The sequence below is a fragment of the Hordeum vulgare genome, chromosome 6H (genome assembly GCF_904849725.1).
Source record: "Hordeum vulgare subsp. vulgare chromosome 6H, MorexV3_pseudomolecules_assembly, whole genome shotgun sequence".
In the NCBI taxonomy this organism is placed as follows: domain Eukaryota; kingdom Viridiplantae; phylum Streptophyta; class Magnoliopsida; order Poales; family Poaceae; genus Hordeum; species Hordeum vulgare.
The window spans coordinates 432,694,229-432,766,317 of record NC_058523.1 but is presented as its reverse complement, the minus strand read 5'-3'; the positions used below and the strand labels follow the sequence as shown (position 1 = coordinate 432,766,317).

The 72,089-nt window shown below is 45.4% G+C and overlaps 3 protein-coding genes across 4 annotated transcripts; 1 reads left to right on the top strand and 2 right to left on the bottom strand.

Moving 5' to 3' along the window:
• The first annotated feature begins 35,760 nt into the window (after positions 1-35,760).
• On the top strand, positions 35,761-39,933 carry LOC123403343 (probable serine/threonine-protein kinase WNK4). 2 transcript variants are annotated; one of them, XR_006611455.1, is made up of 8 exons: positions 35,761-36,323; positions 36,685-36,722; positions 37,387-37,614; positions 37,696-37,916; positions 38,192-38,349; positions 38,427-38,817; positions 38,890-39,763; positions 39,801-39,933. XR_006611455.1 is itself a non-coding variant. In XM_045097285.1 (7 exons), the coding sequence occupies exons 1-7, from the start codon at positions 36,246-36,248 to the stop codon at positions 39,630-39,632; spliced, it is 1,857 nt and encodes a 618-aa protein (XP_044953220.1). In that variant the 5' UTR covers positions 35,761-36,245; the 3' UTR covers positions 39,633-39,766. The 2 variants fall into 2 exon arrangements, 1 of the variants encoding a protein (XP_044953220.1); XM_045097285.1 differs by lacking the exon at positions 39,801-39,933 and having other exon boundaries at positions 38,890-39,766.
• A 4,909-nt stretch (positions 39,934-44,842) lies between these two features.
• On the bottom strand, positions 44,843-49,302 carry LOC123401809. The gene is made up of 3 exons (XM_045095659.1): positions 49,092-49,302; positions 48,826-48,976; positions 44,843-45,290 (listed from the first exon to the last, which is right to left on the bottom strand). Exons 1-3 carry the CDS (start codon positions 49,203-49,205, stop codon positions 45,283-45,285), a joined length of 273 nt encoding a protein of 90 aa, XP_044951594.1. The 5' UTR covers positions 49,206-49,302; the 3' UTR covers positions 44,843-45,282.
• A 1,655-nt stretch (positions 49,303-50,957) lies between these two features.
• On the bottom strand, positions 50,958-56,041 carry LOC123401385 (probable N6-adenosine-methyltransferase MT-A70-like). Its single transcript, XM_045095173.1, has 7 exons — positions 54,896-56,041; positions 53,542-53,640; positions 52,897-52,980; positions 52,465-52,814; positions 51,903-52,119; positions 51,485-51,564; positions 50,958-51,399 (listed from the first exon to the last, which is right to left on the bottom strand). The coding sequence occupies exons 1-7, from the start codon at positions 55,976-55,978 to the stop codon at positions 51,207-51,209; spliced, it is 2,106 nt and encodes a 701-aa protein (XP_044951108.1). The 5' UTR covers positions 55,979-56,041; the 3' UTR covers positions 50,958-51,206.
• Between the last annotated feature and the right edge of the window lie 16,048 nt (positions 56,042-72,089).

Below are 72,089 nucleotides of genomic sequence, written 5' to 3'. Positions count from 1 at the left end.
TCTTAGGTTGTGGGTTACCAAGATCAACAGGTTCAATCTCCACATCCTTTTCATTGCTAGGTTGAGCATCATCATGAACATCACTATTGATATTATCATTAGGCTCATGTTCATCACCAGATTGTGTTTCAGCATTAGAGACAGAACATCGTTTGGACTCTCGGGTGTAGCAGCAACAGGGTTGCTAGCGTGCAGGTTCCTATCATCTTTCTTCTTCTTTCTAGGATGACTAGGTGCATCAGTGCTAACTCCTTGAGAATCTTGTTCAATTCTCTTCGGATGACCCTCAGGATACAAAGGTTCCTGGGTCATTCTACCGCCTCTAGTAACGACTCTGACAAAATTGTCATTCAACTCATTGAGCAAGTCATTCTGAGCTTTAATTACTTGTTCTACTTGAGCAGTAACCATAGAGGCATGTTTACTCAAAAGTTTAAGATCATTGACATTTCTGTCCACACAAGCACTTAAATAACTAAGCATACGAGCATTCTTTTCCAATTGTCTGCTAACATAATCATTGAAACTCTGTTGTTTGGCAACGAAGTTATCAAATTCATCCATGCATAGGCTAGCAGGTTTATCAAAAGGAATATCACTCTCATCAAACCTACGTAGAGAATTTACTTCTACTACCTGCATCGGGTTATCAAGACGATGGATCTCTTCGATAGGTGGTAGATTTTTGACATCTTCAGATTTAATGCCTTTCTCTCGCATAGATTTCTTGGCTTCTTTCATATCTTCAGGACTGAGGAATAGAATACCTCTTTTCTTCGGAGTTGGATTAGGAGGTGGTTCGGGAATAGTCCAAGCATTCTCATTGCACAAGATGTTATTCAGCAGAATCTCGGCTTGTTCTACGGTCCGTTCCCTAAAAACACTACCGGCACAACTATCTAAGTGGGCTTTGGAAGCATCGGTAAGTCCATTATAGAAGATATCAAGTATTTCGTTCTTCTCAAGAGGGTGATCAGGCAAAGCATTCAGTAGCTGGACGAGCCTCCCCCAAGCTTGTGGGAGACTCTCTTCTTCAGCTTGAGCAAAGTTGTATATTTCCTGCAAGGCAGCTTGCTTCTTATGGGCAGGGAAATAATTTTCAGAGAAGTAGTAGACCATATCTAGGGCACTACGCACACAACTAGGAGCAAGAGAAGTGAACCAGGTCTTAGCATCATCCTTTAGCGAGAAAGGAAACAGCTTGAGCATATAGTAGTGGCGGATCTTTTCCTCACTAGTGAATAGGGTGGCTATATCATGCAGTTTGGTAAGATGGGCTACAACCGTTTCAGACTCATAACCGTGAAAAGGATCTGATTCGACTAGAGTGATTAACTCAGGGTTGACATAGAATTCATAATCCTTATCGGTCACAAAGATAGGCGAAGTGGCAAACTTCGGGTCGTATTTCATCCTAGCGTTCACAGATTTTTCTTTCCACTTGCGCAGTAATATCTCAACATCATAGCTATCCTTACACGCAAGAAAATCCTCAGCTATCTCTCCCTCCATAACATAACGCGTATCAGGCATAACAGGCAATTCAGGCATAGGAGAGCTAGTTCTAGCAGGCAAAATAGCAGGTTCTACTTCAATGGCATCAGCAGTTTCAGAAGTATCATCACATCAAGCAGCAACTCTAGCAATGTGTGCATCAAGGAATGCACCAAGTGGCAAAGCAGTATCAAGCATAGCATCATCAGGCATAGTATCAAGCATAGCATCATCATGTTGGGGAACGTCGCATGGGAAAGAAAAAATTTCCTACACGCACGAAGACTTATCATGGTGATGTTCATCTACGAGAGGGGATTTCCGATCTACGTACCCTTGTAGATCGCACAGCAGAAGCGTTAGTGAACGCGGTTGATGTAGTGGAACATCCTAACATCCCTCGATCCGCCCCGTGAACCGTCCCTCGAACCGTCCCGCGATCCGTCCCACGATCTAGTGCCGAACGGACGGCACCTCCGCGTTCAGCACACGTACAGCTCGACGATGATCTCGGCCTTCTTGATCCAGCAAGAGAGACGGAGAGGTAAATGAGTTCTTCGGCAGCGTGACGGCGCTCCGGAGGTTGGTGATGATCTGATCTCGGCAGGGCTCCGCCCGACCTCCGCAGAAACGCGATCTAGAGGTAAAACCGTGGAGGTATGTGGTCGGGCTGCCTTTTTAAAAGTTGTCTCAAATCAGCCCTAATTGCTCCATATATATAGGAGGAGGGAGGGGAGGCTTGCCTTGGAGCTCAAGGAGCCCTTGAGCCCCAAGGGCTGCGCACTAAGGGGACGAGGAGTCCTCCTCCAATCCTAGTCCAACTAGGATTGGAAAGTGGAGTCCTTCTCTCCTTTCCCACCTCCTTTTTTTTCTTTCTCTTTGATTTTCTATCCTTGGCGCATAGGGCCCTCTTGGGCTGTCCCACCAGCCCACCAAGGGCTGGTGCGCCACCCCCAAGGCCTATGGGCTTCCCCGGGGTGGGTTGCCCCCCCCCCCCCCCGGTGAACTCCCGGAACCCATTCGTCATTCCCGGTACATTCCCGGTAACTCCGAAAACCTTCCGGTAATCAAATGAGGTCATCCTATATATCAATCTTCATTTTTGGACCATTATGGAAACCCTCGTGACGTCCGTGATCTCATCCGGGACTCCAAACAACATTCGGTAACCAACCATATAACTCAAATACGCATAAAACAACGTCGAACCTTAAGTGTGCAGACCCTGCGGGTTCGAGAACTATGTAGACATGACCTGAGTGACTCCTCGGTCAATATCCAATAGCGGGACCTAGATGCCCATATTGGGTCCCACATATTCTATGAAGATATTATCGTTTGAACCTTAGTGCCAAGGATTCATATAATCCCGTATGTCATTCCCTTTGTCCTTCGGTATGTTACTTGCCCGAGATTCGATCGTCAGTATCCGCATACCTATTTCAATCTCGTTTACCGGCAAGTCTCTTTACTCATTCCGTAATACAAGATCCCGCAACTTACACTAAGTCACATTGCTTGCAAGGCTTGTGTGTGATGTTGTATTACCGAGTGGGCCCCGAGATACCTCTCCGTCACACGGAGTGACAAATCCCAGTCTCGATCCATACTAACTCAACGAACACCTTCGGAGATGCCTGTAGAGCATCTTTATAGTCACCCAGTTACGTTGCGACGTTTGATACACACAAAGCATTCCTCCGGTGTCAGTGAGTTATATGATCTCATGGTCATAGGAACAAATACTTGACACGTAGAAAACAGTAGCAACAAAATGACACGATCAACATGCTACGTCTATTAGTTTGGGTCTAGTTCATCACGTGATTCTTCTAATGACGTGATCCAGTTATCAAGCAACAACACTTTGTATATAATCAGAAGACCCTGACTATCTTCGATCAACTGGCTAGCCAACTAGAGGCTTGCTAGGGATAGTGTTTTGTCTATCTATCCACACATGTATATAAGTCTTCATTCAATACAATTATACCATGGATAATAAACAATTATCTTGATACAGGAATTATAATAATAACTATATTTATTATTGCCTCTAGGGCATAATTCCAACAGTCTCCCACTTGCACTAGAGTCAATAATCTAGCCCTCACATCATCATGTGAATTACATTGTAATAAATCTAACACCCATACAGTTCTGGTGTTGATCATGCTTTGCCCGTCGAAGAGGTTTAGTCAGCGGGTCTGCTACATTCAGATCCGTGTGCACTTTGCATATATTTACGTCCTCCCCTTCGACGTAGTCGCGGATGAGGTTGAAGCATCGTTTGATGTGTCTGGTCTTCTTGTGAAACCGTGGTTCCTTTGCTAAGGCAATGGCACTCGTGTTGTCACAAAACAAGGTTATTGGATTCAGTGCGCTTGGCACCACTCCAAGATCCGTCATGAACTGCTTCATCCAGACACCCTCCTTAGCCGCCTTCGAGGCAGCCATGTACTCTGCTTCACATGTAGAATCAGCTACGACGCTTTGCTTGGAACTGCACCAGCTTACTGCACCCCCATTAAGAATAAATATGTATCCGGTCTACGACTTAGAGTCGTCCGGATCTGTGTCAAAGCTTGCATCGACGTAACCCTTTACGGCGAGCTCTTCGTCACCTCCATACACGAGAAACATCTCCTTAGTCCTTTTCAGGTACTTCAGGATATTCTTGACCGTCGTCCAGTGATCCACTCCTGGATTACTCTGGAACCTGCCTGCCATACTTATGGCCAGGCTAACGTCCAGTCTAGTGCACAACATTGCATACATGATAGATCATATGGCTGAAGCATAGGGGACGGTGCTCATATGCTCTCTATCTTTATCAGTTGCTGGGCACTAAGTCTTACTCAATCTCGTACCTTGTAAAACTGGCAAGAACCCTTTCTTGGACTGTTCCATTTTGAACCTTTTCAAAACTTTATCAAGGTATGTGCTTTGTGAAAGTCCTATCAGGCGTTTCGATCTATCCCTGTAGATCTTAATGCCTAGAATGTAAGCAGCTTCTCCTAGGTCCTTCATAGAGAAACTTTTATTCAAGTAATTCTTTATGCTCTCCAAAAACTCTACATTGTTTCCAATCAGCAATATGTCATCTACATATAATCTTAGAAACGCCACAGACTCCCACTCACTTTCTTGTAAATACAAGATTCTCCAACCACTTGTATAAACCCAAATGCTTTGATCACCTCATCAAAGCGTTTGTTCCAACTCCGAGATGCTTGCACCAGTCCATAAATGGATCGCTGGAGCTTGCACGCCTTGTTAGCATTCTTAGGATCGACAAAACCTTCGGGTTGCATCATATACAACTCTTCCTTAAGGAACGTCGTTTTGACATCCATCTGCCAGATTTCATAATCGAAAAATGCAGCTATTGCTAACATGATTCTGACGGACTTAAGCATCGCTACGGGTGAGAATGTCTGATCGTAGTCAACTCCTTGAACTTGTGAAAAACCTTTTGCCACAAGTCGAGCTTTGTAAACGGTCACATTGCCGTCAGCGTCCGTCTTCTTCTTAAAGATCCATTTGTTCTGAATAGCCTTGCGGCCCTCAGGTAGTACTTCCAAAGTCCACACTTTGTTTTCATACATGGATCCTATCTCGGACTTCATGGCCTCCAGCCATTTGTTGGAATCTGGGCCCACCATTGCTTCTTCACAATTTGCAGGTTCATTGTTGTGTAACAACATGATTGACAAAACGGGATTACCGTACCACTCTGGAGCAGCACGTGGTCTCGTCAACCTGCGTGGTTTGATAGGAACTTGAACCGGAGTTTCATGATCATCATCATTAACTTCCTCCTCAACCGGCGTCGCAACTACAGGGGTTTCCCCTTGCCCTGCGCCACCATCCAGAGGGATGAGAGGTTCGAGAACCTCATCAAGTTCTATCTTCCTCCCACTCAATTCTCTCGAGAGAAACTCCTTCTCGAGAAAAGCTCCGTTTTTAGCAACAAACACTTTGCCCTCGGATTTGAGATAGAAGGTGTACCCAACTGTCTCTTTTGGGTAACCTATGAAGATGCACTTTTCCGCTTTGGGTTCCAGCTTTTCAGGCTGAAGCTTTTTGACATAAGCATCACATCCCCAAACTTTAAGAAACGACAACTTTGGCCTTTTGCCATACCACAGTTCGTATGGTGTCGTCTCAACGGATTTTGATGGTGCCCTATTTAAAGTGAATGCAGTTGTGCCTAATGCATAACCCCAAAATGATAAAGGCAAATCGGTAAGAGACATCATAGATCGCACCATCTCTAATAAAGTACGATTACGACGTTCGGACACACCATTATGCTGTGGTGTTCCAGGAGGTGTCAACTGTGAAACAATTCCACATTGTCTTAAGTGAGAACCAAACCCGAAACTCAGATATTCACCCCCACGATCAGACCGTAGGAACTTGATCTTCTTGTTACGATGATTTTCAACTTCACTCTGAAATTGCTTGAACTTTTCAAATGTTTCAGACTTGTGCTTCATTAAGTAGACATAACCATATCTACTCAAATTGTCAGTGAAGGTGAGAAAATAACGATATCCGCCGCGTGCCTCCACGCTCATCGGACCGCACACATCGGTATGTATGATTTCCAATAAGTCACTGGCACGCTCCATTGTTCCGGAGAACGGAGTTTTAGTCATCTTGCCCATGAGGCATGGTTCACACGTGTCAAGTGAATCAAAGTCAAGTGACTCCAAAAGTCCATCGGTATGGAGTTTCTTCATGCGCTTTACACCAATATGACCTAAGCGGCAGTCCCACAAAAACATGGCGCTATCATTGTTAATTCTAACTCTTTTGGTCTCAATGTTATGTATATGTGTATCACTATCAAGATTCAATATGAACAATCCTCTCACATTGGGTGCATGACCATAAAAGATGTTACTCATAGAAATAGAACAACCATTATTCTCTGAATTAAAAGAGTAACCGTCTCGCAATAAACAAGATCCAGATATAATGTTCATGCTCAACGCAGGCACTAAATAACAATTATTCAAGTTCATAACTAATCCCGATGGTAACTGAAGTGAAACTGTGCCGACAGCGATTGCATCAACCTTGGAACCATTTCCTACGTGCATCGTCACTTCATCTTTCGCCAGCCTTCGCCTATTCCGCAGTTCCTGTTTCAAGTTGCAAATATGAGCAACAGAACCGGTATCGAATACCCAGGCACTACTACGAGAGCCGGTTAAGTACACATCAATAACATGTATATCAAATATACCTGATTTTTCTTTGGCCGCCTTCTTATCAGCCAGATACTTGGGGCAGTTGCGCTTCCAGTGACCCATACCCTTGCAATAGTAGCACTCTGTTTCAGGCTTAGGTCCAGCTTTGGGTTTCTTCGTCGGATTGGCAACAGGCTTTCCGCTCTTCTTTGAATTGCCCTTCTTGCCTTTACCGTTTCTCTTGAAACTAGTGGTCTTATTCACCATCAACACTTGATGCTCTTTACGGAGTTCAGACTCTGCGACTTTCAGCATCGCAAACAACTCGCCGGGTGACTTGTTCATCCCTTGCATGTTGTAGTTCAACACAAAGCCCTTATAGCTTGGCGGCAGTGATTGAAGAATTCTGTCAGTGAAAGCCTCTTGCGGGAGTTCAATCCCCAGCTCAGCTAGATGGTTTGAGTACCCAGACATTTTGAGCACATGTTCACTGACAGACGAATTCTCCTCCATCTTGCAAGCATAGAATTTATCGGAGGTCTCATACCTCTCGATCCGGGCGTTCTTTTGAAAGATAAACTTCAACTCCTGGAACATCTCATATTCTCCATGACGCTCAAAGCGACGTTGAAGTCCCGGTTCTAAGCCATACAAGACTGCACATTGAACTACTGAGTAGTCCTCCTTACGCGTTAACCAAGCGTTCTTAGCATCCTGGTCAGCCGTAGCGGGTGGTTCATCTCCTAGCACAGCATTAAGGACATAATCCTCCTTCCCAGCTTGTAGGATCAACTTAAGATTACGAGCCCAGTCTACAAAGTTGCTTCCATCTTCTTTCAACTTAGCTTTCTCTAGGAACGTATTAAAATTCAGGGTGACTGTCACGTGAGCCATGATCTACAACACAAATATATTCAAAGTGGACTTAGACTATGTTCAAGATAATTAGAGTTTAACTTAATCAAATTACTTGCTAAACTCCCACTCAAAAAGTACATCTCTCTAGTCATTTGAGTGGTTCATGACCCACTTACACTAGCTCAAGTCCGATCATCACGTGAGTTGAGTATAGTTTCAGTGGTAAGCATCCCTATGCTAATCATATCAACTATATGATTCATGATCGACCTTTCGGTCTCATGTGTTCCGAGACCATGTCTGCACATGCTAGGCTCGTCAAGCTTAACCCGAGTGTTCCGCGTGTGCAACTGTTTTGCACCCGTTGTATGTGAACGTTGAGTCTATCACGTGGTGTCTCGAAACGACGAACTGTAGCAACGGTGCACAGTCGGGGAGAACACAATTTCGTCTTGAAATTTTAGTGAGAGATCACCTCATAATGCTACCATCGTTCTAAGCAAAATAAGGTGCATAAAAGGATTAACATCACATGCAATTCATAAGTGACATGATATGGCCATCATCACGTGCTCCTTGATCTCCATCACCAAAGCACCGGCACGATCTTCTTGTCACCGGCGCCACACCATGATCTCCATCAACGTGTCGCCATCGGGGTTGGCGTGCTACTCATGCTATTACTACTAAAGCTACATCCTAGCAAAATAGTAAACGCATCTGCAAGCACAAACGTTAGTTTAAAGACAACCCGATGGCTCCTGTCGGTTGCCATACCATCGACGTGCAAGTCGATATTATCTATTACAACATGATCATCTCATACATCCAATATATCACATCACATCATTGGCCATATCACATCACAAGCATACCCTGCAAAAACAAGTTAGACGTCCTCTAATTTTGTTGTTGCATGTTTTACGTAGTGACCATGGGTATCTAGTAGGATCGCATCTTACTTACGCAAACACCACAACGGAGATATATGAATAGCTATTTAACCTTATACAAGGACCTCCTCGGTCAAATCCGATTCAACTAAAGTTGGAGAAACCGACACTTGCCAGTCATCTTTGAGCAAAGGGGGTTACTCGTAGCGATGAAACCAGTCTCTCGTAAGCGTACGAGTAATGTCGGTCCAAGCCGCTTCAATCCAACAATACCGCGGAATCAAGAAAAGACTAAGGAGGGTAGCAAAACGCACATCACCATCCACAAAAAAGATTGTTCTACTCGAGAAGACATCTACGCATGAACCTAGCTCATGATGCCACTGTTGGGGAACGTCGCATGGGAAACAAAAATTTTCCTACGCGCACGAAGACCTATCATGGTGATGTTCATCTATGAGAGGGGATTTCCGATCTACGTACCCTTGTAGATCGCACAACAGAAGCGTTAGTGAACGCGGTTGATGTAGTGGAACGTCCTCACGTCCCTCGATCCGCCCCGCGAACCATCCCACGAACCGTCCCGCGATCCGTCCCACGATCTAGTGCCGAACGGACGGCACCTCCGCGTTCAGCACACGTACAGCTCGACGATGATCTCGGCCTTCTTGATCCAGCAAGAGAGACGGAGAGGTAAATGAGTTCTCCAGCAGCGTGACGGCGCTCCGGAGGTTGGTGATGATCTGATCTCGGCAGGGCTCCGCCCGAGCTCCGCAGAAACGCGATCTAGAGGTACAACCGTGGAGGTATGTGGTCGGGCTGCCTTTTTAAAAGTTGTCTCAAATCAGCCCTAATTGCTCCATATATATAGGAGGAGGGAGGGGAGGCTTGCCTTGAGGCTCAAGGAGCCCCAAGGGCTGCGCACCAAGGGGAGAAGGAGTCCTCCTCCAATCCTAGTCCAACTAGGATTGGAAAGTGGAGTCCTTCTCTCCTTTCCCACCTCCTTTTTTTCTTTCTCTTTGATTTGCTATCCTTGGTGCATAGGGCCCTCTTGGGCTGTCCCACCAGCCCACCAAGGGCTGGTGCGCCACCCCCAAGGCCTATGGGCTTCCCCGGGGTGGGTTCCCCCCCCCCCCCGGTGAACACCCGGAACCCATTCGTCATTCCCGATACATTCCCGGTAACTCCGAAAACCTTCCGGTAATCAAATGAGGTCATCCTATATATCAATCTTCGTTTCCGGACCATTCCGGAAACCCTCGTGACGTCCGTGATCTCATACGGGACTCCGAACAACATTTGGTAACCAACCATATAACTCAAATACGCATAAAACAACGTCGAACCTTAAGTGTGCAGACCCTGCGGGTTCGAGAACTATGTAGACATGACCCGAGTGATTCCTCGGTCAATATCCAATAGCGGGACCTGGATGCCCATATTGGATCCCACATATTCTACTAAGATCTTATCGTTTGAACCTCAGTGTCAAGGATTCATATAATCCCGTATGTCATTCCCTTTGTCCTTCGGTATGTTACTTGCCCGAGATTCGATCGTCAGTATCCGCATACCTATTTCAATCTCGTTTACCGGCAAGTCTCTTTACTCGTTCCGTAATACAAGATCCCGCAACTTACACTAAGTCACATTGCTTGCAAGGCTTGTGTGTGATGTTGTATTACCGAGTGGGCCCCGAGATACCTCTCTGTCACACGGAGTGACAAATCCCAGTCTCGATCCATACTAACTCAACAAACACCTTCGGAGATACCTGTAGAGCATCTTTATAGTCACCTAGTTACGTTGCGACATTTGATACACACAAAGCATTCCTCCGGTGTCAGTGAGTTATATGATCTCATGGTCATAGGAACAAATACTTGACACGCAGAAAACAGTAGCAACAAAATGACACGATCAACATGCTATGTCTATTAGTTTGGGTCTAGTCCATCACGTGATTCTTCTAATGACGTGATCCAGTTATCAAGCAACAACACTTTGTATATAATCAGAAGACCCTGACTATTTTCGATCAACTAGCTAGCCAACTAGAGGCTTGCTAGGGATAGTGTTTTGTCTATGTATCCACACATGTATATAAGTCTTCATTCAATACAATTATAGCATGGAAAATAAACGATTATCTTGATACAGGAATTATAATAATAACTATATTTATTATTGCCTCTAGGGCATAATTCCAACACATCAGACATAGTATCAAGCATAGCATCATCAGGCATAGTATCAAGCATAGCATCATCCAGCACAGGCGACATATCAAGATTTCTAGCAGGAGGTGATGTCGCAAACTTACTCATAACTAAAGGTGAATCAAGTGCACAGCTAGATGGCAATTCCTTACCTCTCCTCTTAGTGGAAGGCAAGATTTTAGTTCTTGGATCTTTTCGATTCCTCATAGTGATCACTAGACGTCAATCCCAAGTGACTCAGAGAATATAGCTGTGCCTCCCTGGCAACGGCGCCAGAAAAAGGTCTTGATAACCCACAAGTACAGGGGATCGCAATAGTTTTCGAGGGTAGAGTATTCAAGCCAAATTTGTTGGTTCGCCAAAGGGGAAGCGAAAGAATATTCTCAAGTATTAGCAGCTGAGTTTGTTAGATTCAACCACACCTGAAAGATTAGTGTCTGCAAGCAAAGTATCACTAGCAAAGTAGTATGATAGCAACGGTGTCAGAAACGATCTGTTGACGGCAGACTATTCCTAACAGTTATATCAATGGCGCCAGTAAGTTGCACGTGGGCGAGTAACAATTCTTCCCCGACAACGGTGTCAGAAAAGGATCTTGCAACAAGTAAGAGCGAAGTAGCAAGGAACAGCAGTAGCAGCAGCAGCAAACTAACAGCAATAGCAACAGTAGTAGCAGCAAAGTGGCCCAATCCCTTTTGTAGCAAGGGACAAGCCTAGACAAAGTAACGTAGCAAGGACCAGTAGTAAAAGACTCGTAGGCAGTGGATCGGTGATGGATGAGTATGACGGATGTGATTCATCATGCAACAGCTATAACACTGAGAGATAAGTAACTAGCTCTCGTTCGTCAATCTAATGTAGGCATGTATTCCGTATGTACTCATACGTGCTTAGGGAAAAGAACTTGCATGACATCTATTGTCCATCCCTCCCGTGGCAGCGGGGTCCTAATGGAAACTATGGGATATTAAGATTCTTCTTTTAATAAAGAACTGGACCAACGCATTAACACGCGGTGAATACATGAACTCCTCATACTATGGTCATCTACGGGAGTGGTTCCGGCTATTGTCACTCCGGGGTTGCCGGGTCATAACACATAGTAGGTGACTACAACTTGCAAGATAGGATCTAAAACACACATATATTGGCGACAACATAATAGGTTCAGATCTGAAATCATGGCACTCGGGCCCTAGTGACAAGCATTAAGCATAGCCAAGTAGTAGCAACATCAATCTAGAACACAGTGGATACTAGGGATCAATCCCCATCAAAACTAACTCGATTACATGATAGATCTCATCCAACTCATCACCGTCCAGCAAGCCTACGACGAGATTACTCACGAACAATGAAGAGCATCATGGAATTGTCGATGGAGGAAGGTTGATGATGACGATGGCGACGATTTCCCCTCTCCGGAGCCCCGAACGGACTCCAGATTTGCCATCCAGATGAAGAACAGGAGGTGGCGGTGCCCTCGTATCGTAAAACGCGATGAAACCTTCTCTCCGATTTTTTCCGGGCGGTACGGAAGATATAGAGCTGAGTTTGGGGGCGGTGGTGCCACGTGGGCCCCACAAGCCCTAGCGGCGCGGCCTAGGGGGGTGGCCGCGGCCCAGGGGCTTGTGGCCCACTGGCACGCCCCCTCCGGTAGATCTTTGCGCAGGTATTTTTCTTTTATTCCTGAAAAAATCTCCGTAATTTTTCAGGACATTCCGTGAACTTTTATTTCTGCACAAAAACAACACCATGGCAATTCTGCTGAAAACAGCGTCAGTCCAGGTTAGTTCCATTCAAATCATGCAAATTAGAGTCCAAAACAAGGGCAAAAGAGTTCGAAAAAGTAGATACGACGGAGACGTATCAGAACCCTAAAGGGGGCGCCCCCTCCATCTCCCCCTATATATAGTGGAGGTTTTGGCTGATTTGAGACACGAAATCTCTCTCTCGGTGCAACACTGCTTCTCCTCTTTCTCCTCTACCACGGTGCTTGACAAAGCCCTGCCGGGAAACCTCGTTGCTCCACCGCCACCACGCCGTCGTGATGCCAGAGCTCTCCCTCAACCTCTCCCTCCTCTTTGCTGGATCAAGGCGTGGGAGACGTCACCGGGCTGTACGTGTGTTGAACACGGAGGTGTCGTGATTCGACACATAGATCGGAACCAACCGTGATCTGAATCACTGCGAGTACGACTCCATCGACCGCGTTCATAGTAACGCTTCCGCTGAGCAATCTTCAAAGGTATTAAGATGCTCTACAACCTCTCTCGTTGCTGGTCTCTCCATAGATAGATCCTTGTATGGCATAGGAAAATTTTGAATTTACTACGTTCCCCAACAATGGCATCCGAGCCAAGGTTCTATGCGTAGATTCTATGCACGAGTAGAACACAAAAGTTGTGGGCGCTGATTTTGTCAATTGCTTGTCATTACTAGTCTTATCTTGAATTGGCGGCATCGTGGGATGAAGCGGCCCGGACCGACTTCACACGTACTCTTACGTGAGAATGGTTCCACCGACACACATGCACCAGTTGCATAAGGTGGCTAGCGGGTGTCTGTCTCTCCCACTTCAGTCGGATCAGATTCGATGAAGAGGGTCCTTACGAAGGGTAAATAGCATTGGCATATCAACATTGTGGTTGTCATGTAGGTAAGAAACGTTCTTGCTAGAAACCCAAATCAGCCACGTAAAACTTGCAACAACAATTAGAGGACGTCTAACTTGTTTTTGCAGGGTTTGACATGTGATGTGATATGGCCAAAGGTTGTGATGTTGCATGTGTGATGTATGAGATGATCATGTTCTTGTAATAGGATTCACGACTTGCATGTCGATGAGTATGACAACCGGAGGAGCCATAGGAGTTGTCTTAATTTATTGTATGAGATGCAACGCCATGTTGGTTACTTTACTTTACTGCTAAACGTTAGCTATAGTAGTAGAAGTAATAGATTGGCGTGACAACTTCATGGAGATCATGATGATGGAGATCATGGTGTCATGCCGGTGACGATGATGATCATGGTGCCCCGAAGATGGTGATCAAAGGAGCAAGATGATAATGGCCATATCATGTCACTATATGATGTGCATGTGATGTTTATCATGTTTTTACATCTTATTGCTCAGAACGACGGTAGCAAAGATAAGATGACCCCTAATGAAAATTTCAAGAAAGTATTCCCCTAAGTGTGCACCGTTGCGAATGATCTTTGTCTCGAAGCACCACATGATGATCGGGTGTGATAGATTCTAACGTTCGCATACAACGGGTGTAAGCCAGTTTACACACGCAGAACACTTAGGTTGACTTGACGAGCCTAGCATGTACAGACATGGCCTCGAATACAGGAGATCGAAAGGTCGAACATGAGTCGTATGGTTGATACGATCAGCATGGAGATGCTCACCATTGATGACTAGTCCGTCTCACGTGATGATCGGACATGGGCTAGTCGACGTGGATCGTGTAACACTTGGATGACTAGAGGGATGTCGATCTTAGTGGGAGTTCATCAAATGAACTTAATTATCATGAACATAGTCAAATAGGTCTTTGCAAATTATGTTGTAACTTATGCTATAGCTCTACGGTATTTGATACGTTCCTAGAGAAAATATGGTTGAAAGATAGAAGTAGCAATTATGCGGACTCGGTCCGTTAACTAAGGATTGTCCTCATTGCTAAACAGAAGGCTTATGTCCTTAACGCACCGCTCAGTGTGCTGAACCCCAAGCGTGATCTATGGATGTTGCAAACATCTGACATACACATTTTTTATAACTACATGATAGTTCAGTGCCTATTGCTTGAACGACTTAGAATTAAGGCGTTAAAGACGTTTTGAACGTCGCACGACATACGTGATGATCCAAGAGATGAAATTGGGATTTCATGCTCGTGCCCTTGTTGAGAGGTATGAGACCTCCGACAAGATTCTTTGTCTGCAAAAGTAAAGGAGAAGAACTCAATCATTGAGCATGTGCTCAGATTGTCTGAGTACTACAATCGCTTGAATCGAGTGGGAGTTGGTCTTCCAGATGAGATAGTGATAGTTCTCCAAAGTCATTGACACCAAGCTACTAGAGCTTCGTGATGAACTATAACATATCAAGGATGGATATGATGATCCTTGAGCTATTAGCAATGTTTGACACAGCGGAAGTAGAAAACAAAAGGAGCATCAATTGTTGATGGTTTGTGAAACCGCTAGTTTCAAGAAGGGAAAGGGCATGAAGGGATACTTCATTAAATGCAAACCAGTTGCTGCTCTAGTGAAGAGACCCAAGGTTGAACCCAAACCCGAGACTAAGTGCTTCTGTAGTGAGGGGAACATTCACTGAAGAGGAACTACCCTAGACACTTGGTAGATGAGAAGGCTGGCAAAGTCGACAAAAGTATATTGGATATACATGATATTGATGTGTACTTTACTAGTACTCCTAGTAGCACCAGGGTATTAGATACCGGTTCGGTTGCTAAGTATTAGTAACTCGAAATAAAAGCTACGGAATAAACAGAGACTAGCTGAAAGCGAGGTGACGATGTGTGTTGGAAGTGTTTCCAAGGTCGATATGATCACACATCGCATGCTTCCTCTACCATCGAGATTAGTGTTAAACCTAAACATTTGTTATTTGGTGTTTGCGTTGAGCATAGACATGATTGGATTATGTTAATGGCAAAAACGATCATTCATCTAAAGAGAATAATGGTTATTCGGTTTACTTGAATTATACCTTAAATGGTCTTGCAGCTAGAATGAATGGTTTATTGAATCTCGATCATAGTGATACACATGTTCATATATTGTTGCCAGAAGATAAAAAGTAGTAATGATAGTACCACTTACTTGTGGCATTGCTGCTTGAGTCATATTGGTATAAAATGCATGAAGAAGCTCCATGCTGATGGATCTTTGTACTCACTCATTTTTGAAACGTTTGAGACATGCAAACCATGCATGTTGGTATAAACGCATGAAGAAACTCCATGCGGATGGATCGTTTGACTCACTTGGTTTTTGAATCACTTCAGACATGCAAATCATACCACATGGGCAAGATGACTAAAGACCTCTTTTTCCAGTGAGATGGAACAAGAATGTAACTTGTTGGAAGTAATACATTTTGGTGTGTGCAGTCCGATGAGTACTGAGGCACGCAATGGATATCATTATGTTCATACTTCACAAATGATTTGAGTAGATACTAGTGTATTTACTTGATGAAACACAAGTCTGACTTATTGAAAAGGTTTCAAGTAATTTCAGAGTGAAGTTGAAGATCATCCTGACAAGAGGATAATATGTCTATGATGTGATCGTGGAGATAATCATATATATATCTGAGTTACAAGTTTGGTAAACGTTTAAGACAAGGTGAAAATTGTTTCACGTGAAAAATGTTTCACAACTCATGCCACCTGGAACACCATAGTCTGATGGTGTGTCCGTATGTCATAATCGTGCACTACTAGACATAGTGCATACTATGATATTTCTTATCAAATTACCACTATCGTTTATGGGTTAGGCATTAGAGACAACCGCGTTCACTTTAAATAGGGCACCACTCAATTCCGTTGAGATGATACTGTATGAACTAAGGTTTAGAGAAACCTTAGTTGTCATTTATTAAGAGTTTGGGGCTGCGATGCTTATGTGAAAGAGTTTCAGCCGGATAAGCTCGAACCCAAAGCGGATAAATGCATCTTCATAGGACACCCAAAACAGTTGGGTATACCTCGTATCTCAGACTCGGAAGCAAAAGTGTTTGCTTCTAGAAACGGGTCCTTTCTCGAGGAAAGGTTTCTCTCGAAAGAGTTGAGTGCGAGTATGGTGGATACTTGATGAGGTTACTAAACCATCACTTCAACCAGTGTGTGGCAGGGCGCAGGAAGTTGTTCCTGTGGCGCCTACACCAATTGAAGTGGAAGCTTATGATGGTGATCATGAAGTTTTGGATCAAGTCACTGCCAAAACCCTCGTAGACGGACAAGGATGTGTACTGCTACAGAGTGGTATGGTAAACTTGTCTTAGAGGTCATGTTGTTGGACAACAATGAACCTACGAGCTATGGAGAAGCGATGGTGGGCCCGTATTCCAACAAATGGCTGGAGGCCATGAAATCCGAGAGAGGATCCATGTATGAAAAACAAAGTATAGACTTTGTGATGGTCATAAGATTATTAACTGTGAATGGATCTTTAAAAGGAAGACAGACGATGATGGTGAAAAGTCAACATTAAGAAAGCTTGACTTGTCGCAAAGGTGTTTTCGACAAAGTTCAAAGATTTGACTACGATGAGATTTTCTCACTCGTAGCGATGCTGAAAGTATGTTGAAATTATGTTAGCAGTTGCTGCATCATTTATGAAATATTGCAGATAGGATGTCAAAATGTTGTTTCCTCGACGGTTTCCGTGAGGAAAGGTTGTATGTGATACAACCAGAAGATTTTGTCGATCCCAAAAGGTGCTAACAAGTATGCAAAGCTCCAGCGATCCTTCTATGGACTGGAGCAAGCATCTCGGAGTTGGAATATACACTTTGATGAGATGATCAAAGTTTTGGGTTTGATACAAAGTTTGTGAGAAACTTGTATTTCCAAAAGGTGAGTGGGAGCACCATAGAATTTCTGATGAATATATGTGGTTGACATACTGTTGATCGGAAATAATGTAGAATTTTTGCAAAGCATAAAGGGTTGTTTGAAAGGAGTTTTTTTCAAAGGAAAACCTAGATGTAGCTACTTGAGAGTTGCACATCAAGATCTATAAAGATAGATCAAAGTGCTTAATGGAACTTTCAACGAAATGCATGCCTTGACAAGTTTTAGAAGGAGTTCAAAATAGATCAGCAAAGAAGGAGTTCTTGGCTATGTTGTAAGGTGTAAATTTGAGTACGACTCAAAGCCCGACCACGGCAGAAGAAATAGAAAGGACGAATGTCGTCCCCTATGCATCAGTCGTAGGCACTACAAGTATGCTATGCTGTGTACCGCACCTAAAGCGTGCCTTGCCATGACGCAGTCGTGGCGTACAAGAGTGATCCAGGAATGGATCACTGTACAGCGGTAGAAGTTATCCTTAGTAACTAATGGACTAAAGAATTTTTCTCAATTATGGAGGTGATTAAACAGTTCGTCGTAAAGGAGTTACCTCGATGCAAGCTTTGTCACTAATCTGGAGGACTATGAGTAGTACACCAGATTCGTATAGTGGAGCAATCATTTGGAATGGCTCCAGATGGGGTGTAGTAGCATCTATAGGATGACGTAGAGATTTGTAAAGCACACACGGATCTGAAAGGTTCAGACCCGTTGACTATAAACCTCTCTCACAAGCAAGACATGATCGAACCCCAGAACTGTATGGTTGTTGAATTCATTGCAACCACATAGTGATGTGAACTAGATTATTGACTCTAGTGCAAGTGGGAGACTGTTGGAAATATGCCCTAGAGGCAATAATAAAATGGTTATTATCATATTTCCTTGTTCATGATAATCGTCTATAGTTCATGCTATAATTGTATTAATAGGAAACAGTAATACATGTGTGGTAAATAGATCACAATGTGTCCCTAGCAAGCCTCTAGTTGGCTAGCTCGTTGATCAATAGATGATCATGGTTTCCTGATCATGGACATTGGATGTCATTGATAACGGGATCACATCATTAGGAGAATGATGTGATGGACAAGACCCAACCCTAAGCATAGCACTAGATCGTGTTGTTCGTATGCTAAAACCTTTCTAATGTCAAGTATCTTTTCCTTCGACTGTGAGATTGTGCAACTCCCGGATACCGTAGGAGTGCTTGGGGTGTATCAAACATCACAACGTAACTGGGTGACTATAAAGGTGCACTACGGGTATCTCCGAAAGTATCTTTTGGGTTGGTACGAATCGAGATCGGGATTTGTCACTCCGTGTGACGGAGAGGTATCTCTGGGCCCACTCGGTAGAACATCATCATAATGAGATCTATGTGACTAAGGAGTTAGTCACGGGATGATGTGCTATGAATGAGTAAAGAGACTTGCCGGCAACGAGATTGAACAAGGTATGGGGGTACCGATGATCGAATCTCGGGCAAGTTCTATACCGGTAGACAAAGGGAATTGTATACGGGATTGATTGAATCCTTGACATCGTGGTTCATCCGATGAGATCATCGTGGAACATGTGGGAGCCACCATGGGTATCCAGACCCCGCTGAGGGTTATTGGCCGGAGAGGTGTCTCGGTCATGTCTGCATGCCTCCCGAACCCATAGGGTCTACACACTTAACGTTCGATGATGCTAGGCTTATAGGGAATTGTTATACGAGGTTACCGAAGGTTGTTTGGAGTCCCGTACGAGATCCCGGACATCACGAGGAGCTTCGGATTGGTCCGGAGGTAAATAATTATATATAGGAAGTGAGGATTTGGTCGCCGGAATTGTTTTCGGCGACACCGGTAATGTACCGGGACCACGAAAAGGGTTTCGGGGGTCCACCGGGAGGGGCCACCAGCCCCAAAGGCTAGCATGGGCCAAAAGGTGGAAGGGAACCAGCCCAGAGTTGGCTGGTGCGCCTCCCACCTAGGCCCAAGGTGCCACAAGAGAGGGAAGGGGGGAAACCCTAGTGCAGATGGGCCTAAGGCTCATCTCGGGTGCGCCACCCCCCTCTCTCTTGCCCTGGCCGCCACCACTAGCCCTAGATGGGGCTGCGGCACCCTTTGGGGGTGGGAACCCTAAAGGAGGCGCCCCCTCCCTCTCCCCCTATATATAGTGGAGGTTTTGGCTGATTTGAGACACGAAATCTCTCTCTCGGCGCAACCCTGCTTCTCCTCTTTCTCCTCTACCACGGTGCTTGGCAAAGCCATGCCGGGAGACCTCGTAGCTCCACCGCCACCACGCCGTCGTGATGCAAGAGCTCTCCCTCAACCTCTCCCTCCTCCTTGCTGGATCAAGGTGTGGGAGACGTCACCGGGCTCTACGTGTATTGAACGCGGAGGTGCCGTGATTCGGCACATAGATCGGAACCGACCGCGATCTGAATCGCTGCGAGTACGACTCCATCGACCGCGTTCATAGTATCGCTTCCGCTTAGCGATCTTCAATGGTATGAAGATGCTCTACAACCTCTCTCGTTGCTGGTCTCTCCATAGACAGATCCTTGTATGGCGTAGGAAAATTTTGACTTTACTACATTCCCCAACATAACGTTGCCGGCCTTCTTGTCCGCTAAGTACTTGGGGAAGTTCCGCTTCCAGTGACCTTTTCCCTTTCAGTAGAAGCACTCAGTCTCAGGCTTGGGTCCATTCTTTTTCTTCTTCACGACATCTGGCTTACCGGGCGCGGCAACAGATTTGCCGTCTTTCTTGAAGTTCTTCTTACCCTTGCCCTTCTTGAAACTGGTGGTCTTGTTGACCATCAACACTTGATGCTCTTTCTTGACTTCTACTTCTGCAGATTTGAGCATCGAGTACAAGTCGGGAATTGTCTTCTCCATCCCTTGCATGTTGTAGTTCAGCACAAAACCCTTGTAGCTTGGTGGGAGAGACTGGAAGACTTTGTCAGTTACAGCGTCATCCGGAAGTTCGACTCCAAGCTGAGTCAGACGTCCGTGCAACCCAGACATTCTGAGAATATGCTCACTAACAGAACTATTCTCCTCCATCTTGCAGCTAAAGAACTTGTCGAAGACTTCATATCTCTCGACCCGGGCATGAGCTTGAGAAACTAGCTTCAGCTCCTGGAACATCTCATATGCTCCGTGTTGCTCAAAACGCCTTTGGAGCCCCAGTTCTAAACTGTATAACATGCCACACCTAACCAGAGAGTAGTCATCACTCTGCGCTTGCTAGACGTTCTGAACATCTTGGGCTACCGCGGGAACAGGGGGGTCACCTAGCAGCGGATCAAGGACATAAGCCTTCTTGGATGCAATGAGGATGAGCTTCAAGTTGCGGACCCAGTCCACATAGTTGCTACCATCATCTTTCAGCTTGTTTTTCTCTAGGAACACGTTGAAGTTGAGGTTGACAGGTGCGTTGGCCATTGGATCTACAATATTTGTAAAGACAACTTTTAGACTAAGTTCACGATAATTAAGTTCATTTAATCAAATTAAGTATGAACTCCCACTTAAATCGACATCCCTCTAGTCATGTAAGTGTTACATGATCCATGTCGACTAACCCGTGTCCGATCATCACGTGAGACGGACTAGTCGTCATGGTGAGCAACTTCATGCTGATCGTATTCAACCATACGACTCATGTTCGACCTTTTGGACTCTTGTATTCGAGGTCATGCTTGTACATGCTAAATCGGCGAGTCAACCTAAGTGTTTCGCGTGTGTAAATCTGGCTTACACTCATTGTATGCGAACGTTAGAATCTATCACACCCGATCAACACGTGGTGCTTTGAGACAACGATCCTTCACAACGGTGCACACTTAGGGGAATACGTTCTCGAAATTTTATGAGGGATCATCTTATTATGCTACCGTCGTTCTAAGCAATAAGGTGAAAAACATGATAAACATCGCATGCAATCATATAGTGACATGATATGGCCATTATCATCTTTGCTCCTTCGATCTCCATCTTCGGGCATCGCATGATCATCTTTGTCACCGGCGTGACATCATGATCTCCATCATCGTGTCTCCATGGAGTCGTCATGCCAAGTACTACTACTATAGCTAACCGTTGGCAATGAAGTAAAAGTAGTGAACACATTGCGTTGCATCTCATACAATAAATTAAGACAACTCCTATGGCTCATGTCGGTTGTCATACTCATCGACATGCAAGCCGTGAATCCTATTACAAGAACATGATCATCTCATACATCACACATGTAACATCACAACCTTTGGCCATATCACATCACATGTCAAACCCTGCAAAAACAAGTTAGACGTCCTCTAATTGTTGTTGCAAGTTTTACGTGGCTGATTTGGGTTTCTAGCAAGAACGCCTTCTTACCTACGTGACAGCCACAACGATGATATGCCAAAGCTATTTACCCTTCATAAGGACCCTTTTCATCAAATCCAATCCGACTAGAGTGGGAGAGACAGACACCCGCTAGCCACCTTATGCACCTAGTGCATGTTGGTCGGTGGAACCTGTCTCACGTAAGCCTACGTGTAAGGTCGATCCGGGCCGCTTCATCCCACAATACCGCCGAAAAAGAATAAGACTAGTAGCGGCAAGCAATTAACAAAATCATCGCCCACAACCTTCTTGTGTTCTACTCGTGCATAGAATCTACGCATAGAAAACCTGGCTCAGATGCCATTGTTGGTGAACGTAGCAAAAATCAAAAAAATTCCTACGCCATATTCAGATCTTCCTATGGAGATACCAGCAACGAGAGAGAGGTGAATGCATCTTCATACCTTTGAAGATCTCTAAGCGGAAGCGTTGCTAGAACGCGGTTGATGGAGTCATACTTGCGGCGATTCAAATCGCGGTGTGATTCTGATCTAGTGCCGAACCACGGCCCCTCCGCGTTCAACACACGTGCAGCCCACTGATGTCTCCCGCACCTTGATCCAGCAAGGAGAAGGGATAGGTTGGGGAAGATCTCCGACAGCACGACGGCGTGGTGTCGATGGAGAGACGAGGTCTCTCGGCAGGGCTTCGCCAAGCACCGTGGGAGAGGAGGAAGAAGAAGAGCAGGGTTGCGCCGAGAGAGATATGGACTTCCGTGTCTCCAATGGCCAAAAACCCCGCTATATATAGGGGGAAGGGAGGGTGGCGCCCCTTTAGGGTTTCCACCCCTAAGGGGGGCGGCAGCCCTAGATGGGGGGAGGGGGTGGCGGCCAGGAGGGGAGGATGGGGTGGCGCACCCCCTGGTGGGCCTTAGGCCCACCGGCGCTAGGGTTCCCCCTTCCCCCTCTTAGGCGCCATGGGATGGGTGTGGGGGGCGCACCAGCCCACCCAGAGGCTGGTTCCCTCTCACACTTGGCCCATGTAGCCTCCTCGGGCTGGTGGCCTGTCCCGGTGGGCCTCCGGAACCCTTCTGGTGGTCCCGGTACTTTGTCGGTGGTGCCCGAAACATTTCCGGCGTCCAAACCCATCCATCCTATATATCAATATTTACCTCCGGACCATTTCGGAGCTCCTCATGACGTCCGGGATCTCATCCGGAACGCCGACGAACCTTCGGTAACCTCGTATAACAATTCCCTATAACCCTAGCATCATCGAACCTTAAGTCTGTAGACCCTACGGGTTCGGGAGGCATGCAGACATGACCGAGACATCTCTCCGGTCAATAACCATCAGTGGGGTCTGGATACCCATGGTGGCTCCCACATGTTCCACGATGATCTCATCGGATGAACCACGATGTCAAGGATTCAATCAATCCCGTATACACTTCCCTTTGTCTGTCGGTATAGAACTTGCCCAAGATTCGATCGTCGGTATACCTATACCTTGTTCAATCTCGTTACTGGTAAGTCTCTTTACTCGTTTCGTAGCACGTCATCCCGTGACTAATTCCTTAGTCACATTGAGCTCATGATGATGTTCTACCGAGTGGGCCTAGAGATACCTCTTTGTCACACGGAGTGACAAATCCCGATCTCGATTCGTACCAACCCAACAGACATTTTTGGAGATACCCGTAGTGCACCATTATAGTCACCCAGTTACGTTGCAACGTTTTATACACCCAAAGCACTCATACGGTATCCGGGAGTTGCACAATATCACGGTTGAAGGAAAAGACACTTGACATTAGAAAAGCTTTAGCATACGAACAACACGATCTAGTGCTATGCTTAGGATTGGGTCTTGTCCATCACATCATTCTCCCAATGATGTGATCCCGTTATCAATGACATCTAATGTCCATGATCAGGAAACCATGATCATCTATTGATCAACGAGCTAGCCAACTAGAGGCTTGCTAGGGACACATTGTGATCTATTTATTCACACATGTATTATTGTTTCCTGTTAATACAATTATAGCATGAACAATAGACGATTATCATGAACAAGAAAATATGATAATAACCATTTTATTATTGCCTCTAGGGCATATTTCCAACAATAAGCTCCCGGAGGTCAATCCTACCTCCGGCAGGGTGCCGGGAAGAGGTCTCCTGACGCTCCCGATCTCGGAAGCGCTGCGATGGCGGAACGATGGACAAATTCATGATTCTGGAAGTTGTGGAAGGGTTTCCTCTCGGGACTCTAAATATAGGCCAAAGGAGGGCAGCGAAGGAGGTGGGGCCCACCCAGGCAACCTCCTGGCGTTGCCTAGGGCCTGGTCGTGCCAGCAGGTCGCCTGGGCAGCCCCTGGCCCCCCTCTAGCCCATCTTCGGTGATCCGAAAGCTTCTGTTTCGCTGATTTTTTATATTTTTTCCTAGAATTTTTCGGGCTTCGGAAAATTGGGTAAAAGCCCCTGCAAAATAGACATCAGCAGACAAAAACTGGCACTGGGTGCACTGAGTTAGTAGGTTAGTCCAAATATGTGTAAAATGATATAAAAGTGTAGCAAAACATATAACATTGTCACCCAAAAGATCATGAAACAAGAAGAAATTATAGATATGTTTGGGACGTATCAACATCCCGAAGCTTAACTTCTCCTCGTCCTCGAGTAGATAAATGATAACACAATAATTTCTGTGGTGACATGCTAACACACATATAAGAACTTCAAAGTAAATCAAGTAAGATATGCAATTCAAGTTAAGATAATAACAAGCAAGAGTCTATATCTAGCAAAGTAAGAACATAAAGGTGCAAGACCTCTCGTTGTCCATGACTCGAATGTCTCCAAATGGTGTTTGTGTGCAAGAAGTGGGAGATGGGTTGAGATCATAAAATATATATTTTTAATTGAGAACTCAATCTACTAAAATTCACACTTAGTCTCCTTTGGGATCTTATTTTGACTCATCCCCAGACCACTAGTAAGGCACAAATCAAAATGTTCCTCTCCCTTTCGACTTTGAGCACTCATGCAATGGATGAGCGTAAGCAAGATATGTTGGCACTTAGGATGGCAAATAGAATAATGATGGGGAAGGAAGACAAAAATGTGTGATAGGGTCACATCAATGAGGACAACCATAGGCGAGAGAAAGCCAAATGATAGATATGATGTGAGGAGTATGGATTGCCATGTAACAGATGCACATATGAGCTAAGGTAAGCTCTCCAATGGAAATAGTGGGGGTGCATCCAACTTGTTTGCTCATCAAGACGTAGAGCTCATTTGAGGAGGCTCATCATTGGAATATGCAAACCAAGTTCTATAGTGTAAGGGTCCCCACATAGTTATGCATCAATGATAATCTCTATGTAGTACCAATATAGCAATGGAGTACGAGTGTGGATCTTCAAAAGGAATAGTAGTGTTGCCCCCTTCTCTCTTTTTATTTCTTTCTCTTTTTTTGTGGCCTCTTTGGCTCTTTTCTTTTTATCTCTCATTTGTCCTCTCTAGGATATTTTGTTTGTCCTCTTTGGGATCTTTTCCTCACTTAAGGGCTACACTCTATGTTTTACATGAATAAAAAGAAGATCATCACACTTTATAAGAAGTACTCAACATAAAGACAAGTGAAAACTATCATGATGTATGAAAATGTATGCCTCTGCCAGTGTAGCAGGATATGCAATGATACTAGCACGTCATGTAGCAATAATTGGAGCAAGGCCCAACTATCAAGAGGCTCTACGATCAAGTAAAAGCATGTATGACATGAAGATCAAGTCGTGAGATGGTGGATGTTGCATGGCAATGTATCTCAGAAAGGCTATGGAAATGCCTTAATAGGCAGGTATGGTGGCTGTTTTGAGGAAATATATAATGAGGCTTATGTATGACAGAGCGTATCATGTCATGGGTTTGGATGCACCGGCGGAGTTTGCACCAACTCTCAATGTGAGGAAGGGCAATGCACGGTACCGAAGAGGCTAGCAAAATATGGATGCTGGAAGTGCCAACAATCGAATACTCACATTAATCCGAAGAACTCATACACTTACTATCGGTAACTCTCTATCTAGTTAGCAATTTCACAAAGAGACAAGTACCCCGAGGAGGAGTGTTTGGGGGTTTGGTTATCCTTGCGCATCCTCGACTCATGGTAACGTGAGGGTACTCTATATATTCCAACCCCTCCAGAGGTTAGCGATCAATTTAGTAGATAGAGTTCTCAACTAATTTTTAGTTTTTGAAAAACACACGGATTTTCCGAAATACGACACCTATCACTAATAGGCTCAAGCTCTTGGCACCAATAGTCCAAACATTACTCAAATCAATACCTCAAAACTATTGCAATTTATAACTATACTTAAATAGCAATCTCAATTACCTACTCATGCAAGACACACAACTCAGTGCAACGAGCCAACTCTCTAAACAAGATAAGCATGATAACTCAAGAAAGTTCCAAAATCAACCTAAATTAAAGCTCTTAAAAAGATAAGCACGAAAATTAAGAGCTAAGCATGACAGTAGCTATGAAAAGATGAAGAACACGCATAAAAGATAAGCATGAAAACCTATGTTGTGTTCTAGAGTGGAATGGAGCGTGTGTGTCTCCCAAACAAGGTAGGATATGTTCCGACTTGTTATGAACAGCAAGAAAAACTAAAACAAACTAAAAAGCAAATAGCGGGACGCTCCAACCATAGCACATAACATATGAAGTGATAAAAATATAGCATGGAGATGGACGAACTGATGATTGTCGATAAAGAAGGGGATGCATGGGGACATCCCCAAGCTTAGACGCTTGAGTCTCATTGAATATTTCTTGGGGTGCATGGGGGCATCCCCAAGCTTGAGCGCTTGATACTCCTGTATCTTCTTTCATCATCTCGCATCGCATACTTGAAAACTCCCTTCATACGAAACTCATCATAAGCTGATTAGAGTGGTTAGTACCCTTAATAAAACAATTCATTACCTGCTGGAAATAAATATTTTCATGAAAAGATACTGCTTTTCATGATTGCCAAAAGGTTTTTTCAAATAAAAAGTAAGCTTAGGATTTGCTAAACAATGGAAACGCAAAACATGGCAGAATATATGAAAAACGGAACAGCAGGTAGTAAATAATTTATTCCGGGCAGTTATGCAACTCAAATCAAAACCTAAGAACATATACCAGAAAGGCAATTATATATATCATGCTGTAAAAAAAATCAGATCAAAAATATGATCTAGTGATTTTTGGTGAATTGTTCCGTCAGGCAGACAAAATCTGTTTCTGGACAGCATGTCACAATCTTTGAACTTTCTTTCAATCGGAGGCTATAACTTCGCACAAAGCTTAAAAATAAAGATACAATGATGTTGCTACAGTAGTAACAAGCATCAAGACCACTAAAATAGAAAGTAAAAACAAATTGGGTTGCCTCCCAACAAGTGCTTTCTTTTATGCCTGTGAGCTAGGCATAATGCAAGAAGATCAAGTGTTATCAACTCCAAAAGAATAACTTGCTCGAGTAACGGACTCATAAGGTAACTTAATCTTCTTTTGAGGGAAGTGTTCCATTCCCTTTTAACAGGAAATTGGAATTTAATAATTCCCTCTTTCATGTCAATGATAGCACCAACGGTGCGGAGAAAAGGACGTCCCAAAATAATTGGACATGAAGGATCACATTCAATGTCCATAATAAGAAAATCAACGGGCGTAATTATCATTGACAATAATAAGCACATCATCAATTCTCCCTAAAGGTTTATTTATGGAAGAATCAAAAAGACGAACACCAAAAGAACATGGATCATAAGGTTTCCAATCAAGCATATCATACAATCTTTTGGGCATAACGGAGGCACTAGCTCCAACATCACACAATGCAAAGCAAGAGATATTATTCAATTTAATTTTCACCATAGGATCCCAACCATCTTCTAGTTTCCTAGGAACATAAGTCTCTAACTTGAGCTTCTCCTCCCTAGCTTTGATAAGAGCATTGGTAATATGCTCGGTGAAGGCAATATTGAGTGTACTAGTGTGGGGGTCTTTAGCCATTCTTTGCAAAAAGGTGATAACTTCAGAGAGACTACAATTGTCAAAATCAAAGTTACTACCATTACTTAAAGTGGTAGTAATGTCATCTAGGCTCATTCTTTTGGTAGTCTCTAAATTCATAGGACCTTCTTGTCCCATGGTTGAGGCATTAGCATCACCATTAATAGGTCCATTGGGACTAGGAGTGCGATGGGTGCTAAAAGTTTTGAGATCCTCAACAACTTGTATAGTAGCAATGGTAGTGTGTGTAGGAAGGCTCTTAATTCTCTCTTCCTCTTCTTTTTCCCTAGCCCATCTATCTTTAAGTTTGGCTAGCATTCTTATGTTTTCATTAATTTGGACTTGGATAGCATTCATGGGTGTGGTGTTCCTTTCCTCAAGGGGGGAGTTCTAATTTTAAGCATCTCTACATCATGAGCTATGTTGCCACCTTCAAAGAGAGACTATCTAATTTTTCTAGTTTCTCTTCTACACTCTTGTTGAAGGCCTTTTGATAAGTGATAAATTCTTTAAGCATGCTCTCTAATTCAGAAGTGGAGTTTTTGGTGCTAGGATAATTGTTGTTGTTTCTATAGTTGTTGGATGGAAACGGTCTAGGATTGCTACCAAAATTACTCCTATAGGCATTATTATTGAAGTTGTTCCTAGAGATAAAATTAACATCAACTTGCTCTCTTTCTTGAGCAACCAAATAATTTAAAGGAACGTCACGAGGATCAATAGGAGCTTTCTTAGTAAGTAAAGTCATGATCATGTCAACCTTATCATTAAGGGACGAGATCTCCTCAACAGAGTTTACCTTCCTACCTATTGGAGCTCTCTCGGTGTGCCATTGAGAATAATTTGGCATCATCTCTTCCAATAGCCTTGTGGCAGCACCAAGTGTAATTGACATAAAGGTTCCTCCCGCGGCCGAGTCTAACAGATCCCGCGAGGTAAAGTTCAATCCTGCATAAAAAGTTTGGATAACCATCCAAGTAGTCAAATGATGTGTAGGGCAGTTATTAACAAGAGATTTCATACGTTCCCAAGCTTGAGCAACATGTTCATTATCCAATTGCCTAAAATTCATAATGTTACCCCTCAACTGGATAATCTTAGCAGGCGGGTAATACTTCCCAATAAAAGCATCTTTGCACTTATCCCAAGAATATATGCTATTCCTAGGCAAAGATTGAAGCCACACTTTAGCTCCTCCTCTCAAAGATAAAGGAAAAAAGATTAAGTTTAACAATATCACCATCTACTTCTTTATACTTTTGCATATCACAGAGCTCAATAAAATTGTTCAAGTGCAAGGCAGCATCATCTCCAGCACCGGAGAATTGATCTTTCATAACAAGGTTCAGTAAAGCGGGTATAATCTCATAGGACGTGGCTCCAATGGTGGGAGCAGCAATAGGAGTGCAGATAAAGTCATTGTTGTTGTGACTAGTGAAGTCGCACAACTTGGTGTTCTTAGTGGAACCCATGGCAGCGGCAACAAGTAAGAACAAAGCAACTATTTTTTTGTGGTTTTTGGTATAAGACTCTAAAGCAAAAACTAAAAAGCAAACTAACAAGACTAAAAAGCAAAGGTAAAGGATAGCGTGCAACTCCTTTATCTTGAAGACTGGAGTCCCCGGCAACGGCGCCAAAAAACTTTGCTTGATGACAAGATGATGTATATACTTCTCGCACCTCGTTGGTTACCCCAAGTGGAAGGTTGAGATGCAGTCAGCAGCAAGTTTCCCCTTACATGGAGACTGTAAGGTTTATCGAGCCAGGAGGACTCCTAGGATCAACAAGTAGGTGTCTTCCGCCCTGGCGCTAGCAGAAGGCGTGGACCTAAACACACAACAAATAACTTTGCTCCCAACGAGTACAGAGAGGTTGTCAATCTCTCCGGCCTTGTAGTTTGCAAAGGATCAAAACACAAGCGGGAAAGGTGATAGTGATTGCAACGAAAAAGTAAACAAAAGCGGTAAATGGTGGGGGTGTAAACAATGATGGTGATATGGACCAGAGTCACATAATATTCACTAATGATGTCTCTCTCCCAAAAGATGATAAACAACTATGCTTGGGTAAACAAATCACAGTTGGGCAATTGACAGAATTATGGAAGCACCGCAATACTAATTATGCTACTTGATAGTTAGAGGTTCAATAGTAATGGGCAGTAAACCAAGACAAGTAGACCGTATACTCATCAACATCTACTTACTAATCATCCACCTTGAGATATCTATCCAGAACATCTCTTCGGTATTAAGTTGCGAGCCCCACCTAAAGTGTAAACTCAAAGCAACGGACAACTGCATTAACGAACTATGCGTAAGGTAAACAATCCTTGCAACTGTGGTCATAAGCACAGTTGTTTTCTCCTGGTGGCAACAACACATCCCCTATTCTCATGTTTCTGTCACTCAAGCTAGACATTGAGGGGCATGAACCCACAATCATGCATAACGCTCCCTCTTGGAGTTGCAATATACTACTCGGCCAAAGCAATAAATAACAACGGAGAACATGCATGAATCACTAAGGAACATAATATAAAAGGATAATCAAATATATAACTCATAAAAATCTAAACATAATCTCATAATCCATCGGATCCCAACAAACCGAGCATAGCAATAGCAAGAGAATTACATAGATGACTTGATCATGTAGGGCAGCTCACAAGGACTAACCATTGAACCACAAAATTGGAGAGAAGACATCACATAGCTACTGGTCATGGACCCATGGTCCAAGGAGGACTACTCATGGCACGCCCGGGAAGCGTCCATGGGGGTGGAGAAGCTCCCGGAGGTCAACCCTCCCTCTGGCAAGGTGCCGGGAAGAGGTCTCCTGATGCTCCCGATCTCGGAAGCACTGCGGCGGCGGAACGATGGAGAAATTCGCGATTCTAGAAGTTGTGGAAGGGTTTCCTCTCGGTACTCTAAATATAGGCCAAAGGAGGGCATCGGAGGAGGTGGGGCCCACCCAGGCGGCATCCTGGCACGGACTAGGGCCTGGCCGCGCCAGCAGGTCGCCTAGGCAGCCCCTGGCCCCCCTGTGTGCCATCTTCGATGATCCGCAAGCTTCTGTTTCGCTGATTTTATATATATATTTCCTGGAATTTTTCGGGCTTCGTAAAATTGGGTAAAAGCCCCTGCAAAATAGAATTGCAGACAGAAACTGGCACTGGGTGCATAGAGTTAGTAGGTTAGTCCAAATATGTGTAAAATGATATAAAAGTGTAGCAAAACATATAACATTGTCACCCGAAAGATCATGGAACAAGCAGAAATTATAAATACGTTTGGGACGTATCACCTGCTCCGAAAGAAACTGACACTTGTCATTTAGAGTAACCAAAATTCCTCAAAGTCTTCAAGAGAAAATCATCAAGTGAGGAAATACTCCAAACACCCAAACCCAAACCAAAACCCAAGTGATTGAGCATCACTGAAGAATTTCATGTGTGGAACCAACGCTTGTTACCTTTGAGGACTGTGCATCCTCTAGACGGTTAGGCGTCATGGTCTAGAGCATCCAACAGTCAATTGTGGATCGCCGGATGACCGAGTTTGTGAGGGTTTGGAAGTCTGCCCTGAAGACTTGCCACGAGTGTTGGGCGAGGACTGTGTGTCCTTAGCTCAAGGAGAATACGGTAGGGACTGTGTGTCCCGGGACTGTGTGTCCTTTGGTTTTAATACCAAACCGCTCCAAACTAGACGTACAACTGTCACAACAGTTGGAACTGGGTCATCAACAACTGTCTTCATCAAGCTACGGGTTCTATTTCTTCAACTCTCTCATTTCCTCAATTGTATGTTGAAGACTCTCATATGTACTGTTTGAAGAATTTGTCTGAAGACTTTCTCTGAATTTCCTCAACCTTAAATTCTTCACCTGAGTTAATCTTCACCTACATATCATGTACTTGTGACCTGTGCAAACAGAATCTCTGAAATCACGTTGAGTACTTTGTTGTAGACGTTTTTGCACATCTGATCCTGTACTATTTCCGCTCCACTCAGTTCATGACTCAGGACTTTCCTCACTAGGAATTTCCTCAGTGATGAAATTGTAAAAATCGCCTATTCACCCCCCCTCCAGTCGATATAACGCACTTTCACCAACGTGCCTATAAAATGCAGCGCCCGCCACGCGTCCTTCCGCCGAATCTATTGCCCCCTCGTCTCCCCACGCACCCTCCCTCGCCTCGCCAAGCGCCTCTCTGCCTCCTTCCTCGCCTCGCCGCCACCTCGCCACCATGCCACCGCGCCGCCCGGGAACTTCTGGCTACTGCAGCGTTCGTGCGCGCCCCTCCATCGCGTTCTATGCTAAGATCCGATCCGATGAGATGCGCCTCGGCCTCGGCACGTTCTACACCGCCAAGAAGGCCGCCCACGCATACGACACGGCGGCGTGGCGCCTGAACATGCCTCGAAGGGAGATGAACTTCCCCGAGGTGATGACGATGGAGTGGACGCAGAACGTCGCGCCTCGTTGATACGTCCATTTTGCATCATGCTTTCATGTTGGTATTTATCACTTTATGGGCTGTTATTACACTTCACGGTACAATACTTATGCCTTTTCTCTCTTATTTTACAAGGTTTACATGAAGAGGGAGAATGCCGACAGTTGGAATTCTGGCCTGAAAAAGGAGCAAGTTTGAGATACCTATTCTGCGCAACTCCAAAAGCCGTGAAAATCAACAAGGATTTATTTTGGAATTTATAAAAAATACTGGGCCGAAGAAGTACCAGAGGGGAGCCAGCAGGAGGCCACAAGCCTGCTAGGCGCGGCCTCCCCCTGGCCGCGCCTAGGGGGCTTGTGGGCTCCCTGGTGGCCCACTGCCCTCCTTCTTTTGCTACAAGAAGGGTTTGGTTCCAGAAAAAATCAAGAGGAGGCTTTCGGGAGGAATCGCCGCCGCCACGAGGCGGAACTTGAGCAGAACCAATCTAGAGCTCCGGCAGGGTCGTCCTGCCGGGGAAACTCCCCCCCAGGGGGAAATCGTCGCCATCATCATCACCAACACTCCTCTCATCGGAGGGGAATCATCACCATCAACATCTTCATCAGCACCATCTCATCTCCAAATCCTAGTTCATCTCTTGTAACCAATCTCCGTCTCGCGACTCCGATTGGTACTTGTAAGGTTGCTAGTAGTGTTAATTATTCTTTGTAGTTGATGCTAGTTGGATTACTTGGTGGAAGATTATATGTTTAGATCCTTGATGCTATTCAATACCTCTCTAGTCATGAATATAATTATGCTTTGTGAGTAGTTACTTTTGTTCCCGAGGACATGGGATAAGTCATGCTATAAGTAGTCATGTGAATTTGGTATTCGTTCGGTATTTTGATGTGTTGTATGTTATCTCTCCTCTAGTGGTGTTATGTGAACGTCGACTATATAACACTTCACCATTATTTGGGCCTAGAGGAAGGCATTGGGAAGTAGTAAGTAGATGATGGGTTTCTAGAGTGACAGAAGCTTAAACCCTAGTTTATGCGTTGCTTCGTAAGGGGCTGATTTGGATCCACTAGTTTAATGCTATGGTTAGACTTTGTCTTAATTCTTCTTTCGTAGTTGTGGATGCTTGCAAGAGGGGTTAATCATAAGTGGGATGCTTGTCCAAGTAAGGGCAGTACCCAAGCGCCGGTCCACCCACATATCAAACTATCAAAGTAGCGAACGCGAATCATATGAACATGATGAAAACTAGCTTGACAGAATTTCCCATGTGTCCTCGGGAGCACTTTTCTTCCTATAAGAGTTTGTCCAGGCTTGTCCCTTGCTACAAAAGGGATTGGGCCACTTTGTTGCATCTTTGTTACCGTTGTTACTTGCTACTTGCTACGAATCATCTTGTCACACAACTACTTGTTACCGATAATTTCAGTGCTTGCAGAGATTACCTTGCTAAAAACCACTTGTCAGATCCTTCTGCTCCTGTTGGGTTCGACACTCTTACTTATCGAAAGGACTACCATAGATCCCCTATACTTGTGGGTCATCACTCGTTTACGGGTAGTGACCGATGAGGACCGTCGCCGGAACCGGAGGCGGGAGCGCCGCCTCAGCATTGCTGAGATGGACGAGCATGCCATGGCAGAGTGGCGCCGGCCATTCCCGTAGGACGTCCTCCACGAGCGCCAATTCTTCGTGCAAAGCACGGTGGAGAGGGCAGAGAGGAGGGCGAAGCAAGCCACCTATCGTAAAGATAGGCGTACGCGGAAGCAAGCCACACTCTTCGAGATGGAGGTGAAGGAAGCATCGACTTGGTCCTTCGACGATGAACGTTGGACTCATGCCTTTATCATGACGGAGGAATCGGACACCGGCGCGTCGGAGTCTGGCAACGACGATGATGAGTAGTTTTTTTATCGGGTTTTTTATCTATGCTATGCTATGTAGGTTTTTTAACTATCGGGTTAAGATACAACTATACTATGTATCGTTCTTATTCTATGATGTGATCAAAAATGCATGTTGCATGCGTTAAATTTTGTGTGTCTGCTGGAGTGCCCCGCGCGCGCCTAATTTTTGAGGGGCTTTGTTGGAGCCAGCCTTCGACGACGCGCTAAATTTTATGGTGTGCGCGCTGTAAACAGAAATTTTATGCGCGTTGGGCAGCTGTTGGAAATGCTCTTAGATGTAATATTTATCTTACATCTAGATGTGTTTACCAAAACCAAAAGAAAAAAGGGATAAGGAGCACTCCCTCCGTAAAAAATATGGGAAACGTTTCCCTTCGGCGCGCTGGCGGAACCGACGCGTCGGTCGCTCGCTGTCTCGCGCGGGCCATGCAACATTTTTCGCACGCGCGTGCTTCGCTGGTGAGGCCATGCAACATTTTTCCGCTTAGATTTGCTGCAGCCACGTTTAATTTTGACGCAAACCTTTGTCATTTTGCTATATTTTGCCCATTCAAAAAGTTGCATTCACGGTTGGTTGCAACTCGAGTTCGTTGGATTTTTGCTACAACCGACGTTTTGACTTTTGCTACAACCGTGTTAATTTTTGCTACAATCGGCATCATTTTTTTCTGCAACCGTTCACTAAAAGTTACATACACGTTCACGTAGATATTTGCTACAACCGGCGTTTGACTTCTGCTACCACGCACCATCAACTTCGTTTTTTTTGCTACGATCACGTAGATATTGTTTTTGCTATAATATTTTTGTTGCAACCGTTGACGAAAATTATTGCATCGCGCCAAAATTTTGTTGCATCGGAGAAAAATGTTACATGAAGATCTAACGTTGCGGATCGTGCGGCCCGCGCGCGGCCGGCGGAAAGTTTCGACCGGCGGCCGGCGCAGAGCACCGGCCTAAAAATATACTCCGTAGGGAGTATTTTAAACTTGGTAAACATTTCTGTCCGGTGCGCCGGCCAAACCGTTCGGCCGGCCGCACGCGACCCGCGCGACCCGCTTATTTGGCACGTAACTTTTTTTCGTCTAAATTTGTTGCAATCAGCGTTCATATTTGCTATAAGCGTTTTTTATTTGCTACATTTGTCTAGTAAAAAAGCTGCATATACGTTTGGTTGCAACTCCAGTTCGTCGGATTTTTCTTTACAATTGATGTTTTTTACTTTTACTACAACCGTGTTAATTTTTGCTACAACCAGCATCATTTTTTACTGCGACCGTTCAGTAAAAAAGTTGCATCCACGTTCGTAAGAGTTGCAACCCGAGTTCACCGGATTGCTTTGCTACAACCCTTATTTTGTTTTGTTACCACGCATCATTAACGTCTTTTTTTTTCTACGATCACGTTGATATTTTTCTACTATAATCATATTTTTGTTGCAACCATATAAAAATTTACTGCATCGTGGTTAAAATTTGTTGCATTGAGCAATATTTATTGCATGCATATATCTAACAGTGTGGACGCGTGGCGGGTAGCGGTTCGTGCGGCCCGCGGCAGCCGAAAGATTCGGCGCAGAGCACTGCCTTTGAACTTTGTTATCAAAAAAATCCGCAAATTAAACAAGATACCAATCCTGTATCTTAACGGAACAGAATGTGAGTTACTATTTCCATCCCTCCACCTTTTCCTCCTCGCCGCTACCAATCTCCCCCTTATTTCTCCTCGCCTCCACCCGCGCATCTCCGGGCAGCCTAAAATCATACCCACCCTACCCTACCCTACCCTACCCTCGGTGGCCGCCGGCTCTGCCTCCCCGTAATCCCAAAGTTGCAGCAGGGGACCCGCCGTGATGGGTTCTGCATACCCGACGGGAGGAGACTGACCGGCGGAGAATAAGGTGCTGCTGCAGTCTGCCGGGTGCCGGGCAATGGGCGTCGCCGTGGGACAGGTGAAGCCGACGTCACTGGGCAGCCGCCCCCGTCGAATGCGGCCTTCGTACGCCCCCTTCTCCGAGCCCTTCACTGAACGCAAGGCACATGCCGCGCCGTCATCCCCTTCCTGGCCGGCAGCGTGCTGCGCGTAGAGGCCCCTCCCTCCTCCGCCCAGCTTTCTCCACCGATCTGGCTCCATAAAAAATTCCGCTTCCTCTCCGTGTTCGCGAATTTGTTTGATCCAAAATGGAAGTATTTGGCGATCGGGATGACCCGACCGATCCTGAATACATAGAGGTGGATCCGACCGGGCGATACATGCGCGTAAGTTCTCGTTTGGTGCTTTATTTTCTGATGATTCATCTTGCTTCGGCTCTGATTTGTTTGATTGCTGCCAATGTGACTTGCATCTCCATGCTAGTTTGTTGACCCTGCGGTGAAACAAATTGTTGTTATAAAAACTTGTATTTTTCAGTATCTTGTTGCTTCCTTACATGGATAACAATGCAGAGTCGTGCACGTTGTGAGCAGTGCATCCTGTTTTATAAATAAAAGTTGCATTAGAGCTATGTTAGAGAATGCGCTATGAAAATTCTGCCAATTTGCTCATTTGATCGTACCTAAAATGATCAACAAAACCATCCGCGCCTATTATATTGATCTAATTTTTTTTTCCTTGTTGCAGTACAATGAGGTGTTGGGGAGAGGAGCTGTCAAGACTGTGTATGCCCTTACCATCATATTGTTTCATTTGTGTTTCTTTGTCAATTTATTGATAGGTTGTCTCGTTTTCTTTCCAAACCTTAAAAGATTGGCATAGTATTAGTATATTTTGTACTCCCTCCAATCCATATTACTTGTCGCATGTTTAGTACAACTTTAGTACAAAATTGTACTAAAGCTGCGACAAGTAATATGAATCGGAGGGAGTATTATTATTAACAATGTCACTCTGATTAATGTGTAGGTGTTAATACAATGATTCATATTTTAGTTACTAATGCACATGCTCAGTTTTAGGCTTATGGCTGTAGTAAAGGTACCCTTTGTCGCTGTTCCACTTTGTTCAGAACAACCAGAAAGGCCCCAGTTAAATAACAGCAGTAGTGTAGTACTCAATCATATCTTAGACTCCCAACAGCCTGTCTATTAACTTGGGTTTAAAGTGATTTGGACCGAGGGAATATCATCATTTCAGAATGTAGCCTCTCTAAATTGTTCTGGAGACTTGTGGTGTCATTCAGTAAACAGATTCATATCAGGTTAATGATAAACTGCTACGCAATTATAATGCTACATTGCTTATATTTCTGTTTACTTTTTTACACATTTCTTCTGACTATTAAATGGGTCTGTAACTTGTGTTTCATTTTTAATTTGGATCTAGTTACAAGGCATTTGATGAGGCCGAAGGTATTGAAGTTGCATGGAATCAAGTCAACATAGATGAGCTGATGCAGTGTCCAGATAACCTTGAGAGGCTCTACTCGGAAGTTCATCTACTGAAATCTCTCAAGCATGAAAATGTAATGAAGTTCTACAATTATTGGGTCGATGATCGAAAGAAGACAATCAATGTTATTACTGAACTGTTTACATCTGGCAATCTTAGGCTGTAAGTAATCATTGACCCATCCTCTGCTGCTACTTCCATCTTTCTTGAGAATGACACCATCACAACTTTGTGCATCTCTAGTTACCGACGGAAACATCCACGCGTTGATTTGAAAGCAATAAAGAATTGGGCAAGACAGATTCTTCATGGATTAGATTACTTGCACAGCCACCAACCTCCCATTATCCACAGAGACCTGAAGTGTGATAATATTTTTGTTAACGGCAATCATGGACAAGTTAAGATTGGAGATCTTGGACTAGCTACAATTATGCGAACGCCTAAAGCAAGAAGTGTTATTGGTAATAATATTTTTGCTAGTTTATTGTATTCCATGTTTGCTGAACAAATATGTTGTGGTTCTTTGATCTTACAAGACAACGTTGTATGTTATGGTTCCACCATTTGACATCTTTATATCAGTATAATCTTCTGCCATACATGGTTGTTTGAACTGTGAAAACCAAGTTGGCACCTGTTTTCTCATTTAGACATGTTATTTGGTCTTGTATTTTCAACAACCCACTCTTAAGTTTTAACCATTTTCTAAAACAAATTGCACTCTTTATTTTGGTAGGTACTCCTGAATTCATGGCACCTGAGCTATATGATGAGGATTACGATGAACTGGTTGATATTTACTCGTTCGGTATGTGCATGTTGGAAATGTTCACTCTTGAATATCCATACAATGAATGCAAAAATGCAGCTCAGATTTTTAAAAAAGTATCCAAGGTAAGTGTTTTTTATTTATATTCTAGAGTTGTGCTTCAATCCAGCATCTTTTCTAAAAGATAGTCTCTAATCTTTAGGGTGTCAAACCGGCTGGACTGTCCAAAATTGTAAATGCTGAAGTTAAGAATTTCATTGAGAAATGTTTAGTTCCTGCTTCTGAGAGGCTGTCCGCAAAAGAACTATTGCAAGATCCATTTCTTTGCACCGATAATGCAAAAAGTTTTGCTAGCATTATGGTTCCATCATCAATTCCCAAAGCAATGGGGATCCCTCTGGAATCTTTGCACATGGACGTCGATACTCGTGAATCTATGTGTGCTAGCTCGGGCGAGAAAAATGTCCTTGGGTCTCCACACAATTCCGTGTTGGAGTTCACGAGAACTAACAGAAATACAGAACTCAATCTAAAGGGCGAGAAAGTTGATGATAGTTCAGTCTCACTGGTTCTACGGATTGCTGATTTGTGTGGTATGACATACTTTACGTTGTTTGGAACTTAGATTACTATATTTTTGTGACATCATTGACTTTCTGTCGCAGGTCAAGCAAGAAATATCCATTTCCTCTTCTACCTCGAATCTGACACGGCTATGTCTGTTGCTGCGGAAATGGTTGAACAGTTGGAGCTAGCAGACTGCGACGTTACTTTCATTGCTGATTTTATTGACCTTCTGATAATCAATCTTGTTCCTGGTCGGAAACTGGCAAATGATGCAGCGATGAATCCATATGTGGAATCTAAAACGTGTGGAAGTGAGCAATTAACTATTTCCCAGCAGAACCCATTAGAGATGCCACCTGATTATGTGTTAGTTGAAAGTACAATGCATCCTAAAGATATCAGTGCATCGCCGAATAAATATCCAGAATCTGTCTCAAGTGCAACTAATCTGGAGGGGCCAAAGTGCTCCGAGGGATCGGACTTTTCTTCTCGGCTTGCTGGGAGTTCTGAAAGTCCGAGCTACGATGGCACTGATGACTGTGGGATTATGTACTGTGGTGGGTACAAAGAGGGAATCCATAAACTGGACTGCAACCATGTTCTAGGTGATGGGCCAAGGAACATTTCGATTTTCCATATAGATGAAACATCACCACCTCCTTCGGAGCTGGTGAGCGGCTGCTCGTCAATTTCCATTACCGACAGTCAAGATGTGCTGAATGGGGAGCTTGATTTGATTGAAGTTGAGTATAAAGATTGGTTTGATGAATTAGCGAGGATGCGGGAAGAAGCTATGGAAGGAGGAGGACAGGAGAAGTGGTTACCATATAATGATGTTTGAGTTCAAGTATCGTGTCTCGTCTGAAACATCATTGGAATGTCTTTAGATGTTCCTCTGCCTCCTGTTTCTACAGTTTTTCTTTTCTCATGCAAATGCGAGTTATAATAATCAGTAGGATCATTGTCATCGATGTAGATTTGCACTGCTGCGCGGTGCGTTTATAATTAGTTAGTTTTGTAGCTTAGCTCCGAGTTTTCCCAGCATTATAACTTTGATGTGGCATCGGGAAGACGCAACTGTTGTAGATATATGAGCTGGAGAAATTTTCAGTGTTGGAATGAATATATGCAGTTCCCCAGTATCTGTGCTAGGACTCTCTGTCTCCCCAACAGCTAACAGCGAGCCGGATTGTGGTAAAAAATACTCCCTCTGTCCTGAAATTATTGTCGCATCGGTATTTTTGCAATTTAGTCCTTAGTGTTTTCCCGACCGAACCCGCGGTCCTCTCTTCTTCCTCATTCGGCGACGGGCTCCCTCCTCCCTTCACTCGCCCCCCGTCCCATGGCGCCTCGCTCCCTCCTCCCTCCCCCTGTCCCGTGGCGCCTCGCTCCCTCCCCGCTCCCCCATCCCATGGCGCCTCGCTCCCTCCTTCCTCCCCCACCCCCGCCGTCCCACGGGACCGCCTCCTTGCTTCCCCGGCGCCGCGCCGCCGTCGCCTCGTTCCCTTCCGCGCGCAGAGGAATTTGAAGGTTCGATTTTTGGAGACCACCGTCTGCAGTCCTTGATCCCCGTCCACCTCTGTCCGTCGTAGACCACATCCGTCGACCACGAAGCTGGAGAACGCGGGGGACAGTGCCGGCTGAGAACAGGGAAGCACGGGTGACCCTTTTCCACTCCACCGATGGCTGCGCGCTCAAGGTGGAGGAGCTCGCCGGAGTAAAAAAAAAAGGTACACCTTTCCACTTCTCCCGCCATCTTGCATTTCTTCTTAATTTCTGAACTTCAATTTTACTGAATGTTAAATGTTACTGAATGTGTTGTTCCTGCGCTCGCTAGCAGGTTTGGAGATGCTGCTGCTGCGCCAACTAGAGATGATAGGGGAGCCGATGAGCCAAACGGCACAAGCAAGCTAAAGGCTCCCCCTTGTGAGCTCGACGGCGACGGCGGCGTCTTGTTTGCAGTTGTCCTGGATACTGTCCCTCAACAGGACCGTTGCTAACCACGACCTGCACTACTGGGCATCGGATGGAACGTCCAAAAACGAGCCCCGTCTGCTGAACCTAACTGATGCAGAGAACATGACCGCGAGCAGTGCAGCCTTCGGGACTAGATTCGCCAAGGATGACCCTGTGCTCAACCACATCGACGAGGAGATTCTACAACGTACTCCAGCAGTATGACTGGAGAGCCGGCTCCAGGAAGATGGTGCATAGGTGCTGGGGACGACGGCCCCTGTTCTGTTTTGGGCAGCACGGATGTTCTTAGAGCAAGTCTAGTAGAGCGCTCAAACCTCCAAACCCTTAAAAATAACCGCTTTTTTACAGTTTTCGTTCGAAAAACGGCGTATACTAGAACCCTTAAACCCGTAAATATTTTTAGAGGTCCGACCCTTAAACGCCATCGCAGCCTGTAGAAGTGAGGGTTGGGGGGAGTTTCTTCCCCCAACCTGCACTCCATTTCCTGGAAGTTTCAGCTTCCTTCCCTCCCTCCGCAGCGCCGCCGCCGCCCCTCCCTCGATCCGCCGCCGCCGTCCCGCCCTCCGCCGCCTGCGCCCCGCCCCGGCCGCCCTCCGCCGCCTGCGCCCCGCCCCGGCCGCCCTCTACCGCCGCCGGCCCGCCCTCCGCCGCCTGCCCCGTCCGCATCGCGCGGCCGTCCCTCCGCCGCCACGCCCCGCCCCGGCCGCCCTCTGCCGCCGCCGCCCTGGCCATCCCTCCGCCGCCACGCCCCGGCCGTCCCGCCGCCGCCCCGCCCTCCGCAGCCCGTCCACGCCGGCCCTCCGCAGCGCCTCCGCCCCGCCCTCCGCAGCCCGTCCACGCCGGCCCTCCGCAGCGCCTCCGCCCGCCCTCTGCAGCCCGCCCGCCCTCCGCAGCGCCTCCGCCCCGGCCGGCCCTCCGCTCCGCCACCCCGTGCCGGCCGCCCCTCCCAGCGCCGCCGCCCCGTCCCGGCCGGCCCTCTGCAGGTTCGAATTTTTGCTTTTTTCTTCATTTTTACATTTTGGCACTCATATTGTAGATGGAGTTGAACAACGCCGACATGGACTCGTTGTCCGATGCGTCGGATTGGTCGTCATCCGACGATTCGGACATTGACGAGTTGTTGCAAGACGACGACGTTGAGATGATGAGCCTCCTCGTCGACGTGCAAGCGTTTGAAGACCGCGTGAAACTTATGGATCAGAGGAGAGGGTCGACGATGGGGCGACTCACCATCTACCGGAACCGTGCTCTCGGACACGAGCATTTGATGCAAGACTACTTCGCGGAGGTACCTACATACCCTGCTCGTCTCTTTCGCAGAAGGTACCGAATGCGTCGTAGTTTGTTTGTGAAGATTGTCAACGATTGTGAGGCTGCCTCCTATTACTTTAAACGTCGTAGATCCGCCGCCGGTATCATGGGGTTTAGTGCATATCAAAAGATATCGGCGGCAATGCGGGTACTCGCTTATGGCATACCCGCGGATTATAACGACGAGTATCTTCGCATTGGGGAAGATACAACCACGGAGTCCGTCCATAGGTTTGCCAAGTTGGTCATCCGGTTGTATGGTGAGAAGTATCTTCGGGCATCAAACGAGGAAGATACAAAGGGATTAATGGAAATGAATGAAAAAAGGGGATGGCCGGGGATGCTTGGTAGTCTTGATTGCATGCATTGGAGGTGGAAAAATTGCCCAAAGGCATGGCATGGAATGTATTGCGGTAAAAGCCGTGATGCTACCATTGTGCTTGAGGCCGTAGCATCGGAGGACACATGGATTTGGCATGCATTCTTTGGGTTGCCGGGAACACTCAATGATATCAATGTCCTCAATAGATCTCCATTGTTCAAAAGATTAATTTCTGGGGATGCTCCAGCTTGCAACTACAAAATCATGAACAATGAGTATTCAATGGAATACTATCTCACCGATGGCATCTATCCCGAATGGGCAATTCTTGTGAAGTCCATCAAGGAGAAAAATGGGGTGCCCTTAACAAGAAAAGAGGCTCATTTCATCAAGGCACAAGAGGCAGCCCGCAAAGATATTGAGAGAGCTTTTGGTGTTTTACAAGCAAGGTTTGCCATAGTTCGGGGTCCAGCTCGGTTTTGGGACAAGAAAACCTTGGTGAACATCATGAAATGTTGTGTGATTCTACACAACATGATCCTGGAGGATGAGAGAGGGTTAAACCTCCCTTGTTTCTATGACAATGTTGGTACGCGTGTGCAACCGGAAAGAAACCCTTCTCGCATACACGCCTTTCTTGAAGCACATCGTGAGATTGAGGATGCAACCACTCATGGTCGTCTCCGGGATGATCTAGTAGAGCACCACTGGCAGTTGGATGGGCGGCGTATTGGCCCATGATGTATCTTTGTTTTACTTTTCTATGTCCTATTTGATTCGAACAATTGTTGTAATTTGCTCAAACATTGTTGTAATAATTTGAATGATTATTGTTTTATTCGGTGCTGTAATAATAACTAGAATGATTATTGTTTTATGTCAAATGTGATTGAATTTGTGATATGTCATATGATGAAATGTGTGATATATGAAATGACAATTTTAAGGTTTGGGGTTGGGGCAAAGAGTAGAACCCTCAAACCCAACCCTTATATTCCGTTATAAGGGTTGGGTTTGAGGGTTCTAGTCTTTGCTCCTGTTTTTCAACCCTTAAAAGTGTCAAAAATGAATAATTCTTAACCCTTAAAACTGATTTTATATTTAAGGGTTTGAGGGTTCTACTAGAGATGCTCTTAAACCCGGGCCTACGGCTATGAAACTTTATGTAAATTGTATCACCACGAAACCACGAGTTCAGTTATCTGTGTGTGTATGGGACAGTTATCTTACGTCCGCAATCCCTTCCAGAATTACCAGTGACCGTAGCTACAAGTTCTGCAATCCCTTCCGGCAATCCAATATCTGATGAGAACTGCAGTCACTGAATCCCTTCCGGCGCCTGAACCTGAACCTGTGCTACAAGCTCTCCTGCTGCTGCTCCTGGCTGAAGGCAGCTGGAGGCTGGTGCTCGGTGCTGGGAAGGAGCGGCCTGGGTGCAGGTGTGCGCGCCGTGTTAGACGACGTCGAAGAGCAGCGGGTCGGCGGCGGCGCGCTTCACCTGCTTGGCCGGCCAGTCAGATCTGAGCGGCGACACCCACAGGTAATCGCGGCTGGAGGGACTCGCGATGGCACAGATGTGAGCGGCGGTGGCGGAGCAGGTACTTTGCGACGACGGAGGCGGAGCACTTCCTGTACGGCGGAAATCACACAGCTTGGCGGCGCTGGCCCCTGGGGACGCACGGCCAACGGCGGAGAAAGAAGACAGAGTCGAGGGACTTGTTTGTGACGGCTTTGAAATTGCAAAGGCCTTTTTGCAAATTTAGCATTGAACTGCGCTTGCGACAATAATTACGGGACGGAGGGAGTAGCTCCGACTGCAAGTATGCCTGCCTTCGCCAGGGAAGTCATTGGCAAAGAAAGAGCATTGAATAGTCGTGGCAGAAAATAGTGTTATGGATCCATTTTAGTTGTATTTGATACAGTTCAACTTTGTATTAAATCAGCGATAATAATATGGATCAGAGGGGGTAATAAAAAGAAGACACACTTGGGGAGTTGTCAAAATTAGATGTTTGAATAAAAAAAAGTACTCCCTCCGTCCCTTAATATAAGAATTTGGTTTGCAATTCAAACTAAACTGCAAAATCGAGTTATATTAAGAGACAGAGGTAGTACTGACGTTTTTCAGGTCTGTTCGACCAAACTTGTTGATGGTTAAATAGTGCACGCAGAGCAAAGTTCAAGCAGGAGATCAAGTGGCTCATCCATAGCTCCAAGAGAAAGAAGCACATGCCTGGGTCTGTGGTTTAGATGATTGCTCTTGCTGTTGTTGTACATTTCATTTGTGTGCATAGTGGTAGATCAGCTGCCTCACTGTTTTAGATTGATCTATTCTTTGGCCTTTTCTCCTTTATAATTTCTGTACAAAAAGTTTTAAAAAAAATACACGGTACAAAATTCCTACAGTCCTGCATGAAAAAGAAGAAGCAAATTGCATGATGTAATCGGAAGCTCCCTGTGTCGCAGACACAAATGCATTACCATCTGCGGCCAGGATTGGTTGTTGCAAACTCATACAAGTTTCAAGGGTGGAGAACGGAAGCTATGCACGAACTCAAAATCATACTACACCAAATCAACACCTCTAGCACACACACACACAAAAAAAAAAAACATCCCTGTACCAAAAAGCCTACAATGTCGCATTAAAAAAGTGTCCAATGAACACAACATTGAAGTGAGCTTCTCTGCTTCTGCACCGTCAGATGTATATCACTTTACGTTGCAAAAGATTGGTGGCTTTTGGCAAGTTGTGTGCTGCGGCATTAGCTCATCAAAGAAGCTTCGCATGTTCACATACTCCTAGGTTTCATAATACTTGTAGATGTCCTAATCAAATCTGAATCCTCAAAAAGTATGTTTCTCTGCTATGGCAATTTGGTCATGCACCTGAAAGCAAATGCACCATATTTGCATTAGGACTGTTTGAAAAAAAAATGAATTTAGCTCTAGGTTACTCTTGTAGACGTCACAATTGTAGTATAACTTTAGCCATGTTTATCATAAAGTCATCAAAAGTCACAGTAGAACATTCTACCATACACGGGGCTGCCAAATTGCTTTTCACACAGACAAGCACAGCTAAAAAGATTTTCACTTTGCTGCCAAACGATAAATTTTATAGCCTGTAAGATTAAGCATTCTGAAAAGACTCGTCAGAAAAAGAGATAAGGAATTTAGCAAGATGACACAGTAAGTAAAACAAGTCAATCCATATATATAGAAGATAGTCAACTACAAAATACAAAGCTTTTTTCTGGTATTCGGCTGATATAACTGAAGTTTCAAAGAGAGAAAATATATTAAGCAAGGATCCTAATTAACTTGAAACTAAACATACTTGTTCTCCAAACATTTTATTCCACCATTATTTTTTTCTCGTACAAACAAGCGACCTCACTTGCTTTGTTTACCTAAGCAATTTATATTAAGGAACACTTGCCTTACCAATATTAAAAGAACATTCTTTTTTAAACGCGGTCCCTTAGGTATCGATCTCATTAAAAAAGGTCGAAGAGAGTTGCCCGGTTAATAATCAGAAAACCGGGCTAAAACCGTCACAATGCGCCCGCCACAACAAGGCACATAGGGCGACCTGGCAACCTACACAAGAAAGCACACACGCCGCCAAGGGCAAGAGCTCAGTCGAGGTTGTAATCCGGCGTCATCGTCATCACACCTCCGCGAGGGCGACTCTAACTTCACCATCAACGACCACCGATGTAGCCTCAACCGGAGACGACCGTAGAGGCCTGCGTCAGACAACGCCAAACAGTCCACCACACACGCCGGCGACCAAGCAGCTTCGACTCAGCCAACGAGCATTATAGGATAAAAAGCACTGGACCTGCGTCGAGCTAGCGCCAGAACTGACCACCCGTCTTCACGTCATCGTCGCCGCAAGGTTCCTCCTCAAACAGCTCCGACTTCAGAAGACAAGAGAGGCACGACGACTCCTCGAACACGCCTCCTCGAACACGCTGAATGAGACCGACTACCAGAACCCAACAACAAATCCTACTCCGCTTGAAGGGGCCATCGTTGCCACACAAGAAGCCGCGCAAATCATCCACATTGTCGGACGAGCCCCAGCCGACCGCAATGTCGCGAGCGTCTAGCCCCTGGAGAGTGCAAACAAGATCCAAAGCTCTTCAAGACGACGCCCCCAAGGAGGAAGCAACGATGTCGACGCCGTCGTCCGACCCAACCGGGCCTAAGGTTTTCACCCGAAGAACTGGATCCGAGGGTGTGTAGGGAGAGAACTCCTCAACGGTGCCTCCAAGGAGGTGAGACGACATCCACAGACACCGACACCGTCGGCCGGCAAGCTCTTGCCCGGCAAGCTTTCGCTCGGAGCACCTCCCAACACCACAACCCCACGCACAGCACCTCCGCTAGCACGCACGCCTCCCACCAAGCCATCACGCCATGACCACGCAGGAGCCGCCATCAAACCTCGCCGCTGAACAGAACACCAATGGGCCGGACCCGGCCGAAACCGGCCAAATCCGGCAAGCCACCGTCGCTGCGTTGTCACAGGAGGACCCCGAGCCCGCCCGCGAAAACTGGATCGAGATCCAGCGGCCTCCGCGACGGATGCAGCCACCACCGCGCCGGCCAAGGCCCTCTCCCACCAGCATGGCCCGCAACAAGATCGCAGCCACCACCTCCCGAGGCCGCCGCCCCAGCATCCCGCGCCGGCGAGCCGCCGGCCACCACCCCAGAAGCACCCGACGACCTCCCCAGCGCCACCAGCAGACAGGCCCCCCCCCCCTCGAACCTTCGGCAGCAGGGGGGCCGCCGCCACCGCGGCGCACGGCTGGCGGCAGCGGTGGCGAGCGAAGAGGCGGCAGGAGGGAGCTTCGGTCGGAGGCGGAGTCGCCCCCGGTGTCACCTGGGGCAGCGACACGGGGGGAAGGGATAAGGTTGCGTCAAACTTACTTTTAAAATTAGCCCCCTTAGGCAACGACAAAGTTGGAGGCATGGCAAACGAACACTGCTATGCAGATGCCCTAGCTAACATGTATGCACAAAGGCATTAAACTTAGGAGTAAAACATATTACTAGTCCCCAAATTTGACCGGCAAGTTCAAGTAGGCCACTTGAAACCTTAAATTGCATATCTAGGCCACTGAACTAGTTTAAGTGGATTACTCTAGGTGTCAACCAGCTTGGCATGGCACATTGACTTGTGCCATCAAGGCATGTCACAGCAATCCATTCAACAAAAGGAAACAAAAATCACTCATCATATAAAAGGAGGTGGCTCACACCCACCTCTTAAGGGCAGCTTATGTAGCTTCCATCCATTACCAAAGCCACTATCATGGCCATATACTTAGCTATTCCATGATCTTGTTGGGTCCCTGACACACAGAAATCTAGAAAAGGCCAAAACTCTAGGGTAGCTGAGCGCAAATTACAGTGGCATGCCTGTCATCAGGTACTAGTCAAGCGGTGGCATGAGGCAACATGCCACGTCATCTCATCTGTCACACAGAGGATGAGATAATAATTATCTAGAGAGAAACAGTTCAAAGAAGTTTAAAGATCTAGACCCGCAATTTGGGAGTTCGATGACCCAAGTCGGTGACCACAGCGAGATGTACTATTCCTAATGACAAGTGCAGATTTGCCTGGGGCATGGCAACAAAACGCAGAAAAAGGTGATACAGGGTGGTAGCTGGTAAGCAAGTGTCATTCTTCAAAATAAGCTAGGGTGTGAACTTTAAGAAGAAAAAACTGTACAGAAAAAGGTTTCTAATGAAAATCTCCTTTTTCTGAATAAAGACCGGAAGAAGAATAACGATTGATGATCCCTAAGTTACGCACAAAGTTGAATCAAGAGCAAAGAGGTATGGACCTAACATAGGTCACATCCCTCACGACATAAGATTGGAAGTTGCAAACTCCAGCTTCGAAGCTGAAGTGCTTTAGCCCTTTCGTTTTTAAGCAAGAATCGCCTTCTTGAGCGCCCAAGAACAAGTATGTGCGTTAGATAGATCACACGCACATCACGCATATAACAACTAAACATGGCCTCAAAACTTACAAAGGCAAAAGATGATTCCACATTTTTTCAGCCAATTCTCCGAAATTTAAGTCGTACTTACTAACCTAAGAGCAGATACGTATCAGGCATAACAACTAAACATGGTCCTATAAATAAAACTAACAAAGGCAAAGACAATTCAGCATTTTTTCAGCCAATTCGCTGAAATTTAAATTGTACTCCCTCCATAAACTAATATAAGAGCGTCTAGATCACTATTTTAATTATCTAAACACTCATATATTAGTTTATAGAGGGAGTACTAACCTAAGAGTAAGAGCACATACGCCGAAATACTTCCATGTTCCCAATAGCTAAGCAGAAAAGAAACCTTCCCAATAGCTAAGCAAAAAAAGAAGGTGAAGAGCTCACCCTCAGTCTTGGGGGCAGATTGCTTGGGCTGACCATCAGCGTTGGGCTCACCGTCAGTCTTGGGGGGCGATTCCTTGGGCTCACCCTCAGTCTTGGGGCCAGATTCCGCGGACTCCACCTCCCTCTTGGCCAGCCTCGCCTTCTTCACGATCTGCGCCAAGCGAGGGCCACACCGACAAGCAAGTCAACACAACTCGATCGAGCGGCACCAGAGTAAAACGACGCGAGGGGCGATCGAGGAAGCGGAATTGGGTTTGAGGGCAGACCTTGTTTTTGATGGGGCAGACGTACGGGCAGGTGGGGCAGAAGAGGCGCAGGCGGTGGCCGCCGGTGGCCGGCTGGATCTGCAGCAGCATCCCGCACGCCGGGCAGAAGTCCATGGCCGCTTTGCCGCACTTTCTCTGCCGCTGTGCTCAGGGACAGTCGTCGGGGCCTCGGCAGCTCTGCGATGAGCGAAACCCCCACTAAAACCCTATGACCAGGGTGGGTGTTCCGAGCCCATTAGTGTTGGGCCTAGCCTGTGAACGGCGGTCGACACTGGGGCCCACATATTTTGTACATGGAATTAATGGGAATTAATTGTGCTCCGTAATTTTTGGACCCTCTCATTCAATTGATTGACGTGTTCAACTTTGAATTTGGTTCACGATTTTTAATCTGGTCAACTATTTCTCACATTCAGGTCAGATATCCAATTTTGTATTCGATTCATGATTTTAACTGGATCAAACAATTTCTCAAATTAATCGGCAGCAACCAGCATAGTTCATTTTTTTGCGAAGAACCAGCATAGTACATGGGGCCACGAACACACCAAATTTCTCCACAAGAGTTTTTATTGATTAGTTGATGACACAGAATCACACAGAAAAGCCTATTAAAACATTGCATTATTATAAAAAAGACACCTCGTCATCTTTCTCACACGTCAAACACATTTTTATCCTTTTGAAATCTTAGGAGGTGTTTGGTTCGTCAATTTTGGCCCGTAACCTGATTACACCATAACTTGAAAACGTTACTTGTGTTTGGACCACATGGGCTGTAATCCGTTTCCGTGTAATCCAATTACATCGCTACTCACCGCCGATACCACCCACCCTTCTCCGGAAACGGTTTCCTTTACTGGCGTATTCTGATTTCATTATCATTTACGTTACAGTTTCTGAACCAAACACCTCCTTAATAACACCACCAACACAGCGAAAGGCACCTAACCCTTCTAGTTAATGGAAAATTTTGAGGGCGAAATGCAAGAGATGATTTTTTTCATAGTATAAGATGAGCAAAATTTCAATCTATCCCGCTTTTTTTAGGAATCATTGCAGAAGAGTTCTCCCGCCTGAATATATATTACTGAGAAGTGTCATGCCAAGAGAGAATCACTCTCTTGTTTGGCTAATCCAGTCTATAAGAAAAATCAGATTTAAACCCTAAATAAAATGATTATTTATGAGGAAAAGTGGGTCAAAAACAACGCATGGATTAACCATGTAAGCATGTAGTAGGTGGACGAGGGATGCGGCACTGGTTATGTCAAAAGCACATATACATGATAGCACAAGCGAAAGAGAGGTAAAGCACGTATACATGATAGCATAAGTGAAAAAGAGAGGCTGAGGAGGCAACCTCAGCGAATGAGCTATGGAAGCATCACATAGGTGTGATCTCAGCCTCCACCTGAGAAAAAAATTATAAGGCCACCGTATGAATATTTCTCATCAAACAAACATAAGCAGCATCTCCTAGTGGTTCACCTATCTCTCCAATAACTTACATTCCATCCAAACAAATACAGTTCTTTCTCCTCATTTCTTCTTGCTTTTTTGGTGAGGAAGCCGGTTTCTCTGCAAGAGGTCGTTTGGTTCTGCAAGCGACCGTAGGTCCACCCTGGAGCAACGATCATGCCCTCATAGTTCGCCGTTGAGCACTATTTGGAACGAAGCGACCAACTACATATACACATTGCAGATGAACCCTTAGCTTTATATATCAAGTTTCTTTGTGGACAGTGTAACTATTATTTGATTACCGGTAATCCAGCCATGATGACCGATCCCTAATGCTTCACGGCCAATCAAGCTCGCATACGGGTGAACATAAATTTGATGTCTCAAAGAAAAGGAAGCACGAAACTGAAATTCACCAGGCATTTGGTCATTCTATAATGAACAGACAAATCGAGTGTACTGATGGGCTTAGACCGGCAGGCATATTGCTGATATATCAGTGAAGGCTTACACTCTGCTCCTTCACCATCCCATGCCTTGCCTATTTCTACAAGTACAGCAGTGACAAGGATAACAGGTGACAAGAACTATGTAGACAAACAACAGTAGACCCTTGCAAGAGCAGTCTCATGTACCCAGAGGGTGCCAAAATCAGGCTGGCCGCTCACCGTCTGATGCAACAGGCTTCTGTGACGGAGTACTCTGATCAACATCCATAGGCGCGGTTGCTCTGGGAGGTGATGGCGGCTGCACCTCGAAATCTGGATAAGCAGCTTTGTACCTTGCCCTCAGCCCTTCATCCACAAGCCTTGTTCCGCTTACCTGGTTGCCAAGAGAGAGCCATCTAAACAGAAAAGGATACAAAAAGGTAAGTGCATGGGTAGCATCTGGTATGCCGAAGAAATATATAAGAGGGGAGAGATGCGCACCCAGCTTGTGTGTTATGCATTCTAGCAAACAGTTCGAGCTTCCTTGTCCTTGGGCTTATCCGCTCTAGCATGGCGTACATCTGTACAGCAAAACAGACTTGAAGCAGTGTTCTTGAAACAAAAACTACCAGAAGGAATTAAAAAAAATTACTCCCTCTATAAACTATAGTGATCTAAAACGTCTTATATTAGTTTACAGAGGGAGTACAGGTTTTTAGCTGTGTGGTTTGTATTAGATGTCAAGTTAGTACATGCATGTTTTACTATATGGGATCCAAACCTGTGTATACGGATCTCTAGGTAGAAACAACAACAATCTGGCAAAGCTATTGCAAGTTATCTAACTACACAGAAACAACTGAAGAGGCATCACTTGTTCTGAAGCAGCTAGTATGAACCATTGAAGCCGATGTATTACCTCGTCGGGTTTTCTGCTTGTTTCACGCACTTCAGCAACAATAACATCAGTGTCTATATTCCTGTTCACTAGGGGACTCCCTTTTATTCCAACAAGACAATGTTCTTTACTGTGGTTCAACCAATGGCCAGTGCGGCCAGTACGAATAATGCGTTGAAGTTGATTGGTCTTCACCCAAATAATTTCCTCAACACGCTTGTATCCCCAGAGCTCCAAACTGAGGAATAAAAAGGAGGTACAGTGGATCAATGAAAACAACCATTTTCCAAAACAAATGTTTAACAGAAAATAATTAAATACCATTGAGCCCTTCATAGTGGACATTAAAAGCAAAGAAAGAATATATATAATGCAGAATATCAACTTTGGCAACTATCATCTGTTGAGTTACAGGTCTGAAGGGTCACAAAAAGCTACCCAATGGAAATAGATTTCATTGGAGTGAAAAACATTGTCAGAGAGATGTTACAAATATGAAGCATGAAGAAAATCCAGCCAAATGGCAATATATTTCACTCTCCTAGCAATTTTTCTGAAGAAAATTAAAGGTTTGGAAACTTACCACTCCCGACCAAGTTCCATCGCACGGCCGGTGACCCATAAGAAAATCAAACCATCCGTTTGTAAAGCAGGCACATTAAGAGTCCTCATTTCATCGTCAGCCATTGTGCCATATGGCAGTTCCATATGAATATCCCACGGAGGATCAGCCATAATTACCCCAAATTGCCCTAAGATGTCCATTCTGAAGTTCCGAATGTCACAGTTTATCCATTGTGACTCTCCAAGCTCTATTTCTGAACAATATTCAGCTCTATGGGGCTTTATTTGCCTAGGAGGAGCAAGGGTGCCAGCCATCATTGGAGCTATATCTGGTGTTTGATCAAGCTCATAGTGGACATACTTGCAAGTCTACAATTGCAGAATGCATGTAAGATAAAACAGGTGCACAGGAAGAGATTAACATAAAACGGTTTATGCCTCTATGGCCAACCTTAGTGTGGCGGCAGGTGTCCAGAAAAGAGCAATCTCCTAGATTTGTATCAGTATGTAGAGCAATAATACGGCGAAAGTGAACCTGCTCAAAATAAAAGAAAAAGTTGGACACTAATTATCATTAATAGCTAAAACATATCTACTGAAACCAGTACAGTTTCCAAGCATAGTATAAAGAAGATTTGTATGAAGATATTAAATTGAAAAAATCATATGGTATTATATTAGCATCTCTCAACTGAGTAAACATTTAACAACTATATTACTTTCAGTTCAAAGCCATGTGTCAAATTGCTTCTTGACATGGATTTGGAGCAATGAATGGCACAATTATACCCACGCCAGTTCAGTTTCAATTTAATGAACCAGAGGAAAGCTAAAAAGGGTAATTTTCACATAATGAGTTTCATATAATTTTATCTTAGAGGAAGAATAATTGTGGCTTAGCACTTTTACGTACTATAGACAAACTGCAACCTGAAAATGTAAAGAAGAGATTACATTAACCATACCAGATAGATGTTTGCTAAAAAGAAGCAGTCTGAAGGCCAGTTACCCACCAAGTTGTTCAGACAAATAGACAATAAAAACAAATATGAGGAAGTATACATTGAGTGGGCAAAATGAGTGTAATAACATTGACCTTAGCACAGGAAACAAAAGAACCAGATTGGCGTCTGCAATCTTCTTTAGTTAAATTGGTGCAATACTCCTTCAGCTGGGAACCACCCTTTGTTTTGAACTGCCAGATACAAAACCAAGGTTAGTAAAAACTAAAAATTGATGATAACCAAACGGCAGAAGATGCCAATCAGACAGAATGATTCATTGTGAATCATAACACAACTTAATGCACGTTACAATATGTGAAAATTACTGTTATTGGGTTTGCAATATGTGAAGATCATGCTGGACGTGTGTAACACAAACAATGTTGCTTGTCTTGCACATTTATCCTCAGTGCAGTAGACCATACAGTGGCTAAGCAAACCAATTCATTTACCACTACAAGACTAGCAGCAGTGCCGGAGGACCTTGGAGGATCCTTGCTAATTCCATTCCAGTCACCTTTCCACATGGTGTTTAAAACAGAACGTTTTGGCACCGGGGTATTCCCGTGTACCGTTCTGGCCTTCAATAATTAATGTCCAATTGTTTTATATCCGTATAGATTCAAAGGCGCATACGTTAAAGCAAAAAAGGATAAAAATGGAATGGACGAAAGAGGCTAGTTGCGGTCAAGTCTAGCATGTATTGCTTCCAGCCAGAGCAAGCCAACCCATACTTGCAAGAATTAGATGTATTATACGTTCAATGTTTGAGGAAAAAAAAACATCTGCCCAACATTATGGACACATCGTGGAGACAGATAAGAGAACCACGCTGAGCTGATACAGCAGAGCACAAATTGCTGTTTGTCCAACGATACCAGTATGAACTGCATGGTAGTTTTTTACCGGAATTATCTGCTTAAGCCGGTACCAGCACAATAGCTTCTGCGGACAGTTTTGGTTTGGAGAATGGAATGATCTGTTAATTCCAGCCAGAACAGAACGAAATTACCCCGCCTCCCTTCCCACACGTTTTCCTTGCCAGTGTCTATTTATTGCCAAGCCTACATGTTTGTGCTGTGCCTATTGTCTTAGCTCACCAGTCTCAATTCTCTACTAACTAACTTTTAACTGTATTCCCTAATCCCCAACATACATGAGCACCGTTTTTAGGACTTCTTCATCCTCATCTTTGTAGCACTCCCATTCTTTCTAATGGCCAAGTATAATAGTTTGTGAACAGTTTGCATATGTATAGCCATTCTCTTATGATTTTGTCGTCATTATACCAAAACTTCTCCATAGGTTTAGTATTTGCATAGTTTGCTTAGACACTAGCGAACATTCCAACAATATAACAATACACTTAGTCATCTCAAACTACACAGAACAATGGCACTGCAAACTAACACCTCTTTTGCCGCTGGAGGGTGAATAGGAACAAACCTTTGCTGCAACAGCCGTCTCTTTTGCCGTTGGCCGGTGAATGAGATCTAGCAGCTCCTCCCCAGTTTTTGTGTTCTGCTTCTCCTTATATGTCTTCTTACTAAGCAGAACCTCGAGGTCCTTCAGGTCCTCCTCCTCGGTCCTCTGGTTCTGCTTGGTAGGACTAGGCCCTGAGCTTGGAGCCATGAACGGGCGCTGAAGTGGCATCAATCCTGGCATCATCCTCTGCATCCCCGGCATTGTCATGCCCCTGGGCCGTGGGAACATCGGTGGCATTGAGTGCGCCCACATATCCGGCTGTTGCTGCTGATGTGGTGGTGGTCTTGGTATGGTTGCACTGTTAGTGTCGGTCTCGGACGATGTCGCCTGTGGTATGGGTGGAGGTTGAGGTGACAACAATGTGGCAGATTCCGGTAGCTCTTTGAGGAGCTTGCTACGGTCGATGGCCCAGACCATCATCATCTGCTTGCCTCCAATCATGGCCTCCTCGATCTGCACGCCGCCGCTGTCCTCAGCTATGCGTCGGAGGGCGAGAGCTACAGCGGCAGGCACGGAGCCGCCGAGCTCCGTCGCTAGGTCGGCAAGAGCCGCCCGCTCCGCATCGCTGGCTGAGGAGGTTTCAGCCTGTAAGCGGCGGGCGAGCACGGCGGCGTCGATCTCGGCGAAGGGGATAAGCTCGAGGAGGAATACAGCCACCATGGTGCGTACCGCGTCGAGGCCACCGGGGGCAGCGCCTCCCACGGTGGCGGAGGCCGGGGAGGACCCCGGAGAGGTCTTGCGGCGGGTGGAGCGGGCCGGGTCGGGGACGGCGCGGCGGTGGTGGGGCTTCAGGCTGGGGTTCTGGGGGTCACAGGCGTTGGGATTTGGGGTAGGGGTGAAGGGGCGGTCGTTGAAGGCGGCGATAAGGCGGAGGGAACGGTCGAGGGAGGGGACAAGGTCCGGGACGAGGTGCTGGAGGGAGCCGACGAGGCCTAGCTGCGCCTCGCGGCGGAAGGAGATGGCCTCCTCCATGCTCCGGCACTGCTCGCGCATGGTCGCGAGGTCGTCGCCGCCGCCGGCGGCGACGTCGGCCTTGGTCTCCATTGTTTTGCTTTTGGGGGCGAGAAAGAGGTTCGAGGTTTTGGATCGAGCTCGCTGTGGGCTGGTCACATGAACGCGAAGCCCAGTACTGTTGGTGGAAAGGGTCAGTGTACCGGCGCCAGCCAATGACCGGTCACGTCCCGAGCCATTGGATTAGTGGTTTCCTAGCCGTCAGATCAGGCTCCCACCGGGGTTTTTTTTTCCACTGTTTTGACCCACGTGAGGTAAAAAAGCACAAAATGAACTCTCTTTGAAAGGATTTCACGATCTAACCCTTTTTAGAAACGCCACAGCCCGTGGCGTTGCTGCTGCACGTAGAAACGCCAGCTTGATATGACGTTTCTGGTCCACATTCAAACGCCGGTCTACCCATGCGTTGGCCTTGCTAGACACGTGCAAAACGCCATTGTCAATGGCGTTTCATCGCTATAGTACTACACATGCATACATGATGCATTCTCAAGGTTGTGGAGGACGACGACGGCTGGCAGGTTCTGCTAGCTAGCTAATTAAACGTGCTCGAGTGATGAACCACGGGGAGAGAAGAGGTGGATGGAAGCAAACCATGAGCAGGCACTATAGCAGCTTTGTACCAGGTTGAGGGAGGAAGGACAAGTACGTGGTTCTGCCAAGTTCTGCTACATGACCATGCATGCGCGCGAAGCAACGACATGGCGGGGCAACGGCATGGATGCGCGCAGAGCACAACACGCAGGGATGGGTAAGAAACGTCATGCATAATGGCGTTTGGCCCTTGTGTGGAAACGCCGGTGAGGGTGACGTTTCTAGGTGATTTATAACGTGAGCTAGAGTGGCGTCGGAATGTGGACCAGAAACGTTACGATAGACTGGCGTTTCTATGTACATCAGCAACGCCACGGGTTATGGCGTTTCTAAAAGGGTTAGATCGTGAAATAGTTTCAGATCGAGTTTATTATGTGCATTATTTTCGTCTCGTGGGTCAAAACAGTGAAAAAAACCACCGGTGTCGTTGCTTTTGCCCCTCAAGTCACATCAGCGTGTACTGGAGAGAGCAGTAGTGCAGCATCTCCATCAGCCACCCAACGCATCGAGCGTTAAAAAAGTGTTTGCAGCTTGCTAATCGTCTGTTTTTACGCGACGCGGAGCGCTGGCTCTAACGACTGCTGTAAACTTTAACGCGCGTGAGTAGCTCGAGCAGGCACTGAAAAATATTGCGTGCACGCTCTCGCACAAACAACATATGCACTTGCAAATATAAAACATATACATAGATAAAAAACGGTACATAGATATTTCACAATGCGTACATAATTCATCATAGCATAGACAGATAAAAAAACTAGTCCAACACGATAACCTACTTCGAGTCATCATTCTCGTTGGTGTCGTTCGAGGTATCAAGAAACGCGTCTTCCCAACGAGGATCGTCTGAGTCAAAGAACGACTCCCAACCTGCGTTGACGAGATCGCACTGCGATATGGCCAGTGCCTTCCACCGACGCATGGCTGCCTGCTCCGCGCGGCGCCTTGCCGTCCACTCCGCCCAGAAGGCATTCTCGTTGGCGACGTCCTGCGGGTAGCGCTGGCGCCACTCCGCCATGGCTCGCTCGTCCGCCTCGGCGATGAGGAGGCGGCGCTGCTGCCAACAGTGTTCCTCGCGGTCCTGTTCTGTTATAAGATGAGACGGAGGGGCGACGGCATGCGCCTGCTCGCACGTCGGCCCGGGCATAAAAACCGACAAACCGAAAACTGAACCGAAACAGGAAACGAAATAACCAAATTTCCGGTTTATTTAGTATGGGCAGGAAAATTCGGTTAGCTATGTTAAAAACCAAACCTAATTCGGTCGGTTCGGTTTTTAAGTCGGTTAACCGAAGTAGAAACCGAAACTGGAAATAAACAGCCCATTCCCCGCCCCCGGCTCATCGCAGACTCGCAGCCCACCTAGCAAAACCTAACCTCCCAAACCTACCCCGCTACCCGCACCCCACTCGGCCACTCCCTCACCCTGCACCCGCAAGCCGCAACGCAGTCCCGCACGCCCGCACCCGCAAGCTGCAGCGCAGACCTAGATCGTGGGCTCGGCCAGTCGCTGCCGCCGACCAGGGCAATCGCCGCCGCCGCCCCGACTACTCAGTCGCCGCCCCTAGTCCCTCAGGCCTCAGCAAGGAAGAAGAAGAAGCCGCCACCGCCCCTAGTCCCTCAGGCCTCAGCAAGGAAGAAGAAGACTCGCAGGCTTCGCAGCAGACTCATAGGTTACACAGGTACTAGGCCCCTACTACTCTCGGCCCCTACTCCCTACTGGATCAAGAGCATCCACAGGATCTCACCACTCGCATATGCAGGATCTCATCACTCGCATCTACAGGAGCTCACCGGTGTCTTCTCCAATTCGTCACGACGTCTTCCACGGGAGAAACTGGACATTCAGTCAATGTAAGAACTAAGAAGCCCAATATCACCGATTAGGTCCTGCACTAGGTTCAGTAGATTAGGTCCTTGTTTAATTTTTGTCTATTATTTGTAAATCAGTAGACTAGGTTCAGTAGATTAGGTGTAAATCAGTAGGTTCAGTAGACTTATGTGTAAATCAATAGACTAGTTTCAATAGATTAGGTCCTTGTTTAATTTTTGTCTATTATTTGCTGATTTTCTGATGCACTTGTTTAATTTTTGTCTATTATTTGTAGATGGTTGAACCTGGTGGGCTTGGTGATATTGAGATGACAGAAGAGGAGATGCAAATTTATGAGGAAGAAGAACGGAAGAATGAGGAGTTTGAAAAGAAAAAGAAAGAAATGGATGAACGACCTGAAAGAAGGCTGATGAAAAAAAGATCACCGATGTGGGATCATTTTTCCGAGGTACTAGTTGCTGGTCGCCTCACGTTTGGAAAGTGCAACTATTGCAACCGTAATATCAAGGCCGTCCCACATTTAAACGGTACATCCGCCTTAAACAGTCATTTTAATACTTGCAAGCATAATCCTCATAACGAAAAGAATAAGAAGCAAGGTACTTTGCAAGTAATCCAAGGAGAAAGTCCTTCGGTGCATAAATTTGATCCTGAATTACTAAGGAGAGCTATTGCTAAGATGATTATAGTAGATGAGCTTCCCTTTGCATTTACTGAAAAATCTGGTTTTAGAGAAGTTATGGCAATTGCTTGTCCATGTTTCAATATGCCTTCTAGAAGAACATGCACTAGGGATGTTGTGAAGCTTTATTTTAAAGAGAGAGCAAAGTTGAAACTTTTTTTCAAACAATCATGTCAAAGAGTTTGTCTCACTACTGATGGTTGGACTTCTCAAACACAAGATTGTTATATGACTGTCACGACACATTTCATTGATCCTGGATGGAATTTGCACAAGAAGATCATTAGCTTTTTCCTAGTAAAATGTCATAAGGGAGATGATATTGGAGAAGCCTTAGAGCAATGCTTGATGTAGTGGGGAATAAACAAAGTTATGACAATAACTGTTGATAATGCTAGCGCGAATGGTCCAAGCTCTTGTTTGTACCCAAGATTGGCTAAGGGTTTCGATTACTCTCGACACTGAAGATGAGGAGGAATTGTTAATCTTGGAAAATGGTAATATGTTGTGATTGTTTTCCCATATAATTTCTGCTTTCCTATGCTTATTATATGTTTATTTCTGCTTTCTTATGCTTATTATATGTTTATTTCATTCTTTTTCAGAACTTATTGAAGAGTTTGGTAGTACAAATTCATCTAAGTCAAAGGCAAGTAGTAGCAAGTCTGTTTGCAAGCCATCTTGTCCACCTCCATCCTCTACTTAACGTTGGTAAGTGAGTTGCAAGTAATTGTTTTGCTCTTGTTCATGTTATTATTGTTGGACTATTGATTCATGTACACAGATTTGCACTATTGATTCATGTACACTATTGATTCATGTAATTGATTCATGTACACTACAGATTTGCACTATTGATTCATGTACACTATTGCAAGTAATTGATTCATGTACACAGATTTGCACTATTGATTCATCATTCATGTACACTATTGATTCATGTAATTGATTCATGTACACTACATATTTGCACTATTGATTCATGTACACTATTGATTCATGTAATTGATTCATGTACACTACAGATTTGCACTATTGATTCATGTACACTATTGCAAGTAATTGATTCATGTACACAGATTTGCACATCACCTGGCTGGCTTGGCTGGCTGGAACTTGGGAGTTGGAAACTTGGGATGATCATGATTCTCCGGACATGTCAAGATGCTCCTGATCATGTGTTGTGTCTATGTCTTAAAGTGTAATAATATGAACATGTCAGGTTATTATTGTTGGACTATGTGTTGTGCTGACTCGTGAGAGCCTGAGAATATGTTATATATTGTTGGACTATGTGTTGTGCTATGCTGTTATTATTGTTTGATTATATTGTTGGACAACTTGGACTATGTGTTGTGTTGTTATTATTGTTGGACTATGTGTTGTGCTGTGTTGTGCTGTTATTATTGTTGGATTATATTGTTGGATTATTATTGTTGGATTATATTGTTGGATTGTATTGTTGGACTATGTGTTGTGTTGTGCTGTTATTATTGTTGGATTATATTTTTGCTGTGAATATGTTATATATTGTGCACTTTTACAATTTTGCGTCGTTATGCTCTCAAATTTTTCGGTGAAAACATGCATATTATATGTTCTGAAAGTGCATTTTCTAGACCTGAACCATACTTCGGTGAAAATCGAAAACCAAACCGAAATTTCGGTTAACAGAAATTTTCGGTTAGGTACATTTTGACTATAAATTCGGTTTTCGCTTTTCAAAACCAAATTCACAAATAAACCGAATAGCAGAAACCAAAATTTTGGTTTAAACCGAAATTTCGGTTTCTACCGAACGCCCAGGCCTGCTCGCACGTGTGGACGTCGTGGAAGTTCATCTACACGCGAGGCCTCTGGAGGCGCCACGCCGCCGCGTCGTACGCGCGGGCAGCCTCGTGCGCGGTCTCGAACGTTCCGAGGCCGAGGCGGACGTCACCGGACCGAATCTCAGCGTAAAAGGCGCTAGAGGGGCGCTCGGGGACGCCACGGTATCCCGAAGACCCCCGGCAGCGCAGCGGCATGGTGTCGCGTCGGTGGCAGGCCGAGGAAGCGATAGAGGAAGCAGAGGAAGCAGGGAGAGAGCGCGTGGCAATGTGGATAGCGATGGGAGGCCGCGTGGCGGGCTCTGCAATTTATAGGCGCGCTGGAAGCGGTGCGCCAAATCTAGCGCGCGATCTCCCGCTATTCCCCGCGCGTGCGCAATCATTTCCCCCGCGTACGAGTTTTCTGCCTCCGCTGGAGCGCGCGAAAACGTCTCGCGCACGCTAAAATCGCAGTTTACCGTGCACACGGTGGTTGATGCCGCTATTGGCGATGCTCTGAGCCTCGCCGACCCCGTTATGGACACGCGAGGCGACCGAGCTTGAAGCCCCAGAGGCTCACCGTCTCTCGTCGTCATCATATAAGCATGTTCTGCGCTTGAGAACATCGCCCCTTGTTGAGTATATCTGTTAGAGCATCTCTAGCACACGTCGTATAAAGCCAAATCGTAAAAGTCGTTTATAGTTCACGGAAAATCGGTTTTGCGGGCCGGCGCGGGTGCGGACAGAGTCAAACCCCGCATAACGGACCAGTAAAAAAGGATATTCATACGGATCGGCTATGCGGGGTTTGTTCCTGCGTGCCGCGTCGACCCGCAAACCAAAAACCCCGTAAATCAGAATTACTAATGTGTAATATAAGAAAAAAGTCAATATTACAAGGAAAAAGCTTGTGTTCAACTCACGGATCGGTCTGCTCCATCTGCCTCCTTCTACGCTAGCCACGTGTCCTGAGCCGCTTGCCCCACCTCACCGTGGGCCAGCCCTCGCTCCGCAGCTGCCACTCCACCTCACGCCCGCCCCCGCGGCTCCACCTCGCCCCGCCCGGGCTTCCTGCCGCCTCTACCCCGACTTGTCCGCCCTGAATTCTGCGTGTCTGTTGTCGGCATCCCCGGCGTCTCCGGCAGGATCCGGAGGCCACGACCACCTCCTGTGCACCAGCCCGAGGACACGACCGGCTCCGTTTCGCACAACCGTCCGCCGCTGCGCCGGCTCGCCCCTCCTCGCCCTGGTCCAGCCCTCGCTCCGCAGCTGCCACTTCGCGTCTCTTCCCCTCTCCTTCCTCTCCCTCTCCTCTAACCTTGCAGTCATTCATATCTCTCCAGTTTCTGCAACGCGGCCGTTGTTTCAGGAGTTGGAGAAATTGTTTCGGCAACGCGGTCGTTGTTCCATGATTTTTTTCTACAATACGGTCGTTGTTTCTGCAATGCGACAGTTGTTTCAGGAATTAATGAGTGGGGGAGGGGACAAACGGGACGTGCCAGGAGATCGATCGACGGGTGTTTCTGCAACCGATTTATTTATTTCAGGAATTAGTTTGTCGGGGAAGTGACAGAGCCGCATGCTTGTTTCTGCAACTGGAATGTTGTTTCAGGATTTTATGTGGTGAGAGGAGGCGACCGAGCTGGTGGTCCGACGGTGCACGCGCCTACATCAGACGGCAGATCAGGTGGCAGATGATTACTACAAATCCACTGGTGGACGTGTAGCAGTCCTCATATTACAATACAATAATAATCTCAAGTATAATAATTATTCAAATCACCGAAGCAAACTAAATAATTCAATACAAAACTTGTCCCATATACAAATCACACATGAATGAAATAAAAATGAATGGAAAAAATGGAATGTGTTTACTCCCCAGCCCTTTGCCAATGGTGCTCAATGAGATCCTTCTAAAGTTCACAGTGTGTGTTTGCATTTTCAATCTCCTTGTAGGTTTGAAGAAAAACTTGAATTCGGTTAGGGTGTCTAGCTCGTTTGACACGGCTACCCACATTGTCATAGAAGAACTTCAAGTTCATACCTCTCTCATCTTCGATAATCATATTGTGAAGAATAACACAGCATGTCATGATGTTTTTCAAGGATCACTTGTCCCAAAACCGAGCAGGACCACAAACAATGGCAAACCTAGATTGCAAAACCCCAAATGCTCTTTCAATGTCTTTTCGGGTTGCCTCTTGTGCCCTTGCGAATTCACACTCTTTCCTAGTTTGGGGGTCTTTAATGCTCTTCACAAATGTGCACCAAGAAGGGTATATACCATCTGCAAGATAGTACCCTTTGTGTATTCATGCCCATTGATAGTGTAGTTGCAAGCTGGAGTTGTTGGAAATATGCCCTAGAGGCAATAATAAATTGATTATTATTATATTTCCTTGTTCATGATAATCGTTTATTATCCATGCTAGAATTGTATTGATTGGAAACTCAAATACATGTGTGGATACATAGACAACACACTGTCCCTAGTGAGCCTCTAGTTGACTAGCTCGTTGATCAAAGATGGTCAAGGTTTCTTGGCCATAGACAAGTGTTGTCACTTGATAACGGGATCACATCATTAGGAGAATGGTGTGATGGACAAGACCCAAACTATAAACGTAGTATATGATTGTGTCAGTTATTGCTACTGTTTCTGCATGTCAATGTATGTGTTCCTATGACCATGAGATCATGCAGCCCCCGGACACCAGAGGAATACCTTGTGTGTACCAAACGTCGTAACGTTATTGGGTGACTATAAAGGTGCTCTACAGGTATCTCCGAAGGTGTCTGTTGGGTTGGCGTGGATCAAGACTGGGATTTGTCACTCCATGTGACGGAGAGGTATCTTGGGGCCCACTCGGTAATACAACATCACAACAAGCCTTGCAAGCAATGTGACTAAGGAGTTAGTCACGGGATCTTGTATTACAGAACGAGTAAAGAGACTTGCCGGTAACGAAATTGAACTAGGTATGGAGATACCGACGATCGAATCTCGAGCAAGGAACATACCGAAGGACAAAGGGAACAACATACGTGATTAACTAAATCCTTGACATAGAGGTTAAACCGATAGATATCTTCGTAGAATGTGTAGGAGCCAATATGGGCATCCAGGTCCTGCTATTGCTCATTGTCTGGGGAGTGTCTCAGGTCATGTCTGTATAGTTCTCGAACCCGCAAGCTCTGTACACTTAAGGTTCGGTGACGTTTTGGTATAGTTGAGTTATAGGTGTTGATGACCGAAAATTGTTCGGAGTCCCGGATGAGATCCTGGATGTCACGAGGAGCTGTGGAATGGTCCGTAGGTAAATATTGATATATAGGAAGTCCTGTTTTGGTCACCGGAAAGGTTTCGGGCTCATCGATAGTGTACCGGGAGTGCCGGGAGGGTACCGGGGGACCACCGGGAGGGGTGTGACGACCCAAAGGCTTCATGGGCTGTGAGAGGAGGCAAACCAGCCCCTGGTGGGCTGGCAAAATCCTCCCCCTAAGGGCCCATGCGGCTAGAGTGGAAGGAAAAGGCAAAAAGCCAAAGGTGGAAAGAGTTTCCAAGTGGGAAGGAAGGAATCCTAATCCTACTAGGATTGGAGGAGGACTCCTCCTCTCCTCCTCACTTCGGCCGACCCAAAGGGGAAACCCTAGGGCGCGAGCCTCCCTCCTCTCCTCCTATATATAATAGAGGTATTGAGGGTTTTTGGATACACACAAATCAGCCACGGCTGCCTCTCTCTCCCTCTAGATCTGTTTCTCCTCTAGCCTAGTTCGGCGGTGCTTAGGCGAAGCCCTGCTCGATTAGTTCAACACCTTCACCACCACGCCGTCATGCTGGAAAACTCATATACCTCTCCGCCCCTCTTGTTGGATCAAGAAGGCGGTGATCGTCATCGAGTTGTACGTTTGCTGAACGCGGAGGTGCCATCCGTTCGGCACTAGATCGGGATGGATATTGATGGGATCACGGGATGGATCATGATGAGATCGCGGGACGGGATGCGATTTGGATCATGAAGATGTTCCACTACATCAACCACATTATATACGCTTCCTCTTAGCGATCTACATGGGTATGTAGATTCACTCTCCCCTCTCGTAGATGATTATCACCATGGATAGGTATTGCGTGTGTGTAGGAAATGTTTTGTTTCCCATGCAACGTTCCCCAACAGTGGCATCATGAGATAGGTTCATGCATAGATGATATCTCGAGTAGAACACAAAAGAGTTTGTGTGCGTTGATGTTAAATTATCTGCCCTCCTTAGTCTTTTCTTGATTCGGCGGTATTGTTGGATTGAAACGGCCCGGACCAACATTACTCGTACGCTTACGAGAGACCGGTTTCATCGAATAACATGCACTTGTTACATAAAGATGACTAGCGGGTGCCTGTTTCTTCAACTTTATTCGAATCGGATTTGACCGAGGCGGTCCTTGGAGAAGGTTAAATAGCAACTTGCATATCACCGTTGTGGTTTTGCGTAAGTAATATGCATGTTGGAAATATGCCCTAGAGGCAATAATAAATTGGTTATTATTATATTTCTTTGTTCGTGATAATCATTTATTATCCATGCTATAATTGTATTGAATGAAAACATAGATACATGTGTGGATACATAGACAAAACAATGTCCCTAGCAAACCTCTAGTTGGCTAGCCAGTTGATCAAGGATAGTCAAGGTTTTTTGACTATGTGCAAAGTGTTGTTGCTTGATAACTGGGTCACATCATTAGGAGAATCATGTGATGGACTAGACCCAAACTATGAATGTAGCATATTGATCGTGTTGTTTTATTGCTATAGTTTTCTGCTTATCAAGTATTTGTTCCTATGACCATGAGATCATATAACTCACTGGCAATGGAGGAATACCTTGTGTGCGTCAAACATCACAATGTAATTGGGCGACTATAAAGGTGCTCTACATGTATCTCCGAAGGTGTCCGTTGAGTTAGCATGGATCAAGACTGGGATTTGTCACTCCGTGTGACGGAGAGGTATCTCGGGGCCCACTCGGTAATACAACATCACACACAAGCCTTGCAAGCAATGTGACTAAGTGTAAGTCACGGGATCTTGTATTACGAAACAAGTAAAGAGACTTGCCGGTAACGAGATTGAAATAGGTATGCGGATACCGACGATCGAATCTCGGGCAAGTAACATACCGAAGGACAAAGGGAATGACATACGGGATTATATAAATCCTTGACACTTAGGTTCAACCGATAAGATCTTCGGAGAATATGTAGGATCCAATATGAGCATCCAGGTCCCGCTATTGGATATTGACCGAGGAGTACCTCAGGGCATGTCTACATAGTTCTCGAACCCGCACGGTCTGCACACTTAAGGATCCATGATGTTTTAGTATAGTTGAGTTATATGTGTGGTTATCGAATGTTGTTCGGAGTCCCGGATGATATCACGGACGTCACGAGGGTTTCCGAAATGGCCCGGAGACGAAGATCAATATATAGGATGACTTCATTTGGTTATCAGAAGGTTTTCGGGCATTACCGGGAATGTACCAGGAGTGACGAATGGGTTCCGGAAGTTCACCGGGAGGGGGGAAACCCACCCGGGGGAATCCCATTGGCATTAGGGCTGGCGCACCAGCCCTTAGTGGGCTGGTGGGACAACCCAAGAGGGCCTATGCGCCAAGGAAAGAAAACCAAAGGAAAAAAAAGGTGGGAAGGAAGAGAAGGACTCCACTTTCCAATCCTAGTTGGACTAGGATTGGAGTAGGACTCCTCCTCTCCCTAGGCCGGCGCACCCTTGAGGGCTTGGACCTCAAGGCAAGCCTCCTCTCCCTCCCTCCTATATATAGTGGTGATTTAGGGCTGATTTGAGACAACTTTTGCCACGTGCAACTCAGATCTAGACACCATAGTTCTACCTCTAGATCTCATTTCTGCGGAGCTCGGGCGGAGCCCTGCAGGAGTAGATCCTCACCACCACCGGAGAGCCATCACGCCGCCGGAGAACTCATCTACTTCTCCGTCTTTCTTGTTGGATCAAGAAGCCCGAGATCATCGTCGAGTTGTACGTGTGCTGAACGCGGAGGTGTCGTCCTTTCGGCACTAGATCGGAGCGGATCGTGGGACGGATCGCGGGACGGTTCGTGGGAGGGTTCGCGGGGCGGACCGAGGGACGTCAGTACGTTCCACTACATCAACCACGTTTCTTAACGCTTCCTGCTGTATGATCTACAAGGGTACATAGATCCAAATCTCCTCTCGTAGATGGACATCACCATGATAGATCTTCGTGGGCGTAGGAAATTTTTTGTTTCCCATGCAACGTTCCCCAACAATGCGATCATACTAGATACCCATAGCAGCCACGTAAAACATGCAACAACAAATTAGAGGACGTCTAACTTGTTTTTGCAGGGTATGCATGTGATGTGATATGGACAAAGACATGATATGATATATTGGATGTATGAGATGATCATGTTGTTATTGGGGAACGTTGCATGGGAAACAAAAAAAATTCTAAGCACATGCAATACCTATCCATGGTGATGATCATCTATGAGAGGGGAGAGTGAATCTACATACCCTTGTAGATCGCTAAGCGGAAGTGTTAAGTAACGCGGTTGATGTAGTGGAACGTTTCCGCGATTCAACTCGCCGCCGTCCCACGATCCGTCCCGATCTAGCACCGAACGGATGACACCTCCGCGTTCAGCACACGTACGGCTCGACGACGTCCTCGCCTTCTTGATCCAGCAAGAGGGGCGAAGTAGTAGATGAGTTCCGGCAGCACAACGATGTGGTGTCGGTGGTGGTGAAACTATTTCCGCATGGCTTCGCCAAGCACAACGGAAACTATGACGGAGGATGAACTAGAGGGGCGGGGTTGCCGGCACACGGCTTGGGCCAATCTAGATGTGTTCTAGGTGCTAGCTGTGCCCCAATATTTATATGCTGAGCCCTGGGGCCGTTTATTGGATAAAAAACCTCCTCAAAGTCGGTTTGGCATGAAAGGCAAGAGTCCTCCTCGGACTCCAAGACCAAACGCCAGGGTCCTCGGTGTCTGGCCCCAAACGCCAGGGTCCCTAGCGTATGGCGTGTGGCCTTTGCAAAACCCATTTTGCACCTTCCTAAAGCCTCGTGGGCTTTCCCCTTTTGCCCAAATAAAGGTGTTCTCGTACCCGAACATTTTGGGGAACATCCGAAACCCCTTTCGGTGAATTCCAAAATATTCCGGAGACCAAACACTATTATCCCATATATCAATCTTTACCTCTGGACTATTCCGGAGTACCTCATCATGTTCGTGATCTCATCCAGAACTCCGAACAACCTTTGGTCACCAACATAACAACTCAACTATACGTATATCGTCACCGAACCTTAAGTGTGAAGACCCTGCGGGTTCGAGAACTATGCAAACATGACCGAGACACTCTCCGGCCAATATCCAATAGCGGGACCTGGACATCCATGTTGGATCCTACATATTTCACGAAGATCTTATCGGTTGAACCTCTATGTCAAGGATTCACACAATCTGGTATATCATTCCCTTTGTCCTTCAGTATGTTACTTGCCCGAAATTCGATCGTCGGTATCTCCATACCTATTTCAATCTCGTTACCAGCAAGTCTCTTTACTCATTCCGTAATACAAGACCCCGTCCCGTGGCTAAATCTTTAGTCACATTGCTTGCAAGGCTTGTTTGTGATGTTGTATTACTGAGTGGGCCCCGAGATACCTCTCCGTCACACGGAGTGACAAATCCCAGTCTTGATACATGCTAACTCAACGGACACCTTTGGAGATACATGTAGAGCACCTTTATAGTCACCCAGTTAGGTTGCGACGTTTGATACACACAAGGCATTCCTCCGGTGTTAGTGAGTTACATGATCTCATGGTCATAGGAATGTACACTTGACATGCAGAAAACAATAGCAACAAAATGATACGATCATATGCTATGGTTCTAGTTTGGGTCTTGTCCATCACATCATTCTCCTAATGATGTGATCCCATCATCAAGTGATAACACTTGTCTATTGCTAGGAAACCTTAACCATCCTTGATCAACAGGATAGTCAACTAGAGACTCACTAGGGACACAGTTTTGTCTATATATCCACACATGCATTTATGTCTCCATTCAATACAGTTATAGCATGGATAATAAACAATTATCTTGAAACATTAAATACAATAATAACTATTTTATTATTGCCTCTAGGGCATATTTACAATAGTTGTAATAGTTATATATCGACTTGGACGCCGATGCTACGGCAACCGGTAGGAGCCATAGGGTTGTCTTTAATTATTTTGTGCTTAGTGATGCTTTGCTTTATCGCTAGTAGTAGCTTTAGTAGTAAGAGCATAGTTAGCGCGACAACCTCGATGGCAGCATAATGATGGAGATCATGATGATGGAGATCATGGTGTGGCGATGGAGATCATGTCGATACTTTGACGGTGGAGATCAAGAAGCACAAGTTCATGGCCATATCATGTCACTTATGATTTGCATGTGATGTTAATCCTTTTATGCACCTTGTTTTGCTTAGGACGACGGTAGCATTATAAGGTGATCCCTCACTAAAATTTCAAGATAAAATTGTGTTCTCCCCGACTATGCACCGTTGCGACAATTCGTCGTTTTGAGACACCATGTGATGATCGGGCGTGATAGACTCAACGTTGACATACAATGGGTGCAAAACAGTTGCACACGCGGAACACTCGGGTTAAACTTGACGAGGCTAGCATGTACAGACATGGCCTAGGAACACAAGAGACCGAAAGGTCGAGCATGAATCATATAGTTGATATGATCAACATGGAGATGTTCACCATTGAAACTAAACTCAACTCATGTGATGATCGGACTTGAGTTAGTGAATTTGGATCATGCGACACTTGAATGACTAGAGGGATGTCAATTTGAGTGGGAGTTCTTAAGTAATATGATTAATTGAACTCATTATCATGAACATAGTCAAAAGGTCTTTGAAAATTATGTTGTAGCTTGCGCTGTAGCTCTACTATTTTTGATATGTTCCTAGAGAAAACTTAGTTGAAAGATGATAGTAGCAATTATGCGCACTAGGTCCGTAAACTGAGGATTGTCCTCATTGCTGCATAGAAGGCTTATGTCCTTAATGCACCACTCGGTGTGATGAACCCTGAACGTCGTATGTGGATGTTGCAAACATCTGACATACACGTTTTTGATGACTACGTGATAGTTCAGAGCGTAATACTTAACGGCTTAGAATTGAGGCGCCGAAGACGTTTTGAACGTCATAGAACATATGAGATGTTCCCAGAGCTAAAATTGGGATTTCAGGATCGTGCCCACATCAAGAGGTATGAGACCTCTAACAAGTTTTTGGCGTGCAAAGTAAGGGAGAAAAGCTAAATCGTTGAGCATGTGCTCAGATTGTCTAAGTACTACAATCGCTTGAATCGAGTGGGAGTTGATCTTTCAGATAAGATAGTGATTGACATAGTTCTCCAAAGTCACTACCACCAAGCTACAAAGCTTCGTGATGAACTATAATATATCAGGGATATATATGATGATCCTTGAGCTATTCGCTATGTTTGACACCGCGAAGTAGAAATCAAGTAGGAACATCAATTGTTGATGGTTAGTAAAACCACTAGTTTCAAGAAGGGCAAGGGCAAGAAGGGATACTTCATTAAATGACAAACCAGTTGCTGCTCTAGTGAAGAAACCCAAGGTTGAACCCAAATCTGAGACTAAGTGCTTCTGTAATGAGGGGATCAGTCACTGAAGCGGAACTACCCTAGATACTTGGTAGATGAGAAGGCTCGCAAAGTCACCAAAAGTAAAATGGATATACATGATATCGATGTGTACCTTACTAGTACTCCTAGTAGAACCGGTTTACAGGATACCGGTTCGGTTGCTAAGTGTTAGTAACTCGAAATAAAGGCTACGGAATAAACGGAGACTATCTAAATGTGAGGTGACAATGTGTGTTGGAAGTGTTTCCAAGGTATATGTGATCACCGTCGCACGCTCCCTCTACTTTCGAGATTAGCGTTGAACCCAAATAAGTGTTATTTGGTGTTTGTGTTGAGCATGAACATGATTAGATCGTGTTTATACAATTATTCATTTAAAGAGAATAATGGTTATTCTATTTGCTTGAATAAATACCTTCAATGGTTTACTGAATCTCTATCGTAGTGATATACATGTTCATAATGTTGATGCCAAAAGATACAAAGTAGTAATGATAGTACCACTTTCTTGTGGCACTGCCGATTGAGTCATATTGGTATAAAACGCATGAAGAAGCTCCATACTGATGGATCTTTGGGCTCACTCGTTTTTGAAACGTTTGAGACATGCGAAGCATGTCCATTGGTGTGAACGCATGAAGAAACTCTCATACGTCTCAAACATATCTATAATTTTTTATGGTTTCATGCTGTTATCTTGTCAACTTTGGATGTTTTATGTACCTTTTATATCTTTTTTGGGACTAACTTATTAATTCAGTGCCAAGTGCCAGTTCATGTTTTTCCTGTGTTTTTGACTCTTTTCAGATCTAATTTTGGAACGAAGTCCAAACGGAATAAAATCCCCGAAATAATTTTTTCCAGAATAGAAGAAGATCGGGGGACTTGAGGGCCAAGGCAGGAGAGCCACAGGGGGGTCGGCGGCTACCAGGCTTGTGGCCCCCCTGTAGCTCCCCTGCCCTAGCTCTTTCGCCTATAAATTCCCTAAAATCCCAGAAAAATCAGGGCATCCACGAAAACACTTTTCCGCCGCCGCAAACTTCCGTTTCCGCGAGATCTCATCTGGAGACCCTTCCTGATGCCCTGCCGGAGGGGACTTTGGAGTTGGAGGGCTTCTACATCAACATCATCGCCTCTCCAATGACTTGTGAGTAGTCCACTTCAGACCTACGGGTCCGTAGTTAGTAGCTAGATGGCTACTTCTCTCTCTTGGATCTTCAATACAAAGTTCTCCATGATCTTCATGGAGATCTATCCGATGTAATCCTCTTTGGAGGTGTGTTTGTCGAGATCCGATGAATTTTGGATTTGTGATCAGATTATCTATGAATTATATTTGAGTCTTTGCTGATTTCTTATATGCATGATTTGATATCCTTGTAAGTCTCTCCGAGTCTTGGGTTTTGTTTGGCCAACTAGATCTATGATTCTTGCAATGGGAGAAGTTCTTGGTTTTGGGT

What these genes read in the sequence shown, in the direction of transcription:
- LOC123403343 (XM_045097285.1), top strand. Translation starts at nt 36,246, where the DNA reads ATGGAAGTATTTGGCGATCGGGATGACCCGACCGATCCTGAATACATA. An exon ending in TTTTTAAAAAAGTATCCAAG is followed by an intron (nt 38,350 to 38,426) that starts GTAAGTGTTTTT and finishes TCTAATCTTTAG; the next exon opens with GGTGTCAAACCGGCTGGACT. An exon ending in ACGGATTGCTGATTTGTGTG is followed by an intron (nt 38,818 to 38,889) that starts GTATGACATACT and finishes TTTCTGTCGCAG; the next exon opens with GTCAAGCAAGAAATATCCAT.
- LOC123401809 (XM_045095659.1), bottom strand. Translation starts at nt 49,205, where the DNA reads ATGGACTTCTGCCCGGCGTGCGGGATGCTGCTGCAGATCCAGCCGGCC. An exon ending in TCTGCCCCATCAAAAACAAG is followed by an intron (nt 48,977 to 49,091) that starts GTCTGCCCTCAA and finishes CGCTTGGCGCAG; the next exon opens with ATCGTGAAGAAGGCGAGGCT.
- LOC123401385 (XM_045095173.1), bottom strand. Translation starts at nt 55,978, where the DNA reads ATGGAGACCAAGGCCGACGTCGCCGCCGGCGGCGGCGACGACCTCGCG. An exon ending in CAAGCAGAAAACCCGACGAG is followed by an intron (nt 51,565 to 51,902) that starts GTAATACATCGG and finishes TTTGCTGTACAG; the next exon opens with ATGTACGCCATGCTAGAGCG. An exon ending in ATGCATAACACACAAGCTGG is followed by an intron (nt 51,400 to 51,484) that starts GTGCGCATCTCT and finishes TTTTCTGTTTAG; the next exon opens with ATGGCTCTCTCTTGGCAACC.